A 72,089-nucleotide genomic window follows, 5' to 3' on the forward strand; every position below is an offset into this window, starting at 1 on the left:
AGGGTGAGAAAACTAATTTTCAAAGAGATTAAGGAATTCCCTGACAAGTTAAGAAACAAATTCTTCTTGCATTGAGTAGTTAAGCAGAATTTTAGCCAGGTAGAGTGGGCATCCGGTATAGAGGTGTGGTTTGAATGAGAAATGTCCTCAGTAGCTTCAGGCACTTGAATACTTGGTCCCTGACTGATATTTCTGTTTGGGATATACTGTGGCTTTGCTGGAGGAAGTACAAGACTGGAGGAGGGCAGAGAGAGTCCATAGCCCAGCCTCACTTGCAGCTCACTCTGATTTGTGACTGCAGTGGAAGGTACAGTCTCTCAGTTTCCTGCTTCCGTTGTCACACCTGCTTTGCTGCCATACCTCCTGAGGACTTGGGTCGTTGTTGTAGAGTGAGTTATGAAGTGTTTTGGGAGCTCAGGATGGAAAGCATTCTGCTCAGAATATTATGGATGAAGGCAAAATTGTAACACAACCTTGGACGTTATAGAAAGTGATGGGGTTCACAAATAATATCAGAAGAAGTTGGAATAGAATAAATTATAGTTCTAAATATTTAAAAATAATTTTTGATTTCCCCAGCTCTCTTCGAATGGGGTCTGGGTGAGTAGATGTCGCTTTTGAAGTAAAATTGGCTCATCTCTGAGAAACTCTCAGTTGCAAATCCAGCTGGTATTTACAAGGATTCAGTCATTGTATCCCAGGCACTGTTCCAGGCCCTGGGGATAGAGGCACTGTCCTGTTGTCCCAGAACATATACCTCAGTAGACAGAGCAGTGGCTAACCTAGAATATCAACAGAATGATCCATGAACAAGAAGAATAAATTTTTAAAAAAGCAAGAAAATGAAGGTTCAAGAATTCCAACTGAGTGATGTGATAAATAATGCTAGAAGAGTCAGTGTTGGGAACTTGGTGGGCAAGGCATTAGAGCAGTGGTCTGAATGAACCAAAAGCAAGCTCTCAGGCAGAACAACTCCCGAGGGTGAAAAGACTAGCAAAGACCTTGGGTTCATCAGTAGCAGGTTTCTAATGAATCCACACTCTTAAGATACTTCCTAGAGATTTTCCTCAATGTTCTCCCCCAAGAGACATTGTCCCAGGACAAAGGGATGGGAAGAGTTCAAGGGACAGACGAGAAGAGTAGGGGTAAAGTCAGTGTTATGTAGAACCTGATAGACTTGGTCCTCTCTGGGTCCTTCATGTATGGATGTAGGATGGGGAAGGTCAGGTGCAGCAGGTATCAGAGAGAAACTGCCCTGTGGGAATATTCGCGCATGATGATAAAGATAAAAGTTAGTAATAACAATGTATGTTTTTCCATGAAGGAGGCTTTCTAAACCCCGTGTTTTCTTTGATTTATCCTATGCATTCTCTCTCCCTGCCCTCTCTAGGAGTGTGTGTGTGTGTGTGTGTGTGTGTGCGCGCGCGCGTGTGCATGTGTGTGTGTGTGTTTGTGTATATGCACGTGAATGCAGTTGAATCTCACCTTATCTATGGGTCAGAGTCTCCAGGGTCTTATTCAGAATAATAACAAGCAATAATCTTTATATATGTATGAAAATATATCACAATAAAATCCATTTCCTTCTTTGTATGCCTTCCGGTGAGTATTGTTTTAATTAATAGAAAAAAAGAACTCAAGGTTTGTATAAATTGATTGTCCTGGTGGATGTGTGAGTGCCGCGGAGGAACCATTAACTTACAGCTGCTTACTCTCAGTGGCTCAGCTCTGAGGAAGAAGTCCACTTGCCACCCAAAGAAGAAAGAGAAAAAAGTGAGGAGGCCACATACCTTCCCCTAAAATCCTGTCAGGCCTAGAATTTCCCCGTGTGTGTTCTTGCTGAAAGGGTTTAACAGGGCTAGCTGGCAGTGGACAGTGAGATGCTCTGAGGGATAAAAGCAACACAGGAGTTTGGACAGAACTCAGCATGTCTCAACATTCTGGAAAAGACGAACCTATACACAGAACACATGAGTTTCAAATAGGCCCGAGTATGATGTACTTCCTAATTTTAACAATAGTGACTTCCTTATAAGAGTTAAACAATTCTTTTCCCTTTAACATTAGCAGAAATAACATACGTATAGACTTGTGTGACACATTAGTATAAGACTTGCCCAGAAAAGAAGATAATCTCCTCTCAATATTTCAGGTTCTTGATCAGACTCAGGAGTCAGAACTGAACTTACTCTGTTGGGCTCCTGGGGACTCTTCACACTGTGGCTAGCTGTGAACATCTTGAGCAAACTTCCAGCCCTCTCTGCTTTTAAGGCCATCCCAGGGCAGATGGGGACATGTGATTAGAAAGTTGTGGGCTTACAAAGTGACAAGGTAGAACATGTGGCAGAGAGGGGCATCTAATTTGTTTGTTAGGTGGTAAACATCTCTGAAATATTTTAAGACAAGGGTCCCTATTTAACATTAATATATTATTATACAAAGAGTGTTATGATGGTAATTCGTATAATGATAAAATACAAACACAAGAAATGAGGGAATGTATTTTTAATCATCTGATGCTAACATGTCAAACCATACAAAAGAAGTAAGAGATCTGTTACCTGCTCATTAGAAATGGCAGTTACTCCTGTATTTAATAGGCTTCAGCCATTGCAGGATGTTTAAACGCCTTCTTGTGAGATAAAGCATTCTTACAGATGCATAAAATTATGCTTCCCACATTCTTCTGGTGCATCGAATCTATGTTTAACTTGTACTAAAAGGAAATAGCGACTTGGCTGTGTACACTGTACTAAGTTTTATATTGTAAGCTTTCAAAAGAAAAAAAGTGTGTATTTCCTCTCTGCCAACCCAGTCTTCCTCATTGTATGAAGAAGCTGTATGGGGGATGGGTTTCATGACACAATGGTTGCAGCTATTCATCTTCCCTTGTAGGTGATGCACGTCCTGTCAGATGTGGGAGATACAGATTCTTGTTAGTGATAGACAGCTAGGGAAACGGTAAACAAAGCTGTTAAATCTGGAGGCATGTCTAGAAGGTATGGTACATACCTAGGTGTTTATATGCTCAGATAGAAACTGCCCCATGGGAATAGCCTCATATGATGGTAAAGATAAAAGCTAATAATAACTGCATAGTTTTCCATAAATTACGGAGTCTTTCCAAACCCTGTTTCCTTCCGCTGATGTGTGTCTGTGTGTGTTGTGTGTGTGTGTGTGTATTTCTGTCCTGCAGGCATCATCAACAGGAAGAACAAGATGTAAACTCTGGAGGTGGCAGTGTAGCATCAGACAGAGCATACCTTTGAGAAGCAGGAAGTTCTTCCAGGAAGAGGGTGGCCGTGGATAGCCCCACTTCTTTGCAATTGTTTATACAGAGTGATTGTAAAACATCTCGGGGAAAGGGATTCTGGTTTGGGAGGAAGAACGTGAGACAGATGAAAGCTTAATCAGCCTCCAAACGCTGACACCATTGCATACACCAGCAAGATTTTGCTGAAAGGACCCTGATATAGCTGCCTCTTGTGAGGCTATGCCAGTGCCTGGCAAACACAGAAGGGGATGCTCACAGTAATCTATAAGATGGAACACAGGGCCCCCAATGGAGGAGCTAGAGAAAGTACCCAAGGAGCTAAAGGGGTCTGCAACCCTATAGGTGGAACAACAATATGAACTAACCAGTACCCCAGAGCTCGTGTCTCTAGCTACATATGTATCAGAAGATGACCTAGTTGGCCATCACTGGAAAGAGAGGCCCATTGGCCATGCAAACTTTATATGCCCCAGTTCAAGGGAAACACCAGGGCCAAGAAGTGGGAGTGGGTGGGTAGGGGAGCAGGGCAGTGGGAGGGTATAGGGAACTTTCAGGATAGCATTTGAAATGTAAATGAAGAAAATACCTAATTAAAAAAAAAAGAAAAAAAGAAAGCTTAATTCAGAAAGAAATTAGCAACGTGCTCTTCCCAGAGATGAGTCATTTGGTTCACAGTTAAGTGCATGTTGGGGATGAGGTGATGAGGGTTTGTTTTTTGTTTTGTTTTGTTTTGTTTTGTTTTGTTTTCTGTTTTATTGTAGTGTAAAAATTACATCTTAATTAGATGAGGTTTTCATGTATTTTAGAGTATTGAAGGGAGTTGCGTATGAAGAACTAGAGATCAGCATATATGCTATGCTTATAAATTCACTTTTAAGTACCAATACATACATCATTATTGAACATTAAAATAGGTCTGTTACTTCAAAATTTTATATGGGGGTGAATAAGTCTATCTTTTCTCTATTTAAAACGTCCCATGGTTATGATATTACTAACTTGAAAATATGAATGAGGTAGGTTCTAGGATGAAAGTCATGATGTGTTGCTATCTTAGCGTGATTCATGTGTCATACTGTTATATCATACACCTTTATCAGAGAGTCTCATTCAATCCTCATCTTGCAATGGTTATTGTCATTGTTCTTACTTTAGAAATGAAGAAATATAGCTTGGAGACATGCATCATTTTACTGTAGTTCTGAAAAATTATCACAAACTGAGTGGCTGAAAAACACAGATTTAGGCGACCCAGAGGCTCAGCAAGTAAAATTGCTCATCTGCTTGAGTTCAATCCCCTCAGCTTTTATAAAGGTGGAAGGGGAAAACCAACTACCAACTCTTGAGAGCTGTCCTCTGACCTCCATCCATAGAAGCACCATGGTACATGCAAACACATGAGGCATATACTCAGACACAAACACACACACACGCACGCACATACACACACTTACACACACACAAATGAGGATTTGGTAGCTTATCTTCTGATAAAGTCTTCAACTTGCAGGTATCTTTGTCCTGTGTTTACACACATTTTTTTCTCTGTATGTTTCTGTGTTCATTTGATTTTTAAACACCCATATGATCTGAAATGCTCCTCCAAAGTCTGTGTCTTAAAGGCTTTGGTGTCCAGACCATTTTGTTACCAAAGGGGTTAGTTGGGATCTGGAGGCAGGGTCTAGGTCACCAGGGGTGTGCCTTGAAAAGGAATGATATAACCTGCTCTGTGTGCCCTCTTTAACAGCTTCTCTGTCTTATACACCATGACACAATGCTGTGCCATAGGTCCTAGATCACAAGGCCTCTTGACATTGGATTGTAACTTCTGAAACTCTAAACTGAAGTAAACCTTCTCTTCAAACTCATTGCCTCAGAAATTTTGTTGCAATACCAAAAATCTGAATAACTTAAGTTTGTTAGATTAAACTCCATTCTAATGATCTCATTTTAACTTAAACCTTTCACTAAATACACTGCCTTAAAATGCTGCCACATCCTGAAATACTGGGCATTAAAATTTTCACACATAATTTAGGAAATGAACAAGCAGATGTTAATACTTAAAAAAACACTATTTATTAATTTATAAGTGTGTGTGTGTGTGTGTGTGTGTGTGTGTGTGTGTATGTGTGTGTGTGTGTGTGTGCATGCACACATATATGTATGTATGAGGGAGTATGTGCTACAGTGGGTGTGTGGCGGCCAGGGGACAACTATGGGAGTCAATTATAGTCTTCCATAATGTAGGTTCTGGGGATCAAACTCATGATGTTAGTCTTGTTGGCAAACACCATTACCCACTGAATAGTCTCATTGACTTGGAGGTGAAACTTTCTTAAGGTTGTACACAGAGTATTACTAAGCCAGGTTGAAAATATCTTCCCTATAAATGTAGCAACTCCTACTGACTTCATTGCTGTATTACTGTACAGCTAGTACGTGACGGTGCTGTGGGTACTTATGAAAAACTCTTGACCATGGTTCCCAAGTTCTTCACTTTACTGAAGTCTTAGAACAGCAAAGTAAAAACATGGTAGAGAAATTATGTACATACAACAAGTGGTACATGGGACACAACAGGACAATGCAATGAAGCCATTGCAGGAAGGGCAGTGGGTAGGATGGAAGTTCACTTTAAAAACAATGATTCCAAAATTTTTCTCGTTAAAGATAATCATAGGCTGAGACTGAGAAATGGAGAAGGTGCCAGTTTCAAGACAAGGCTGGAGAAATATTCCTACTGAGGGGAGAAAAAGATGTAAGCAGGAAGGATCAGGCCTCATTGCTTGAAAAGAGTTGTGTCTACATGTGTCATGGCCTTGCTTCTCAGAATGGCCATAACTCATAGCGAGCTCCTCTTTGAATGGGTGTGTGTTGCATGTTAAGAACTATGTGTGGAAACTATGGAACCTGGGAAGACACTCTTTATCTGATCCTCAATTTGAACAAGATTTCACAGGTGTCACGGTGCTAGCATGTAATCTATCTATCTATCTATCTATCTATCTATCTATCTATCTATCTATCTATCATCTTTCTATGTATCTATCATATAGCTAGCTAATATCTATTTTATCTAGCATCATCTTGATAGCATCTATATCCCCACCTGTAGGTCATCACCTTTTCATGGGTCAAATGATCCTTTCACAGGGGTCACATATGACCATTGGAAAAACACAGATATTTACATGACAATTTATAACAGTAGGACAATTACAATTATGAAGTAACAACAAAATAATTTTATGGTTGTGTGTGTGGGGGGGTGTCACTACAAAATGAGGAGCTGTACTAAAGGGTCACAGTATTAGGGAGGTTGAGAACTGCTGCCCTGTATCTATCATCTTTTTAACCAACTCCAGGTTTTATTTAAGCGTAATCCTTATCCAAAGAGCCTCCTCCTTCACCAAGTGACTGAACACATCTGTATCTGTAAAACATGCCAGATGTTGAATAGGTCATCCCTTCATTCACTAAACACTTAAAGAGAACTTGGTTATATTTGTTTATAGAGGCTGTCAGACAATGTTCTATTCTGATAACTCAAGTAAGAGCAGGCAGGTCCTCACTGGCAGTCATGTGGCAAGTGTCCAGTCAGTATTTTATTTCCAGGAATATCTATAAACCCACAACAGGGAACTATGCAGCATCATTTGAGATGGGTAAGCACATCCCCATAGTTCATACCTAAGACCTCCTGTCACATTGTATAGTGATCTGGGCATTTTACCACAGTGGAGAGTAAACACACAGAAGGCAAAACAGTAGAGGAGCAACCAGCGTGTACATTCTAACCCCCATGCCTTTGCACATGCCATTCCCTTTCCTTCAGTGCCACTCCCTGAATCATCTCATTTACTCTCATCATTGTATTTTCATCTCTTACGGCTCAAATTAGTCACCCAATACTCAGCATGGCTTCTTTCCCCGCTTTGTCCTAAATCTCTTTGTGTCCTCCTGTGAAAACTAGATCTCACCCTACCTCTGTCTGATCACACACTTGTTCCGCAGAGGTCAGCTGCTGTTCTCCCTCTATTACTTTGTCCCTTTCATGTTTACCTCTGTGACTGTCTCATGTATTATCCACCTATGCTTCTGCTGTTTAACAGGAAACCCTGAGAGCAGGAGCAGAGCCTGGATCCCATTGCCTGGGTCAAGGCAGAGCATCATCACTCAGCCCATGTCTGTAAAGGGATGATTGAGTGGGGTGAACTCTTAGATTGATCCGAGGAAATGTGTGACTCTGTGAATGGTACAATGTGACTTATATTCTACTCAGTACTTGGCTACCAGAAATTTACTTTCTTGGAGACAAGATATGAAATTGATAGAGAAAATCCAATTCTAAAGGAAAATAAGCCAGGGAGATGTGAGCTCCCAACCTGGTTTTGGCGTTAATTGCGTTCACTGGCTTGAGGCCATCACTCAGTTTTTACTCTTCTCAGCATTAGCCCCCATGACTCAGAATTATAATACTGTCCTGCAGTATTATTGGAATATTTAATTAAATAATGTTTCCAAAGTAAAATGGCAAAAAGAAGTTCAATATATACAAATCAGTTATAATTTAAAAAGGCAGCTACTCATTTTTTAACCTAATTAAGGGAGTTTTTTGAAAGTAAGGAAAGCTAAGAGTCATGCCTCAACTTCATGCAAAGGTCTAGTGTGTCTAACCCCAATTGAAAACTGTAGATCAGGTTTGCAAAGCTCTGAACCTGAGAGTCCTTTATTTCCATTGGTGGCCATAGGAGACACTGAATCCTATACTAAGGGTCATAGTGACCCTTCTCTGAAAAAGCATATTTTATCCAATGAGATACGTTCAGTTTCTCAGAATGTTAATGAAAGGGTTTTATACTTAATCTTAAAGTATAAATTAATATTAATGCTTTAATATTAGTATTCTAGCTGGGAGTGTTACATTTCCATAAGCCTACTTCAGCAGATGGGCCAGATGTGGTGTGGCAACATGTCTCAGCTATAGCCTTAGGGAGGCTGAAGATTCACAGGGCATCCTGAGTTGATTTACGCTGATTTCAGGAGGCCAACCAAACCAAAACACATGGGAAGGATGTGAACCGGATATGCACAGGTGTACCTCATGCTGTACTCTCATGACATGTTTGCTGAGTGAGGACACATCATCATTTTCCCACCAGTGTCAGTCAAACCCTTCCCCAAACTTCTGAGTCATGAAAGGCTTGGGGCTATTTTCCAAGCTTGAGCAACAAGGATAGAGTTCCTCCTGTATCCTTTCCCCCACCTCCTATCTCCACTTCTTCCCCCAGAACAGGCCAAGAAAAATATCAAGGGTTAAGAATATATGTAGGAACACAGGAGAGAACAGGGGTGATCCTCGGAACCAGGCACAGGCTAGAAAGCTTGCTACATTTCCTGAGTTATCTTCCTGTGAACACCAGACCTCACCCTACCTTTGTCTGACCACATACTGTCTCCACAGAAGTCAGCTGCTGTTCTCCTTCTACGCAAACTTTCCAGTCCATTCATTGCTATCTACTTTGTTTTTTCAAGCAGAGGCTCTTTGGAGAATGATGAATGACACATTTCTTTACTATAGCCCACATGTGTGAGACAAGAGGTGAGATCTTTTCTCCCAACCTTCTCGAAGACATGTAAGCTGCAATTATTTGAGTTCCGTGGACCACACTAGGAAATTCTATCTTTCTGCTCCTGGGTTACTTCTACCCAAGTGTGCTTATCACCTTTCATTTTGTATTCTTTTGAAAGACAATTTATATTGTCAATGAGTTTCTGAAGTCCTTGCATCACTGTGTACCAAGTGAAAGACCCAACACCTTAATTTGGAGAACAAATTTGGCAAACAAATTCCTTCCTGATCTAAGCCTCCCTTTCTTTCGTAGAGCAATTTTTCCCCCTGCACAGAGAAGTAGCCGAATCTCCTATGCTTCTAGATCTTGTATGTACCATTGTGAACACCCAGACAACAATTTGCAATTTCAGAGTCACTTGGGGATATTACCACCCCAGACAAATCGGCTTGCAAATCTAAGAGGAGATTTTTGAAGGCTTTTGTGGGACTAAAACTTATTTAGTACCAAGAGCTCTCAGCCTTGACTCTTAGGGCCAAATATTGAAATCCCTAGAGGAACTTTTAAAACTCCAATGTGAAGCTCACACTCACATCCATTCCATCAGAATCTCTGAGCATGAGGCTCAGTCACAGGAGCATTTTATAGTTTCCTGCCTATTCCCAGTTTTATAAAGCAGTAGCCTCAAGGGCTCTTTCCTACAATCTGTGGATAACATGTTTCTAATTCTGCAACTCTTAACCTAAATGTAATGTTCTTAGCCATCTTCTTAGAGACAGGTGCTTCTGTTTCATGCTCATGTAACACCCTTGGGCCAGGATGACTCTCTGGCACAACTCTCTGTTTGCTCATCTGTATCCCAATCTTACACTGAGTTTTTGCAAGAGAGAATGCATAGTGCCCTCAGAGGCTAGGGCAGGACCTGTCCTACAGGAAATGTGTAGCCATGACTAATGTTACCTTGTGTCCAGGGCCGTGCTTAGAGTGCCAAAGGGTTTTGGATTCCATGTTCCTCCTCATGCTGTCCTAAAATTCCATCTCTACTCCTTTCTATAGATAAAATATAGTATCAGTCTTCAAACCTATTCTCCTGTCCTTGAAACAGTAATATGGGTATCTGGAAAAATAGGGGGAGGTTCTATTCCTCTTACTGTTTAATATAGGGGAATATTCAAAGTAAGACTATTTGCATCGTTTTGGGTCTCCAAACTAAAAAAAACCAAAAATACAAAAACAAACAAACAAACAAACAAAAACCAAAAAACCAGATTCATCCAGAAGTCTGTTGAATGAAGTCTTTGGAGAGTTTACTTAAAAGACCATAAAATTGTGGTACACACTGACACAGTATTGTATTTATTAGAATAAAATGCGTCTTTCTTATATTAGACATAAGAAGTATTTTATTACATTAGAATATATTTTATTTAATTATATAACTTTACTATATTAGAATATAATCATATGGCTAACTTAGATGCTTTGCCTAGGATTTCCAGTAGCTGTGTAAATTTGGGCAAATTATTTACCTTCTCCGAAGCTGAGTCTTTTTCTCATCCACTGAATGTAGACAGTAAGATTATATGCTTCAGAAAGGTGTGGAAATTTAGATGGTAAGTACCTGTCTGAGTTAGGGTTTCACTCTGTGAAGAGACACCAGGACCATAGCAGCTCCTATAAAGCACACCATTTGATGGGTGCTGGCTTACAGAAAAGCTTAGTCCATTCTCACCATGGCAGGAAGCATGACCGTGTGCAGGCAGACATGGTGCTGGAGAATGAACTGAGAGTTCTACATCTTGGTCAGAAGGAGACACTAGGTAGAGCATGAGCATAGACCTCCCTACAGTGACATATTTCCTGCAATAAGGCCTTACCTACTCAAACAAAGCCACACCTCCTAATAGTGCCACTCTCTATTAGCCAAGAATTTACACACGAGACTATGGCAAACATACCTATCAAACCACCACTGTCCTTGCATACTTAGTGTAGTGTAGTATATTAATGTGTACCTTCTATACTTAGATATAGTATTATATTGCTATGATGATTTAATAGCAAATATTTGTTGCTATTATATTTAGAAACAGAGAGTACGAACTCCAGGGAAGAATTGGTTCTGCTGGCAAATAGGCCAACATAAAAGAATTCATTAGAGAGGGCATCCTGCAGAGCAAGAATCCATTTCTTAGACATGGGTATTGAGATGATAAAGTCAACTGTAGTTTGCACAAGCTTCGTTTCTCTTAAAAACTAGCATTTGGCTTTGTGTGATAGTTGTCCCTATCCATGAATACATACAATGGCTTTTTGTTTCCTGTACACTTTCTTTTTTTTCTTCCTTCTCTCCTTACATATGAGCAGGTGGGGCATAAAATTCTGAAGCTGTCATACCCAAGTTAAATAATAGATAAGAGTTTCTGATATCTTCAACTTCTTATTAATAAATTGTTAACTTGCTCCAATCATCTTTGCTGGGTTTCTCATTGATTTATATTCATAAGATGCTTTTTTAAATCATTGGAAACAGATGTCTAATAGGGAGATTATTATTATGAGATGAACAAAGCTCTGGAGTGTAGTAGGGATATTAAAGTCTGTTTATGGTGGTTTTAAAAAGTTATTCAGTTCCATAGAAAATGATCTTTTATCACTGCAGATAGTGTGACTTCAGCTTTGAAATTTAAGGTATTTGCTGAGGTTATATGGAAAGGAACATCAGGTTGAGTATGTTTGGGGAATGGATGGATGATCAAGAGGAGTAGTGTTTGTATGTGTGTGCTGCATGCTTGTGTGTAGACAGTTGGTTAAGTTTACATACCAGAAGATACATATATATCACACCACACTTAGTAAAATTCTGTCATAAATTCCTAGGTGCACATGTGGGTTATGTCCATGTGTACACGTTTGTGTGTGTGTATGTATGTATATTTCTATGGATATGCATACATTTGTATATATGTGAGTGTCAGGGCTAGAGGTAAGTGCCCGGTGTCTTATGCTATACTTCTCCCTCTCAGTTTGTGAGACATGGTCTTTCAATTGAATCTTGAGCCCACTGATTTGGTGAAACTAGCTGAATGGCAAGATCCAGGAATCCTCTTTTACAAGCACTGGGGTTAAGGGGTGTACTCCCCCTACTTTTAACACGGGTCCCCATGCTTGTGTGTTGGACACTTTTGAACACCTCACCAACTGAACTATCTCCCCAGCTCCTAAAATATGTTACTTCCCCCATCTTCAAACTTTATTTTGGGTTCTTGAGATATATTCTGTTAAAATTTGTTCTCCTTTCTCTGATCAATATCTTTCCCTATATTAAAATTGTTGTGTACTCACACCAGCTATGATTGACAAACCAATCAGTGGACTCTGCTGTCAGAAATAACGATATCCAGCTTCATCTCAGGTCCCAGGTGCAAGTTCAGAGGAAGCAGGTCCAAATGCTCATTATCTGCTTGACCGAGATGGCCATTGGCTTCTGGATTCAGATCCCACTGCAAGGGGGTAACGTGTTCCACAGTGCCCACCAGCAGCCCTTTACTCTATACAGCTCATTCCCGACCTTGAGGATATTGTGGACCCTGTGACCATGATGCTCTATGGTGGAAATGGAAATGTTGGCATGACTCCAAGTCCTGCTCAAATGTTTACTGACCATTGGGTAGGAATTTAGGTGTCTCATCCTCTAGGAGCTTTGGGTTAGAGTCACGTTCTGATCGTCTATCTGTGTTTATGAATAAAGTCTGGCTAAAGCAAGAAGTCAATGTTGGTGTATTGAATTTACTCAGATCCTTGGGCTTCTATGGTCTAACCAATCAATATGAATACACTATCAATGCCACTATCTCCTTTTAATGTCTTCGTAGTAATCAGTGCGGCAATTTATAGCATATCACAGATCTCTCTCTCACTCTCCCCTTCTGAGCATCCCCTGCACTGATGCTAATTATACTGACCATGTTGCATTTAGTCTCTTTCTCTGTGTCTTTTAAACTATCACCTCAATAGCATGGGCTCAGCTCCAGTCGTTTAATCTGATGACTGATCGCTTTTGTCACATGGGCTCCTACAACCTCTACTGGAAGAGTCAATTATGGGAGGCTCCTTAGATAGAGCTCTTGAAAGGATGCAGTTCTCGTCACAGTCAATATTCAAACCAATACTCTGTCCTATACTTAAAACTTGAGCCAGTGCCTCTCTGTCTCTTTCCCACTGTTCAGCTTACAGACAACTAACTCCAGTTTGGAAACCCATACTGAATTCTCAAGTAGTACCTGGGTGGAAAATGAGCTACTTGTGTTTCTTTACTAATTCTGAGCTATACTGCATTTCAATTTTTGATTGCTAAATACCAAGAAGGATTTTGTTGACAATAGTTAAATGATGGGGTGAGAGGAAAGAACAGAGTGTGAGGGGAATGAAAACACATTTTGGGGGGGCATCACACAGCCTAGGTAGGCAGCTCAAGCTTGAGACCACCCACCCCACAAGTCCAGTGCCACAAGACAGGGGTAATCAATAGCGCTCCCGAGACAACCTCAGACACCCATAGACCCCTCGAGCTTCTGAGATGAGCAAGGAAGTGGTGAGGAGTTGGAAGAGAAAGAGAAGCAGAAAGGAAGTGTGCAGAGTGAAGAGAGGTGGAACTGGAGACTTGAGGGAAGTAAGGAACAGCCTGATGTGAATAGCCAGCAATGCCACCTGAGTCTACGCTGAGGTCCTGACCCTTGCTACTGCTGAAGGCCATGTGTGGGTCAGTGACCCTGCAGTAGGTGGGATCTGTTATCTGTTATTGTCTGTTATCACTAAAGACCAGACAGTCATCTCTGGTCTGGGCTTCTGCATAGGGCCATCTTGGTGTGTGAAGGCTGTCCCCTTATCTGGTCCTTAATATGATATGACTGGTGTTCTCCTAAGAAGAGAGTGGTACAAAGATTACATGTACACAAAGAATGGCCATACAAGGACACAGAGAAAAAAACAATACTCTTGAGTTAATTCATGAAGCTTTAGAAGAAAGCACACCTACTAACCCCCCAGACTATGAGAAAACAAATTTCTGTTACTTAAATGACCCAGACTCTGGTACTTTATAATGACAACCTTGATTCACCTAAAGAAAAACATTCATGATGAAGTTAAAGCAAATTTTTCTGAACGGGAAAGAGATGGCCACATTACTTGTATTTTTTTATTGCTTGGGTATATCGTACTCATGTTCTATGAAGTTGATGTGGTCCTTATGTATAAGATTACATTGTAGATGTCTCTAAATTTTACCTTTAAGGATGCTTCCACTTTTATCAGCTTTCTTTTTCGCAGGAACCCCTTCAGATGATACTTTCCTCTTTATACATCAAGACATAAGATTGAGCAGAGAATGGGCTCTACAGCAAACATCTCAGAATTTTCATATCCATACATGCCTGAGAAACTAACACATTTCTCTTCATAGCTCTGCATTCATGTAAAGGGAAACCCAGAATAAAAACAATGATATTATTGAATGCCCCTTTTAACTTCTCTATCCACAGAACTTGGTTAAGAATCTGTATCCACTTGAGGGGTGCAGTAAAACATGATTTATGACCATGAAAGATTCCATGTGAAAAACTATAAAATGTTGTATGCATCAAAGGCACGTGGTTCAACTGTATACCTTCAGTTCTGTGTGCTGTGGAAGATTATGGCTTGAAAAAAATGCTAAGTGTAAGTTAAGGCTTAAAATTCTGCTCAGAGAATAGCATCCTCCGTGAATCTCTGTTACAACCATCTGTCAAGGCCACCAAGCTTATGTATGAAGAAATAAGATCCTCAAATAAGCCTCAGCAAATGGGAACAGCCTCAGGGACTCTTCTACTTCAGGCTCCCATCTGCCACACTCTTCCTTGCAGCTCAGACAGCTTAAACTTTCTTGAAATTGTTCAGAACTGTCTATCATATCAACTCCCAGAGTCTCCTTCCAAAGACCCAAAGCATAGGTTCCATGCTTTCTTCAGTTATACTTCAGTTGTTTTTAGTTGTATTTACTGTACTAATGAGTAAAGCTGAGGGAAGACAATACACTCTTTAAAAAAATGGTTTCTCTTCCTTTCTACCCCCTTTTCCTTGGTCTATTTTTTCCACTTACCTAGGCATATGTCACCTGCAACTACAGTAGCAAAAAACCTTAATTTGTTTTGTTTTGTTTCTTTTCATTTTCACTCTGCAGATGTCTTGGCCTTTTTAGAACAGTTTTACACGGTGTCAAAGAGGGTTAACAACACTCTGAAATCCTGAGGATTGAATGGGACAGGGCAGACTCTGGCTCCTAGACAAGGACTTGGCATATGACCATAGTCACAGGTATTAGTTAAAGATGACCCCAGTTCCAGTCAGGCTCCAGTATGGCTTTCATAGACACGGTCACATGTTATTTGTGAGTTGTGGCCATAGGACTTGTTGTATCTTCAGACTTATGGGGTTTGCTGTCGATGTTTTCTATCTAATCACTAACTCAAAGATTTATCCACTGCATCTTAGACACTATGTAGGCTCACTAGTATTCTCTTTCTCTCTAGACTTTGATACATGCATTAGAACATGTCACCTTTGGCCCTGGTGTTCTTTTGATATGTAATGTTTCCTGAGTAACATGGAAGACTCATTTGTGAAAGTCTGATTGCCATTATTACATGTGCTTGGTCTTGTTTAGCTCTCAAGGTTACTTAAGTTCAACAGCTCACCATATGAGTCACCAACAGATTATGTTTTGTCACAGCAGACAAAAGTGTCATTTTTGTAAGACACACTTTTATGTGTGGCTAGGGTTCTTTCACCTTCAGGACTTGTAAATCACAATGCAAGGTTTCTCTGTTTTAATGAGCTAAAGTTCTGATCAATATTGATGCCATTCTAGGTGTTTCTAAAATGAGAGTAGAGCTTTGGCAAAAGTCTTACATTTCTTGCTACTTATCTCCCAATTCCTCTCCCTCCATAGAGTTTTGGGCTATGTCTTTGGTGTTATTGTCATGAATTTGATTTTCCATATGAGCGATTTGCCTGTATGTAATGTCTGTAGAGGCTACATCCTCTGAAACTGGAGTTACACATTGTTATCTGTCACATGGATGCCAGGAATGAAACCAAGGTCCTCTGGGAAGAGCACTTGTGAATCTTAACTGCTTAGACATCTCTCTGCAGCCCTAGGTTACATCTTTTTTTTTCTTACATACTCCACTGTAGTAAATTGTGAAAGGATAAAGAAGTCTCTGTGGCCATGGAAACACATATACATAGTCATAGGGACAGGAATATATTCATTATATTTACATATATGTATATCTATAACTGTATCCTGTCCTATATAGAATCCATTAATACACATTATTGGAAATGCAGTTAATGACACGAAATTTCCTCACTTGACTGATAGCTGGTGCATTGGACAAAGCAGCTGTAATACATCTGAGGTTCAGGAGACAAGTACATACCATTAAAGGGCCTTCCTGGGTATCATATGGATTCCTTGAGGTAGATCCTCCTACTTTATTCTTTGCAGATGACAGCTAGAGGTATAAACTGCCTGCTTTTTCTTTTTTAATTGCCTCCCTTTTTAGTTCCTCATTAGGCTAATCAATAGCCATGAGTGCATTTTGCTAGGGACCTAGATGCATGTATTCACTAAGATACCAAGAGCAGATCACAGAAAGAGTTGTAGACGAGGTTCAGAAAAAACGACCTTGCCGACACTAGAAGGCTCATTAGACCCTTACTTGAGATTTCAACACAGTGAGCCTTCATGGCCTCTACTCTCTACTCTCCAGGCACTGGAACACACCTGCCTTCTAAATCATTTGCCACTGCATCTCCAAATGGTTATTTGCTATTTAACATTTTCATTTCAAAGCCTTTTCCCTGCTCCCTACTGTTCTTCTCAGGACTTGTTCTCTTTCATATTTTTGCACTAAAAGGTCACCTTCTACTCCCTTCTCCTAGATTTCCTGCCTTCAATGTACCCAGGTGGCATTGTGTATGTGTTTAAATTATTCCCAGTCAGTGTGCATTTCCATACCATGCTTCCTATGTGATTAACTGAGGCAAAGCTGAGCTTTCAATGACACTATACAGGTCCTGTTCTTACTGTCCCAAGTGCATTGTTACACGTGAGCATGGAGAACTGTACCTCGACTTAGAGCACCTTTCCGAAACTCACTACTGCTTCCTTATGAAAGTCCCTTTAAGGCCCTTTATGAAAGTCAGTAGTACTTTTCAACGAGAAACTCATCACTCTTGCGGTCACTTTTGAGAAGTCTTGTAAAAATCCAATTGCTCTCCCTTCTTAGTTCATGCTCACAGCTCCTATCGGTGCATTCTTTGCCATTTTGGGCATGGAGAAACAGAAGCCCAGAATGGTTACTCAGTACTGAAGAAACAGGAAATCAGAAGGAGCTCCACAAATAGAAGCCATGTTGACGTCGTGCAGCTTGAGGGTAAAGCACGATTCCTGGGTATGAAAGAGTTTCACTCCGCCCCTTTTCTGCGAACACTGAAAGGTCTATATTTCAAGCAACTTTAGATGTGAAAATAGGCATAACTGTGGATTCTATTTCCAGCCACATATCCAGATGTTTCTTACATTAGCGTGGCACTGGACTTTTCTCCAGGCCAAAATAACAATAAAATAAAACAAAACACACACACACACAACAACAACAACAACTCCTCCAGTTCAGAATCCATCGATGAACTATGGGTAACTAGGCATGGTATTCTAGATTATTGCTAAAACACTTTGATAGCAGTATCGAACAGTATCTCAATGAACAGGTTAACCGAGGTCCTAATAACTTAACCAGTAAATAGAAGCTGGTCCTAGAAAATGGGATTGGAAAAATTAACAAAGCCAGTTCACTTATCCTAAGTAATTTCTGTGAGTCTGTGAGGCAGTTATTTTCAGAGATCGCTCCTCGGCACACCAAGCTATCTTCTTGAAGCACTTCAGGATATAGGAAGTCAACATCATTATCTTCAAGGTCTCTTCATTGTTTGAGTAAGCCAAACTTCTATTTTACTAGAAACTTTAAATGGAACTTCCTTTTTTAAGTTTTCATGGGGCTTTAAAATCTCTATCATGAAAGATCAATAGCAGCTACCCCAGCGTGGGAAACACATCCATTTGAGACATCATATGACCACTCAGAGGACTGAGAATTTTCCTCAACATAACTCGTCCTAACGCTTGAAGAAAATATGAGGAAAAGGAAGGGCACTGTGTGGCAGGATTTTCCCTGTCCAATTTATTTAAATATTAGTGCAGGAGAAGGACTGTGATTGGACAGGAAAAAGGAGGCGGAGCTAAGAGTCGGGGGTGGGGGGGAGAGAGAGAGAGAGAGAGAGAGAGAGAGAGAGAGAGAGAGAGAGAGAGAGAGAGAGAGAAGTCAAGATGGAGGTAGATGGACAGGGAAGAAGAGCCTGATTCCTTGTGGGTTTTTTTGTTTTGTTTTGTTTTGTTTTGTTTTGGGGGGGGGTGTTTTTTGTTTGTTTGTTTGTTTGTTTTGTTTTTTCGAGACAGGGTTTCTCTGTGTAACCCTGGCTGTCCTGGAACTCACTTTGTAGAACAGGCTGGCCTCGAACTCAGAAATCTGCCTGCCTCTGCCTCAAGTGCTGGGATTAAAGGCATGGGCCACCACGCCCGGCTCCCTGTGGTTTTAAATAGCTACAGGTAGTTATGAATATCATATAGGGATAGAATAATTGGGGTAACTTGTCTGATCTAGGTGGCCAGCTTGTATCGTTTATCAATTGGCTCTGAAATTATTATGAATTGAGAATTTATTGATATATAAATCTGACTTGTTAATTAAGCTCCTAGAGTTTTGTTTTAGTGGGTTACTGGAAGGTGGGACCACCGACCACAGGGCTGAGAGTATTTGGGCGGCTCTGAGGCAGTGACTCGGATCACGTGGAGAACACCATGGTCTGCCACTGATGGGGCTGGTCCAGAGGCAGAGGCCCAGGGACTGTGCCAGGACAGAGAGTTGCCAGTGGTAGCACGGGAACTTGCAGGTCGATTTTTAGTATTTCCTGAAACAGCACTGTCGTACCCAGCATCAGTTCATAGGTCAGTTAGTTTGAAAGTAAAATGGAAATGCATCAAGCAGATCAAGGATGGGATCAGGATTGAAACTCTTTAACAATAATGGTTGTAAAATATAAACAAATAGCAATAGACAATGCTGCTTATCTCTCCGGGCTTCAAAAGGACACTACTACTCAGCTAGGTTTCTTAGAGCAAAAGAATATCCCCTCAAGATGCTGCAGAAAGTCTGTAAGAGTCAGTGCTTTTGGAGATTCAAGAGTAATCCATGGAGCTAGAGAAAGCACCCAAGGAGCTAAAGGGAACTGCAACCCCATAGGTGGAACATTATTATGAACTAACCAGTACCCCAGAGCTCTTGACTCTAGCTGCATTTGTATCAAAAGATGGCCTAGTCGGCCATCACTGGAAAGAGAGGCCCATTGGACTTGCCAACTTTATATGCCCCAGTACAGGGGAATGCCAGGGCCAAGGGGTTGGGGTGGGGGGAGGACTGGGGGGGGGGGAGTGTATTGGGGACTTTTTAGATAGCATTGGAAATGTAATTGAGGAAAATACCTAATTAAAAAAATATGTTATCAAAAAAAAAAAAGAGTAATCCATGCTGTGCCTTTGTCCTTGATTCTGATATTTGCCATCAACCCACAACATTGCTTGTCTAGAGTAACTGTCACCCTGTTCTCTGATATTTCACTATAATCCTTGAATGTCATGGTCGTGACAGTGGCAGTCATCAATTGGCTTTTTCCCAGAACATGTATCTTCATCTCTACTTTCTTTAAAAATGTGAGTGTGTGTGTGTGTGTTTGTATGGTTATATGCATATGTGAAAATGTGAGACCATGTGACTATGGGTATGTAACAGAGCATCTATATAGAGAGAGGTCAGAGGAGGATAACCTCTGGCATAGACCATCACTGTTCACCTTGGTTGAGACAGGTCTTTTCTTGATTGATGTTGTACAGGGTTGTCTTGCAATTGAACCTTTAGACATTCTGATGTCTCTACCTCTCATCTTTCCATAGGAACAGTGAGATTATAGAGCTATGGTTTTATGTCCAACCTTCAGTGAGTTTTCAGAGCCAATCTTGGGTCTTCCCACTTGTGTAGGGGAGCTTTCCCCACTGTGACACCTGCCTACCTCCTCCACTTCTTCTTCTAAGGATATAGTCAGGTGAATTTAGGGGTTACCATAACACAGTATGACTTCATCCTCACCAATTACATCTGTGAAGGCTCCCTTTGAGGTTTCAAGTGTGACTTGGATGGATGCTGCCCCTGCTATTGGAGCAGTACAATCCTTTTAAGAATTGTCTATAGTTCTTTATCTCAGAGTTTTGCAGAGACTACAGCGCATAGTCAAAAAGGAGCTGGACTTGGAATATATAGGGCTGATTTATTACATGATTGCATTGATCTTAGAGTTCATCATTCATCACATGTAAGAGGCCTGGAGCAACTCAGGAATTCTCATCACACATCTTAAAAGGCTCTTAAGCCTATATTATTTTTCTGAAATTGTATGTTGATTGCAGTGTCAGGCATGCATATGCTTTCTCCAAAGGAGAATTTTCAGGTTTTTTTTCCCTAAATTCCTCCAAAAACATCAAATTCCCTGAGAGCTCCACCAATGTCCTCTGCTGTCTGAATATGTATTTGGCCTGCCATTGTGAACTGCTCGGGATATGATTCATCCACAGTTTCCCAGTAGCATGGTGAACATCTAGCTTCTGTGAGAGTTTGAGTTTAAAATGTTTCTGGCCCATTGATTTTCAAACTGTCTTGTTCCACGGGAGCCACAGGTGGATAAGCTCTCACTTAACTCCTGCTTTATGCGATAGAAAATGCAAACGAAACATTAGCTCGAAGAAAACAAGCTAATGTCAATATAAAGAGAAGAAGGAAGCACATTTGAGCAGATTTCCAGCTCGATACACAGAGTCTGGTATCCAAGCCTTTGGAAAAAAAAAGAGCTGGTACACCGAGTGTACATGGGGTGGGGGAGGGACAGAGGAGCTGAAGACATGTGGAGTCATACTGTGGGCTCTGCTGTTTTATGTAAGGATTCCTGTTGCCCTCTAGAATGGACTATCACTCACTTGATGCTACAGTGCCTCCCTAATACGTAAAAATACATCAGTTATTAAAAATGATTCCATCTGATGGTCAACACTGCCAGATTGGCCGGTCTCTGCTGTAGTTTTTTAAAAAGCACACATAGTCTCTATTGTTCCCGGTGGCTTCTTGGTTATTCACGTGTTAACAGCTGGCTCCACAGGAATCATGTGTGCTTAGTTGAAGCAATAGGCCATCTGGTCTCCTCTGATTTTTCTGACCTCTTTATTGAATTTGCCTAGTTTTTATTTATTCATCTGTTTAGAGCTTCTGCACTAAGGGAAAGCAGAGGGGGAGGAGACTATGCTCTGTTCAACCACATGTCTCTTCTCTGTCAGGTAAGAAAGATGTGGCCAGATGAGTAATCTTAGCCCTATACATCTCTTCTCCTCCTACAACCACACACACACACACACACACACACAATCAAAAGGTGATTTTAATTGGAAATACAGTTTTCTTCAGCAAAAGCTGAATTTAAATTTTTTTTTTAAAAAAAGGTAAAGAGGAAATGAAGAAAATTAATTTCTTCCTAATCATTTAGAATTACTCGTCCTAAATGCTCTAACCTAATTTCTGCCTGTATAAATAGAACATGGGAATATAACAACGGAAGCAGCCCTGTGTCTGATGTTCCTACTCTCGTCTATAGATGATCCAGAGACTCATTTATCCTCGATGAAGAATCAATCGTTTCTTTCATGCATTCTCGAACTGATAATACTGAGTGTGCTTTTCAGGACATTATAAAATGCTGGGGACAAAACAAACAAACAAAAACCAAAAAAAGACAAAAAAAAAAACCCAACTCTCACAAGTGAGTGCTGAGTCTTTCCCAAGAGCAGCCTTCCTGCCTAGCCTTGTTAAACAACAGAGTAAACAGTAATAAGGTAGAAACCCTACAGAGCAGGTGGAGTTCCTGGCTACTCCTTTATTTTTTAACAGTCAGGGCAGAGGATAAAAATCCTTGAGTAAAGTTGGAAATCCTGAATCTTGATTATACAGGCCAAGAAATCTCTTGAAAGCACACATGAGCACGCATACACATGCGTGCACATACACACACATGCACATACACACACTACAGAAATAAATAGTAAAATAATTTTAAAGTTATGAAGACAATTTAACGTTCACCCTCCAATGGAGTTTAACTGTCCTAATACTGCACGAGGCTAGATCTGTTTAGCTCACCCAGAATCAAGCCGTAGCATCTACTTTGGCTTTATTTTTTTGTCTTCATCTTTAAAAATAGTGTGAATGGGAGGTTATTACAGTGCATCGAATTAAGGGTAAGACTTGCATTTTACATAGCCAACTCTATTGATCTAAACTAACTCTGATGAAAGCAAGCTTTAAGTACCTTCCCAAGCCCTCCCTTTTCTAGCTCTAATGTCCTCAGTAAGAGATGGAGTCCACGCGAAAAGCACACAATAATAACATTAAAGACACAAAGATGTTCCTCTCAACTTGAATATGCAAGTGTTGGTGTCGTCTCCACACTAAAATGATGGATACAATACCACAAGGAAGAGGTGGCCTAGGTCAATTTATGACCAAGTTCATAAAAAAATGTTTCCTAAAGTAGGATGTTTTCTGAAAGGCTCTAGAAAAATCCACTGACAGATTGCTTTGAGGGAGAAGGATGGAAGTCTGTCTTACCTGCTCAGAGAATTGGCAGTTGCAGCTGTCCCTAGGAACTCCAGCTTATTTGTGTGATAAATAACACAGCAGAAGGTCATTAAACATTCATTTGAGTACTCTAAGGGGTTTTGCTTGGTGCTTAAAATAGAAAAAAAATTAAAGCAAAAGCCTGTGTGTGCTACAGAATTACCCCAAATATCTCCTCTACTCCTCCTGTGTACGCCCATGGTCTTATCCTTCTTGAGAGTAAAGAGTTTTAAACAGTGTAGATGTTTTGCAGTTAGTCATTGCAAGTGACATTTCCTTAGTTTGTTGTCCTTGAATTTTTACTGCCAGGAGAATAGACTTAGTCCTGAGTGATCAAGTGTTCCCAAGGGCAATGTGGCAATAGGTAAATAATGACTTAAGTCTCAACACCAGGTGGCACAAAGCTGTGCTAACTTCCCTTAGCACAGCCTATGGGTCATGACCCTTTGGGGGTCAAATGTCAGATATCCTGTGTCTTAGTTAGTGTTTTACTGCTGTGAACAGACACTGTGAGCACAACAACTCTTATAAAGACATTTAATTGGGGCAGGCTTACAGGTACAGATGTTCAATTCATTATCATCAAGGTGGGAACATGGTAGCTTCCAGGCAGGCATGGTACAGCTGGAACTGAAAGTTCTACATCTTCATCTGAAAGCTGCTAGCAGAATACTGACTTCCAGGCACCTAGGATGAGGGCTTATAGGCCACACCCACAGTGGCATACCTACTCCAACAAGGCCACACCCACTCCAACAGGGCCACACTATCTAATCCTATAATTCCCTGGGCAGAGCATATAAAAACAAACCATCATATTCTGCATATCAGATATTTACATTACAATTTATTTATTTATTACAATAGATATCTTCTTTATTTATATTTAAATGTTACCCCCTTTCCTGGTTTCCACTCTGAAAATCCTCTATCCCATCAACCCTCCATCTGCTCACCAACCCACCCACTCCTGCTTCCTTGTCCTGGCATTCCCCTACACTGGGGCATTGAGCCTTCTCAGGACCAAGGGCCTCTCTTCCCAATGATGTCCAAAATGGCTATTCTCTACTACATATGCTGGAGACATGGGTCACTCTTTGGTTGGTGGTTTGGTTGGTGGTTTAGTCCCTGGGAGCTCTAGAGATACTGGTTGGTTCATATTGTTGTTCCTCCTATGGAGCTGCAAGCTCCTTCAGTTCCTTCAGCTCCTTTGGTCCTTTCTCTAACTCCTCCATTGGGGATCTTGTGCTCAGTTCAAGGGTTGGCTGAGAGCCTCCACCTCTGTATCTGTCAGGCACTGTAAGAGCTCTCAGGAGACAGCTATATCAGGCTCCTGTCAGCAAGCACTTGTTGGAATCAACAATAGTGTCTGGGTTTGGTGACTGTGTGGGATGGATCGCGGGGAAGGGGGCAGTCTCTGGCTGGTCTTTCCTTCAGTCTCTGTACCACACTTTGTCTCTACATCTCCTCTCGTGGGTGTTTTGTTCCCCCTTCTAAGAAGGACCAAAGTATCCACACTTTGGCTTTCCTTCTTCTTGAGCTTGCTTCATTTGATCTGTGAATTGTATCTTGGGTATTCTGAGCATACCACATGTGTTCTTTTGTGATTGGGTTACTTCACTCAGGATGATATTTTCTAGTTCCATCCATTTGCCTAAGAATTTCATAAATTCATTCCTTGTAATAGCTGAGTAGTACTCCATTGTGTAAATGTACCACATTTTCTGTATCCATTCCTCTGTTGAGGGACATCTGGCTTCTTTCCAGCTTCTGGATATTATAAATAAGGCTGCTATGAACATAGTGGAGAGTGTGTCCTTATTACATGTTGGAATATCTTCTGGGTATATGCTCAGGAGTAGTATAGCTGGGTCTTCCATTAGAACTATGTTCAATTTTCTGAGGATCCACCAAACTGTTTTCCAGAGTAGTTGTACCAACTTGCAATCCCAGCATCAGTGGAGGTGTCTTTCTTTCTCCACATCCTTGCCAGCATCTGATGTCAACTGAGGTTTTGATCTTAGCCATTCTGACCGTTGTGAGGTGGAATCTCAGGGTTGTTGTGATTTTCATTTCCCTGATGACTAAGGATGTTGAATATTTCTTTATGTGCTTCTCAACCATTTGGTATTCCTCAGTTGAGAATTCTTTGTTTAGCTTTGTACCCCATTTTTAATAGGGTTATTTGGTTCTCTGGAGTCTAACTTCTTGAGTTCTTTGTATATATTGGATATTAGCCCTCTATCAGATGTAGGGTTGGTAAAGATCTTTCCCCAATCTGTTGGCTGCCATTTTGTCCTATTGACAGTGTCCTTTGCCTTATAGAAGTTTTGTAAGCATAAGCTATTTGTGTTCTGTTCTGGAAAATTTCCCCTGTGCCCATGTGCCCAAGGCTTTTCCCAACTTTCTTTTCAATTAGTTTCAGTGTATCTGGTTTTATGTGGAGGTCCTTGATCCACATGGAGTTGAGCTTTATACAAGGAGATAGGAATGGATTGACTTGCATTCTTCTATATGCTAACCACCAGTTGAACCAGCACCACTTGTTGAAGATGCTGCCTTTTATCCACTGGATGGTTTTAGCTCCTGGGTCAAAGATCAAGTGACCATAGGTGTGTGAGTTTATTCCTGGGTCTTCAATTTTATTCCATTGATCTCCCTGATTCCCCCAACAATTCTTTTGTTGTTGAGAATAGTTTTCCCTACCCTGGGTTTTCTGTTATTCCATATGAATTTGAGAATTGCTCTTTCTAACTCTATGAAGAATTGAGTTGGAATTTTGATGGTGATTGCATTAAATCTGTAGATTGCTTTCAGCAAGATGAGCATTTTTAATATATTAATCCTGCCAGTCCATGAGCATGGGAGAACTTTCCATCTTCTGAGGTCATCTTTAATTTCTTTCTTCAGAGACTTGGAGTTCTTGTCATATAGATCTTTCACTTCCTTGGTTAGAGTCACAGCAAGATACTTTATATTTTTTGTAACAGTTGTGAAGGGAGTCATTTCCTTAATTTCTTTCTCACTCTGTTTATCCTTTGAGTATAGGAAGGCTACTAATTTGTTTGAGTTAATTTTGTATCTGGCCAGTTTGCTGAAATTGTTTATCAGTTGTAGGGAATTCTCTGGTGGAGTTTTTTTGGGTCACTTAAATATTTTAGCATATCATCTGAAATTAGTGATATTTTCACTTCTTTCTTTCCAATTTGTGTCCCTATGATCTCCCTTTGTTGCCTAATTACTCTAGCTAGAATTTCAAGTACTATATTGAGTAGAAAGGGAGAGAGAGGGCATCCTTGTCTAGTCCCTGGTTTTAGTGGGGTTGCTTCAAGTTTCTATTCATTTAATTTAGTGTTGACTACTGGTTTGCTGTATGTTGTTTTTACTATGTTTAGGCATGGGCCTTGAATTCCTGATATTTCCAAGACTTTTAACATGAAGAGATGTTGAATTTTGTCAAATGATTTTCAGCATCTAATGAAATGATCCTGTGGGGTGTTTGTTTGTTTGTTTGTTTGTTTATGTAGTGGATGACATTGATGGATTTCCATATATTGAACCATCCTTGGACCACTGAGATGAAACCTGCTTGATCATGGTTAATGATCATTTTGATGTCATTTGGCATCATGGATTCATTTGGCAAGAGTTTTATTGAGTACTTTTGCATCAATATTCATGAAGGAAACTGGTCTGAAGTTCTTTTTCTTTGTTGGGTCTTTGTGTGGTTTCGGTATCAGTGTAATTGTGGCTTCATAGAATGAATTGGGTATTGTTCCTTCTGTTTCTATTTTGTGGAATAGTTTGAAGACTATTAATATTAGGCCTTCTTTAAAGGTCTGATAGAATTCTGCACTAAAACCATATGGTCCTGCATTTGTTTTGGTTGAGAGACTTTTTGTGGATGCTTCTGTTTCTTTAAGCTTATGGGACTGTTTAGATGGTTAATCTGATCCTGATTCAACTTTGGTACCTGGTATCTATTAGTCTATGTCCTCTTTTTTATTGGGGAATTGACTCCATTGATGTTAAGAGATATTAAAGAATAGTGATTGTTGGTCCCTGTTATTTTTTTATGTTATTTTTATGTTTGTGTGATAATCTTCTTTTCAGTTTGTTGAATGAAGATTACTTTCTTGCTTTTTTTAATGTGTAGTTTCCCTCCTTCTGTTGGAGTTTTCCATCTATTGACCTTTGTAGGGCTGGTTTTGTGGAAAGATATTGTATAAATTTGGTTTTGTCATGGAATATCTTAGTTTCTCCATCTATGGTAACTGAGAGTTTTGCTGGGTATGGTAGTCTAGGCTGGCATTTGTGTTCTCTTATGGTCTGTATGGGTTCTGCCCAGGATCTTCTTGCCTTTATAGTCTCTAGTGAGAAGTCTGGGGTAATTCTGATAAGTCTGTCTTTATATGTTATTTGACCTTTTTCTGTTACTGCTTTTAATATTCTTTCTTTGTTTAGTGGATTTGGTGTTTTGATTATTACATGACAGGAGGAATTTCTTTTCTGGTCCAATGTATTTGGAGTTCTATAGGCTTCTTATATGTTCATGGGCATCTCTTTCATTAGCTTAGGGAAGTTTTCTTCTATACTTTTGTTGAAGATATTTACTGGCCCTTTAAGTTGTGAGTCTTCTCTCTCTTCTATACCTATTATTCTTGGGTTGAGTCTTCTCATTGTGTCCTGGACTTCCTGGATGTTTTGGGTTAGGATTTTTTTCTTGTATTTTGCATTTTCTTTGACTGTTGTTTCAATGTTTTCTATGGTATCTTCTGCACCTAAGATTCTCTCTTCTATCTCTTGTATTCTGTTGGTGATGCTTACATCTATGACTCCTAGTCTCTTTCCTAGGTTTTCTATCTCCAGTGTGGTCTAATTTTGTGATTTTTTTAATTGTTTCTATTTCCATTTTTAGATCCTGGATGGTTTTGTTCGGTTTCTTCACCTGTTTGATTGTGTTTTCCTGTAATTCTTTAAGGGATTTTTGTGTGTCCTCTTTAAGGTCTTCTACCTGTTTACTTGTGTTCTCTTGTATTTCTTTAAGGGAGTTCTTTATGTCCTTCTTAAAGTCCTCTATCATCATCATTAGATGTGATTTTAAATTAGGGTCTTGCTTTTCTGGTGTGTTGGGGTAACCAGGGTTCACTATGGGAGAACTGGATTCTAATGATGCTAAGTAACCTTGATTTCTGTTTCTTATGTTCTTGTGCTTGCCATTTGCCATCTGGTTATATCTGGTGTTAGCTGGTCTTGCTGTCTCTGACTGTGGCTTGTCAGTCCTGCAATCCTGTGTGTCAATACTCCTGGAAGACCAGTTCTGTCCTGGAGACATTTAGTTATGGAGAGCTGTGGTACAGGGTCAGCTCTGGTGTGCAGAGGGAGACCAGAATGATCCTGTCCCCAGCTGATCCTTGTTTCCTGTGTTCTGATAGCTCTGAGTGGGTCTCTCTTGGGCCAGGCATTTGAAGAAAAGTGGTGGTCTTACCTGTGCTCACAGGTGTGTAGGCACTCCTGGGAGACCAGCTCTCTCCTGGCTGTATTTGTATATGTAGGTCACAGGATCCACTCTGGGTGCAGAAGGAAATGAAATCAGCAGACTCCTATCCCAGGATGTCCCTTGGCTCCTGTGTCCTGAGGTTTCTGGGCAGGTTTCTCTGAGCAGCAGTGCTGCTCCTACCTGTGGCCACAGGCCTGTCCACACTCCTGGGAGGCTCACTCCCTCCAGGAACTATTTGGTTGTGGAGCCCTGTGGCAGAGGATCAGCTCCAGGCACCTAGGGAAACTGGAAAGCTCCAGTTCTAGGCTACCCCTCAATTCCTGTCTACATTACAATTTATAACAGCAAAATTATAGTTATGAGATAGCAACAAAATATTTTTATTGGATATTTTCTTTATTTACATTTCAAGTGTTTTCTACTTTCCAGGTCTCCCCTTTGGAAACCTTCTATCCCATCTCCTAACACCTTGCCTCTATGAGGGTGCTCCCCCATCAACCCACCCACTCACATCTTCCTGCTCTGGCATTCCCCTACACTGGGGCATTGATCATCCTCAGGGCCAATGGCCTCCCTTCCACAGATGTCCAACAAGGCAGTCCTCTGCCACACATGAGGCCAGTGCCATGTGTATTCTTTGGTTGGTGGTCCAGTCCCCAGGAGCTCCGGGAGGGATTCTGGCTTATAAACACTCTTGTTCCTTCCATTGGGCTGCCAACCCCCTCACCTCCTTCAGTCCCTTCTCTAACTCCTCCATTGGGGCTCCCCTCACTCAGTCCAATGGTTAGCTACAATCACTCACCTCTGTATTTGTCAGGCTCTGGCAGAGTCTCTCAGGAAACAACCATATCAGGCTTCCATCAGCAAGCACTTCCCGGCATCCAAAATAGTGTTCTTTTCATACAGACCTTTCACTTGCTTGGTTAGAGTCACACTAAGATAAAACCATCCAGTGGAAAAAAGACAGTATTTTCAAAAAATGGTGCTGGTTCAACTGGTGGTCAGCATGTAGAAGAATGCAAATTGATCCATTCTTATCTCTTTGTACAAAGCTCAAGTCCAAGTGTATCAAGAACCTCCAAATAAAACCAGATACACTGAAACTTATACAGGAGAAAATGGAGAAGACCCTCAAATACATGGGAATAGAGGAAAAGTTCCTGAACAAAACACCAATGGTTTATGCTCTAAGATCAAGAATTTACAAATGGGACCTCATGAAAATACAAAGCTTCTGCAAGGCAAAAGACATTGTCAATGGGACAAAACTTCAACCAACAGATTGAGAAAAGATATTTATCCCAAACTCAAGAAATTAGACTTCAGAGAAACAATTAACCCTATTAAAAAATGGGGAACAGAACTAAACAGAGAATTCTCACCTGAGGAAACTCAAAGAACTGAGAAGCCCCTAAAGAAATGTTCAACAAAATAATTTTATAGTCGGGGTCAGAACAACATGAAGAACTATATTTAAGGGTCACACATTAGGAAGGGTAAAAGCCACTGCCTTAGTGCATTTGACTGTATTCATTCACATTTATTGAAAAATACAAATAAAGAAGAAATTCTGAAACTCTCTAAATTTGTACTAGCTTCTTGGAATCTTTAAGAATACTGTCAGTTAGTATTTTTCAGTTCTGAACCTATAGCATGTCCAATGTGGCTAATTCTTTGCTGTGGGAGGCTGGCCTATGTGCCTTCTGATGATTGAAGAATCCATGACCTCTGCTTTACTGAGAGCTGCCTAGTACCTCAGTGCTCTAAAGGCAGAGAGAACTAAAAAGAGCTTTAGATGTTACCAGTTGCCCCCTCAGGCACCAAATATCTCCTGTTAGGAATTGTTTCAAATCAGTCCAGAAGGACGCAATCATTCACCTTGAAATGTCATTTTTTCACTATGGTTTAAAATTACACTTGACATCTTTTGCTCTGGCTCCTAAGATGTGTCTCACTCTATTGCCAGGCTAGCCTCAGATATGTGGGCTGAAATGATACCTTTGTCTTAGTGTTCCAAGTAACTAAGACTATAGATGTGCGACAGTCACCATATCTGGCTCTTCGCCAGCTATTCTGAGCATTCCATTCATTTCCTATTATCTCTGAACATATGAACACTCTAAAAAGTCTGCTTCCTCCTGCCTGATGAGGGGTCAGAATGCACCAGGTCCTTAGCAGGACTGATTGTTCTCCGGGTTCCTGAAGGTCTGGATTGTGTTCTCTGAGTTCCATCCCAGTCCTTGCACCTCTTGCCTTACAAAGCTTTCAAAGTTATTGCACCTGTTCTGTACCTCTAGTGTCCCTATCTTACTTAAGGTAACTTGCCTTGCTCTGTAAGGGATGGTGTGAGTTTTCCAGACCCTCCCTGTACATTGCTTTCTACCCTTCTGTCACCACACTTTCCTTTCTGTCAATGTTGACTCTACTTGTCTGGACATCAGTCTTGTGTGCCTTAGTCTCTTCTTCCTCCTCCTCCCCCTCCTCCTGCTCCTGCTCCTCCTTCTCCATCCTTCCTCCTCCTCCTCCTCTTCTTCTTCTTTTCAGGGACATCAGTATTATTCCACAGTTACTATTGCATTTGCTCCCCATCCGTGTCTTCAGAAGGGGGCTTAAAATCTTATGTGAGCAGAGTATCTTAGGTTTAGAGCAACAGTTCTCAATGGTGGGTTGAGAACCACCCCTGGGACTTGCATATCAGATATCCTGTATATCAGGTATTTACATTATGATCAATAACAGTAGCAAAAGTACAGTTATGAAATGTCAATGACATAATTTTATAGTTGGGGGCCATCACAACGTAAGGAACTGAGGAACTATATTAAAGGGTTGAATATTTGGAAGGTTGAGAACCACTGTTTAGGGTGTGAACTAAGTCTTATGTGTAACTTAGGATCTTCCCAGAACACAGCAGACATGGAAATCATGCTCCCTTCAGCCTGTACACTAAGAATCATCCTTGCATGAATTTGCATGACAGAAAGAACAATTTTGTGTAAGATTACATTTTATTGAAAATTGTTATATCAACTTTTACATACATATTTTATATGAAAACAACCAAGTTTGAAAGTTAAAAAAAATATTCTCCAAATTTTTTTGACGATTTCAGAATAATTGTCTTTGAGATACAGCACATGAGTTTGGAGGAGGGAGGGAGATGGATGTTGCCTTCTTGATAGTCAGTTTTTTTATCGCTGTGATGGAATAACTGACAGAAACAACACCAGGGAAGAGTCATTTTGACTCATTGATCCAGGGTGTTCAGATCATGGCTGTTTAGCTTTCCTCTCTGAGTGCATCTTAACAGGGAGTACAGTGGAATTACAATTCTCATTTCATGGCTTCTAGTGAGAAAAAGGAACAGAAGAAAAATTGGGCTCTGGCAAGATGCAGCCTTCAAAAGTTCAGCTCCATGAACCATCTTCTTTCAACCAGGCCCTACTTTCCAATAACCATTCAGCTTGAGCTTATCAAATGAATAGCCCATTATAATAGCCAATTATCTTATGACCCAACCACCTATTAATGGTGTAACTAGCTTTGGGCCAAAGCTTTTAATATAAGTTCTGGGGAGCACTTCATAGTAAAATCATTGCATCTTAATTTTTCTTCATTTGGTCTAATGTGTTCCAAAATTCCATATGGAGGCATGATGATAGGTGCCAACCAAAATTTATTTATTTGAGCAAGGAAGACAGACAGAGAGAGAGAGAGAGAGAGAGAGAGAGAGAGAGAGAGAGAGAGAGAGAGAGAGAGAGAGAGAGAGAGAGAGAGAATGAGGAGAATGAGAGAGAGAAACAATATTGAAATATATTGGTAGTTTGCACCAAAATTCTGACAAACTTCTATAAATGTCACACATTGCTAGAAATCTTAATGGAGTTTAAGAAGTAAAAAAGAGGAACAAAAACCCATTAAAATGAAGTCACTGTGGGTATAGGAAGCCAGCTAGGACTTTATTGCTCTGACTGAACTCCAGTCAAACATCTGACATCTACACAGGCTCTGTATAGCTATGCAGATATAAAATTAGATGTCTATAAAATAAGTTTCACTTCATTTCTCTTGTGCCTTGTTGTGTTACACTGTGTTTAACACTTTTAGGGAGGCAGAGACCCTTTCATTAGCACACAAAGGCAAAGGAACATTATTGATATTATTTTGACTGCAGACCAAATCGTTCCTGGAAAAAAAAAATCCCTGCCAATTCCAAATTCTTAAATGATGTTTTATCTTAAATGAAAGACTATTATTGAGGCTACTAGATCTTTGAATATTTGAAGACAGCCTGTGTCACCTGTGCTTGCCTGTCCAGGTTACATGTGATACCATCTGAACAACTGGTACCCTTATAGCTTGAACAATGCATTCCAACAAAGCATGCTCCATGTTCTCCGCCCCACCTCCCCTGGCACCTGAGCTGGTTTGCCAGATTACAATGGGCCTTTTCCCTCTAGAAGCCCCAGTTCCCTATCTCAGAGGCAGCAACTTTCTCATACCATGTGGTTCTGCTTCCCTACTGTGGGTAAATGTTCCAATGGTACATGCTGGACCCAAACTGGGAGAAAGTGCTATTTAAAGTACTTTAGAATGCAGACAGAAAAGATTTATCATTCATTTCTGTAATATATCATCTTCATGATTTTATCAGCTACCTTGCTGTTGCTCTGTAAAACACCATGACCAAAGGCAATTTAAGAAAGAGTTTAGTTTTGACTTTGCGGCTCCAGGGAGCTTTACGTTCATCATGGCCGGGAAGGCAGGTGACAAGAGCAGAAATCTGTGAGATCCCATCCAAACAGCACACAGGAAGCAGAGAAAATATACTAGAAGTAGCTGTAGTTAAAAATCAAAGCCCAGTGGAGGGATAGGAACACCAACCCACCTTCAATCCAGACTTGTTCTTGTCTAAAAGAATTGCAGGGACAAAAATGTAGCAGATACTAGTGACCGATCAGTGACCAGCTCAACTTGAGATCCATTCCATGGCTTGGTACCAAACTCTTGATATTATTACTGATGCTATGCTGTGTGTGCAGACAGAAGCCTAGCATGGCTGTCCTCTGAGAAGCTATACCAGCAGCTGACTGAGACAGATGCAGATACTCACAGCCAAGCACTGGACTGAGGTTGGCAACCCTTATGGAAGAGTTAGTAGGATAAGGACTGAAGGAACTGAAGGGGATGGCAACCCCAGAGAAAGACCAACAGTGTCAACTAACCTGGACCCTAGGAGCTCTCAGAGACTAAGCCACCAACATAAGAGCATACACTGGCTGATCTGAGGCCTCAGGAACTATGTAGCAGAGGACTGACTGCCTTGTCTGGCCCCAGTGGAAGAGGATGCACGTAATCCTATAGAGACTTGATAGCCTAGAGAAAGGGGGTGTTGGGGGATGGAGAGGACTTTCTTAGAGGGAAAGGGGAGGGGGAGATGGGGTGAACAACTTTGGGAGGGAGAAACCAGGGTGTAACATTTGGGGTATAAATAAATAAAATAATTTTTTTTAAAAGGAAAAGAAAGATAAAACCCTGACCTATTATGCGGGAGAATGTCAAAGTAAAATGGTTGTTCATATTTTAATAAAATAACTTCCTAATTAAAAAAAAATCAAAGCCGCCCTTAGTTCTATATGCTCTCAAACAGCACTACCAACGGTAACCAAGTGTTCAATGCCTGAGCCTGTGAAAGACTTTTTTCACCTAAACTACTACAGCAATCATGCTTTTTGCTACCTATACTTGAGAATTATCAAAAACTTCTATAAGTATTTTCAATGTGATATTCCAGAGAACATGGCTATAATGTGGCCCACCAGGGAACTCCTGCAGACATGGAACCTTCTTATTAAAAAAAAATAGCATGCATACGTGAGATGAAAATCCAAATCCAAAATATTATTTATGCATTTTATGTTTCCATAATGTCTTCTCTTACCTTTAAAGACCATGTTCTACCCAACTTTTTCATGCCTTCACTACATCCTCTAAATTACACCTTTCTACATCTTGGTCATGGTGAACCTGTGAACCAAACTGTTTGGTCTCATGTATCCATCCATTCTTCCTTATGTATCCACTCTTAAAAAAGAATAGACTAGCAAATAAATTATGCTTTCCTATCCTTTCTTGAATCTCACCTCTTGCATTAACTTCATTCTATTTTCAGTTCCTAGCAGTGATTTGCCCCCTTTGGAGCTCCCCTGGTGACAATTCCCAGGTGAGAAGCTAATGGCGTTCTCTGTGTCCCTGCACTGTGCCTGTCCATCACAGCATCATTAGTCTCCTAATGTATCTTCTAAGGCATGCCTGTCTTCCCCTGAGACTGAGTTCTGGGAAGACAATGGTTTTATTCAAAACCTGAGTAGAAGCCAGTGCGGATCTTGCTACTTCCAGCAATGTAAGCCTACAGATATTAGAATGCTCATTCCCCTTCATAATCTACTGCTTAATTCTGCTAACAGGCTTATAGCAAGAAGAATTAATAAGAATAATAAGAATTAAGAAAATTATTGTCATCAAGCAGTTTGTCACCAGGCATTAATAAAATAGATGCTTTAATTGAAACGGAGTTCTTGTTGCTATGAGTGTAGGAGAATAGCTGGTCCTTAGGCAATGCTTTTTTAAAAATTAATTAGCTTCAAAGCACAAACTATGGGGAGGAGAGACAAACATTAAATATAGGTAATCATCTAGCCAGATCATCCTCTTCTTTGGCTACAAAGCAAACAAAAACCACAACTTCTTCCTAGCAAAATGGGAATTGAAGAAAGTGAAGAACATTAATGAGAGCTAGAAATAGTTCAGCCTGTTAATAAAATTTTAGTATTGATTCATCTGGACTCCTGTTTTCATCTTCTATAGAACAAAGCTGCGCAGCATCTTTGACCTAGATACATGGGACGGACATGAGCCCATGTCTCTCTCCTCCTTACTCTTCTTACTCTAGCAAAGCTCTGTGTATTCCCTACTTGTGCTTCCTGGGTGATTTGCACTTTTAATGTAATTTCACTTAGTATTTGACTTAGCTAATCAAGGCTTATTTTAGTTATTTTTTTTTCCTCCCAAGTACCATTCTTTTGCATTATTAATGACCACCACTGTGCTGCTTAGTGTTATCAAGTTAAAATTATGGCTCTTTAAGAGATATTATTTCCACTCAGAAGCATGTGAGAACTTGCCATATTTCTGGTTCTGTTAAGCCAAATAATCTGTAGTTTAAAGTATGAAATTCAAGGCAGCATTCTTCAGTGTTTAAATAATTTATCTACTTCTTTGTAGGTCACCCCTATGAACAGGAAAGACTCATTTAAAGCTTTAAGTTTAAAAGAATGCATATCAATGACATTTCTGTTTTTAAAACTTATTAAAAAATCATAAGAGGATTTACTGCCTTTAAGAAAATATATATCATCTCTCGTTTGCATCAGTGACCACCATAAAGCCAAAGAACTGGCTCTTGACTTTAGTAGCTGAGATTCCAGAGATTCAGACAGACTTGACACTGTTAATTAACCTTACACAGTGCCAGGAATCTAATTAAGCCACTCTTTGGGTTATATATAATCCCATCTTCCCACAGATGTCACAGATCTCTGCTGATCAAGTGGCTCATTAACAGAAATGGCTTTAGATACCTATACATTACAGAAAGTCCTTGACAGTGATAAGCCATTAATACCCAGTAAATATGTCATTAATGGCAAATTCAAATGGCAGCTTCCTCTTGAAAGCATTATAAACTCTCTGTCGATGCTTTAGAATATTAATGTTTTCTCCTTCATGCTTGCTACTTTCCATAATTAAACCCAAATGCTAATGAACCCCTTATGTTTTTAGACTAATATGGAATATGCTCCATTATTTGTTGCTGTATGACAAATCACTTCAGAATTTAGTGGATTGAAAGATTAAGCATTAATCATATCCCACTATCCATAGGCTAAGTGTTGGTAGCAGCTTAGCTGGTGCTTTGGAATAAGAGCAATTAGTTGAAATTATAGTCAGTATGGCAACTATAACACCATACAGCAGAAGACATGCGGCATGTCTTGTGTCACAATTAGTTCCAAGATGGCTCACCAACATGACTGCTGGCCAGAGACCTCAGTTCTGGGCCACATAGGCCTTTCCATGGAAGCTGCCAAATGTACTGATAGCTTTTTTCCAAAGTCCAATTTCTGAAAGAAAGAGCAAGGACAAAATAAAAATACTTTTAAACGATACAGTTTTAGAATTGGTCTACAGACATTTCTACCATATGCCATCCACAGAAACACATTGTTAGGTACAATTCACTGGCAAAAGAAAATGAAATGGAATCCACAAAAATGAAAGGAGGAGTATCCAAGAATTGTGGGTACATTTTGATACCACCTCATATGCAAATATATGTAAATAGTTAAACTTAACTATAAGATATGGTGTTCAACATGAGTTGCATTAAAAACAGAAAAGAAAAATGTATGCATGTCATACTATATGAGCTATATCTCTTTTAAAAATACTACCTCTTTAAATAACAGAAATGATAAAGTCATTTGAGAAGACAAAAAGCTGAATCTTTGAGGCTGGCATTTCATCTTGGAAAGCTTATCAAAACTTCACAATAAATGGTTGAAACAAGTGGTAGTATTTTCAAGCTGGTTTGTGAGAGATGGACATTAATGTCTTGGCAGAGTTCCATAAACCAAGTGTGAAATGAGCCACTGTAAGAACATGGTGAAACAGGTGACATCACTGACCTCCCATGCACTCTATTAGCCATAATGATTTTGGCCATAATTTTGATCATACTGGTTTTTTGTTTTTGTTTTTAATTTGTGTTTTAAATTTTGCTAGTACTTTTCTTCCCCTAGTGGTCTAAAAAGTGGTTTATGGAAAGGCAGACTTAAACCTCATGTTGAAAGATAATGCTGATCTATTTTAGTATGGATGTTGGTCTTAAAAGGTGATTAACCGTTACAGTGTCCAAATCATTTCACATATCTCTAGCATAATTTTCCAGATTGACCAACTGCCTACCTAGTCATTGATGGTTAGTAAATAACTGTATTACATCCAAGGATTTAGAAAAGATGAGTGAAATTTTAAAAGAGTAAAATCAAAGTACAGTTTAATAAGTAGAAAAACTGAAGAAAGATAATTTAAAATAGTGGGGGTTTGCATTTTGATAAAAAAAAAATTGCTATACATTAAATTCATGAGGTATCTCTACATTATCCAAACACAATGTGAGAATACTCTTTCAAAACACTAAATGTCTCATTTCTTTAACTTGGCATTTATTCCTCAAATGTAATATTATCTCTACTCTCAGATAAACAGCCTTGAGCAACCATTCCTAATTTATACATCATTACTCTATTTTTATATTTAAACACTCAGCTCTCTCTCTCTGTCTCTCTGTCTCTGTCTCTGTCTCTCTCTCTCTCACACACATACATACACACACACACACACACAGAGTGTAGACAACCAACAACCACAAATAAATGCATCCATCTTCCAAAACGGATGCTATGGATTCTTGCACCATGTGGAGATCAGAAGAGCTGATGAAATAAAATTTCCCAGAGCAACCACTTTTCAACAACAACCCTAACATCTTCCAAATGATCACTATCACAGATAAGAAGAGGACACTGTGCCAGACTACAGACATGTGCATTAAGACTCATGCATCTGAAATCTTACCACAATGTTAGGGGTGAAAACGTGACAGCTAGGTTGCCGTGGAGACAGAAGCAAAGACACCAGCTACTAACTCTGAATACCAATTAACAGCTAGCGCTTCTTTATGTTACCAAAATTGGTTTCCAGGGCAACCCAAAGGATGGCTTATGTTGTCACATTAATTACACACCAAATCCAAAAATGTCAGAGTCAGTCCTCAGAATGTTATGGGACTTAAAGAAATGATTTATGAAATTCATGCACCCTTCACGGTGATATTTATACTTTGTGATTTCTCCTTATTTCCTCTACCCCCTTTTCTTTCTCTTAAAATTTACCTTAGGCAGAGAAAAAAATATGGTTCTTAATATTTTCATTTGCTATTCTAAAAAGGAGAAACAAACCATAATTCAAGTTCTTCACTCAGGTAATAGAAAAACATAATAGTTTCTTTGTAAATCCTTATCTATCATGTTATCTTAACATATTAGAGATATAGATATCTATCTGAAATACACACACACACACACACACAGAGTGAGTAGTTGGCCCCTGGGTAATTATAAATATATCAAAAAACTATTAGTGATGTGTCACGTGCTTCAGGATATTTGATTAAGTTCTCAGGTTCTGATTATCCAGGTATAAAGCATGCCTTTCTAAGTGTCAGGTATTAAACTGACAGGTTGCTTTTTGCAAGAGTCACTCTGAAGCCACCCTGGCTGTTTTAGTATCTGCAATCGAGGTACAATAAAGTCTAGCCCTTAAGAATGAACCTATATCATCTAAAGGCAGTGACCGCTACTCAACAGCTTATTACTAAGCTTGCTCAGTCTCTTGTTCTCTGTTCTGATTTTGTTGAGGGGTTTTGCTAAACATTTGACGACTCTTTGCCACCTCTCTACAGTTACTCTGCTCTACTATGCCAACTTGTTTGCCAACAGCTTATCAGTACCAGTCAGAACCATCCTGATAAAATACAAGCCAGTTTTGAGAATTGTAGTCAAATCAAGTAAGATATTCCATCAATGAGGCTCAGCACACCTGCAGGCATGTAATCTGCATTCATCCATGAAACAGATTCCTTGAGTTCCTACTACATGCCTGGTAGTAGGGATTTAGCAATGAATAGACAGAGAAACACCCTTCACCTTTGTGGAGGTCCCCTAAAAGTATTGGTTATGGTAAATGCTAAGAGACCTGAGTCGGCAGAAAGCTGAAAAGAGGGAAGTGACTGGGATGATTAGACATTTACAGGATGGAAAGACCTCATTGCAACAGTTACTTTGGACTAGAGATACAACAAGAAAGAGTGAATTATGGGAGCATAGGAGAAAGATCACCCAGCTAGAGATTCCTCAAAGACAAAAGCCATTCTCAAGAGCAGAGACCAGACTCTGTGAGAAGGAAGAGCCCATTGAGTTAGTAGTAGATAATCCTGAGACTCAAATCACCTGTGGCTTTGTGGATCAGAGCAAAATCTCCAACTCTCAAGAATAGAGTAAGGAGCTAATAAACAAATCAGACACCATTTTTATGTTTCATTAGAATGTTATGTTTCCTTCTGACTGCTGATAAAAAGTTAAGAGGCTGTTGCCATTGCCCATGGCAGACAGGCTGCCTGTGTGTAGCAAGGGAGCAAGGTGGTGGTGGACGTGACCAGAGGCATGTGATCAGAAGAACTTCTGAGAACTATCTGCTTTACAGTGTTCTCACTTGAAGCTGGACTAATCCTGGGTTTTAATAAACTTGTGGCCGTTTGTGATTATCCAGTTCATAAAATCAAGCCATGTTTTCTTTTTGTTAGTGATTTACAACATTCTGATTTGTAATAAATCATTCCCTGCTCTTATGCCATTTCACCCACAATGCTATAAAAACTAAATGGATAACATGAAAGCTATATAAATATTTGATTGACAGTTATAAATCAAAATCACCTTCTAATGGAGCCTTGTCTTGACTATATTTATTGCTTGAAAATTACAAAATGGCAATTAATATTTAAATTAAGAGTGAAGAAAGTCAATGAGCGCAATGTGTTGCTTTTGACTAATCCTTTAATAAAACACAATGTGTTTAGGCCATTGTCCCTTCAAATAAATTTCTGAATATGCATAAAAATGTAAAAGTACTATGGGGGATTTTCTTAGTTTTCAAAGAATTGCTTTCATTTTACTGCCTCTCCCCATGAGAAATAACAAGAATGTTCTCTGCTCTTTTTGCGAAGAGAAAATTAAGGCATTTTCTAATGCAGTAGCCATGGGCTTTCAACTGAGAGCCCTTGGCCAGTTCCGGAAGCTTAAATAAATCCTTCTTGAGTCTGAGAACCCATCATATTTCGCTTATACACTGATTTATAAATTGTAGAAAGAAATAAGACAAATCTGGCTCATGATTAAAGCTAAGTTGAGGTTTTCCTTATTAAGAACAAATGAACAACATGACTTTTGATCATAGAAATACTAGTTGCAATTAATTGAGGCATTGAATTTACTTGTGCTAGATAGTGTGTTTTAAGTCTAAAAACAATATATGATAGATAGAAGCATCTCATGATACTATTAACATCATCCACATTATACAGATAGAGAATTGGACACAGACTCGAAAATATACTGGAGGTGACTCTGTTTGTAGGCTAAGTCAGTTGCTATGGCCTGGATTCAGAGTCTATCCTCTCGAAATCATGTTCCACTGCCTGTCAGCATACAAACCAGAGAATTTTATTGACCACACTTTTTTTCTCAGACTTCTCCCTTCCACTCCTTGATGGTCCCTCCCTTTTACAGCTAAAGGTAGAAATGACTTGTCATTCCAAATGTTCAACCTTTACCTAGACTTACCATGGATTGCTAAGAAGTTACAATGAATAGAAAATGGGAAATGGGTTGTAATGGGTAAGAACACTCCAAAGAGATCAGAACAATACTCATCTCTGCAGGTCAAAGGATGTGTCTTCCTGTTAATACTTTAGGAAATTTGAAAGGGCTACCCCCTGCACCAAAGCTGATTAGAAGACAAGGAATGAAAAATGAGAAAATTTGTAAAGAGAGTGTGGTCTAAAAGTCCTGCTTGTCTGGTAGGTTTGTGGCTCAACAAACAAACAAACAAACAAAACAAACAGCACAAAACAAAACAAAGTAAAACAAAAGGATGACAATTCAAGTTCTCAAAGTGAAAGAATTCACACTTCTTACAAATCTGAGTTGAGGCCTCAGACCCATGAAGTAGACACTGAAGACAAATGTCTATTAATATTAAAAGGACAATCACCATTCCAACTACCTATGATTAAGAGTCCTGATGGTCTTGTCTGATATCAGTGGGAGGGGATGGCCTTGGTCCTATGGAGGGGGATGCTGGAGCAGTTCGGTAGGAGTGGGTGGATAGGTGGGGGAGCACCTTCATAGAGGCAAAGGGGAGGGGGGAGAGGATGGATGGGATGGGACGGCTGTGGAGGGGTAACCAGAAAGGAGGGTATCATTTAAGAAATAAGTGAATGGAATGATTAATGAAAATAATAATGATTAATAAAATAAATAATATATAGTGAATATTAATAACTTGAATAGCTATATTACATATACATGAATATATATATTCAAATATATATTTCACACATAAGAAAAAAGAATTCTGAAATTATTCTCTCCCAGACTGCAGATAGAATGTCACTATTCTTTTAGGAATATTTGAATTCATCACTATCATAATTGGAATTTAGAATAGGCACATGATACAGATATTTCTATTGTCGTTAAAAAAAAAGGATTGTATTTCCATAGAAAAGCTGGGTAGATGGATATAGTTTTAGGCCCGTGCTCTGTTGAGCAAATAAAATGCAGTGTGATAGACAAAGTCTCTAAAGTACTTCATGACCACAAATGAGCAGGTTAGAGAGCTCTGTCACCAGAGCACTGGAAGTCAAAAATAAAACACTGAGTGAAAAAGTATTCTTTCTACTGTTCCTATACACACTCCTCCCCTCTCCTAACTCTTTCCTTACTCCCACCTCCTACCATTCAAGCTGGAAAGGACTTTCATGGGAAGGCTCAAGAGACACAGCAATGCTTGTGTACATTGTTTTAAAAATAAACTGGTAGTTACTACCCAAACCAGTAAGAAAGATTCCCTATCAAAAGAATAAAATCATTGATAAATTCTTCTTTTAGTCTCTGTCTCTATCTCTCTGTCTCTGTCTGTGTGTATGTGTGCATATGTGGAGAGAGAAAGAGAGAGGCAGAGGCAGAGGCAGAGGCAGAGGCAGAGGCAGAGGCAGAGGCAGAGGCAGAGGCAGAGGCAGAGGCAGAGGCAGAGGCAGAGGCAGAGGCAGAGGCAGAGGCAGAGGCAGAGGCAGAGGCAGAGGCAGAGGCAAAGACTGGACAAGAGAGAGCATCAAATTCCCTAGAATTGGAGTTACAGGTGCGTATGAGCTGCCATGTGGTTGCTGGCAGCTGAACTTGGGTCCTTTCTAAATACAGCAAATGCTCTGAACCACCTTAGCCAGCTCTCCAGTTCCCAGGCATTCTTACTGTGTTAAAAGTAATCAGCTGACAGCAAGCTTTCTAAGTACTCCATATTTCTTTGATGTGGCATGTTGGAGCAGAGAGTTCAAGTTCACAGCATATTTTATTAGGTTAATTCTATTATATTCACTGTTAACCTCTCAACTATGAAGATCTTATTAAGTGCTATCCAGTCATTAATGGTTCAAATAGAACTTAGCATCTTCCTGTGAATTTTCCATAGTGAACATTAGTTGTAATTGTGTGGCAGTACCAATAAACAGGAAGCCTGCTTAACAGAGTGGTAATGGAGAAACTTGGAAGGATATGGCTTCACTCTAATGCAGGGGCATACATCACCTCTTGACTTGCCGGTTGGTAACGTAGCCCAGTGCAAAGATTTCCTAGGAAGACATTCTAATTGCTAATGTCCATATTGCTGCTTGGTAGAATGTGAGATCTTGCAGATTACTAAATACTCTGAGCTTTGGTGACTCCATCAAGTAAAGTAGGTATAAAAATCACATGTATCTTTTAGGTTTGCCTAAGAATTAAATAAGTCAATATGTGCTGTGTACTTAGAACAGAAACTAGTGCATAACAAATGTCACTGTAGGAATTGTTCATGGAAAAAGGAGTCAACGTGGTCTAGACTCTCCATTTAAAACCTGTGTTAAAAATAATCACCCTCGTACATACTTGACTATCTGTGTGCATGATATATATACATACATATGCCAGTCATTACTATTTTTCTGGACTGTTATAAACAGTTAAAGTATTTTAAGTCATCTAATAGGGAAACAACATACCTAATAAAAATAGCTCCTTCTTAAAACTTAGGAAAGAAAAGAAAATCCTCCATTCAATTATTTTATTTTAAATAGTATACCTGCTTTAGTACTTACAACTGCTCCTATGTATCACGGCCTCAAATATTAACATAGACTATAAAGTAATTTTAATGCAGTCCAGGGGTTATATTGAATTAGTTTCACAGTAATTAATTTGATATTCTTGGTATTCAAGACTAAATCTAACAGTGTGATTAACTGGTAGGAAGCTATTTTAAACACAGATCCACTAAAGACCAGACTGAATTAAAGCTAATGTAGGGTCTGGTCAAGCTAATTTAAACAATCACATGTATCTATCCCACACCCAAAAGTTATATCTCTTACCCTTTCCTCCCCTAATACAGGAACTCCCCAATCTTTTCTTATATTGGTGTAACTAGCGAGTTATGTCACCCTGGCTTTGAAATAAACATTAATTGTAGAATATTTTGTGTCAGCTAAGGCTCTCCTTTCAAAGCAGCGCTTGGGAATGTGTTAATCTGTGTTTCTGTGAAGAAGAAGCTGGAGCTTCTAAGACCTGCTGGGGTAAATATTCGCCTCTCCCCTCCTGGATGCTTTGCTTGCACACAAACCACTTTGCAAACATAGCTCACAATTGTCAATATGCAGCAGAGGGAAATGAGTTTCTGTGGAGAAAGCAGGACTGTTTGCTTATTCCCACAGATCCGCCAATTCTGTGCCTTCCACTTGCTGGCATGCAGTGACAGCTGGTCATTCTAGCACGGACAAAAACATTTCCCCCTGGCATGTTCTCTTCGCTGGCCTACGTTGGATAGCAGCCAAGTTCATTTATAGCCATTTCAAGGGCAGAATTTAAGATGATTCAAGGGCTCTCGAGCATTTGCTTTTCTAAGGTGGCACGGCATGCTACCGGATCTCAGATTGAAACCTATGACACCTCTACAAGCTGAGCAAACTTTCATAATTATAAAACACACGCCCTTGCCATCCAGGAGTCTTAACAAAACAACTCAGAAACAATGTGCACTTTCTCCATTTCCTTCGGTATAAACTTCCCGAGAGTACTTGTAGGTTTCTTGATAGCAGAAGGTGGTTAAATAAAGGCTGAAAACAAACCACTAGACTTGCCAGGCTGGATTTCTGACTGCCTTCCAAGTTCCAGCCCAGCCTCTTCTTTCAGATCCACCCTTTTAAACCCTAAGTTATTAAAGCAGTTGGTAGACACTAGTAACAGAGCCTCTTAAGGATCTTCCTGGGTGGTGGACGAGTGCAGAAGTGGGAAAGTGTGTCTCTAGATCTTCCCTTTGTAGATCTTGGAGGAACCAGCCATGTTCTGTTCTGTAAACCTTTTCACCAACTGGGAACACAGCTCAACCAGGGCTTCATTGTCAGCTTCAGAATCTATTTAAAATAATTCCTCTGGACATGACCTTCTCTTGGCCATGGAATAATGGTGACTCTATTTCTTTAAAGCCAAGTGGGGAAGGTCTTACCCGTGTCTGCTCCATTCCCTGAATGCTTCCTTTCTGTGGCTTTCCTTCCAGGTTCTTTTGGTCATGTCTGCTTTGGCTGGACATCTGGTACATGCGACCACCAGCCATCAGCTTTGTACACCACCTGCTGCAGTTGCTTCTGACACTGTGAAGCCCATCCCAATGATAAATGAGGCAGAGCAAGCTGAAGATCTCAGTGGGCAAAATCCAATCTGTGTTGAAACACAGAGACTTGTTCTTCTATATCCCCTGTTAAATGTCAGCACGGGGTACCCGTGGCTTTTTAAAATATCTTTTATTTATTTTCAAAAAATTGGACTCTATGAGACGGAAAAGAGGAAGGGGATTTTGGAAGCACTAAGTAGGACAGCCAACAAGAAGTCTCATTTTTATTTTCTTTGTAAAGAATGACCAGTGACACATCTTCCCACACAGGACTGTCCTCTTTGCCTGGCTCCTTCCTCCTGCTTTTCCTGCAGGGGCACACACCCAGGCAGCCTCACTTCAAGCCAACCACCGCCTGCAGCCAGTGGCCAGAAATCCATCAACTGTCCTCTTATCTCCACAGATAGATCATCCCCCTGAATAACCAGTCCTAGAAAAGTAAAGAACAGAATTTATGAAGTAGGAAATTAAAAATAGACTTTCCTTCCCTTGTTAGGAGAGCTCAGAGGAAGCAAAGTATGTCAGGCATAGTGGACTTATGTTCAAAACAGCCCCGATCTGCTCTCAGAAATGTAGGTACATCCAAGTTCAAACCATGTCTCACTTAGCACTTCACATACCATTCCAAATGTATTTTCAGTCACTCACCAAATTTCAAAAAATAATTACTTTTTTTGGTATCAAGTAAAAAGATCCTGCACCTCTCTGTCTCTGTCTCTGTCTCTGTCTCTGTCTCTGTCTCTGTCTCTCTCTCTCTCTCTCTCTCTCTCTCTGTTTGCATTGTGCCCTTATATTTTGTGAGGTTTTATTTTTTTTTTATTTATTTATTTTGGAAGGTCATGCAAAGGCTTGTTCCAAGGGGTAAAACAAAATCTTAGATGTTGTTGTTGCTGAACCTTTAAACATGGCACTTAATATCAGAGATACGTAAAAAATTCTGTGGCTCTTCTTAATAAGGAGAAATTCTTAAAATTGCATTATTAAAAAACATTTTGTAAGAATTGTAACAAAAGAGACTATAAATAGTGGATCACCATTGATTCAATAATTGCTATTTTTGAAGATGTCAAAGGAAGTTTAATTTACATGAACTTGAGTTAGGCAATTTTCCTTACTTCCCAGTGGTATATGTTCTGCACCCATGAATAATACATACAAACTCAGAGAGATAATCCAAAATTACATTTGCAATTGATACCATTTAAACAATTTCTATGAAGATTTTTGTGACAATAATGTCAAGATCATCTTTAAGCTCTGTATTTCTGTCTAATTTTAGGTTTCTGGTTTAATGATTATAATGACTCCAATTTATATTACACATATACATTATTTTGCATTTCAGGGAAATCACCCTTAAAATTATTTTTGTCATTTGTCTTTTGAGACAGCATCTTGATATATAGCCAAGGCTAGTTCAAATTTGTTCTGGAGTTCAGGTGACCCTTTGACTTCCTATCCCCTGTCTTTTTGTAGATATCTGGAGTGCAGTGGTCATACAAGATACAGATAATGTGTGTGTGTGTGTGTGTGTGTGTGTGTGTGTATGATATATTCTGTAGATATATACTTATGTATATATAGAATATATACAGAATACACATTACACACACACATATATTATATATATATATACATAATATATATATTATATATATGTACATATATATATATATATATATGTGTGTGTGTGTGTGTGTGTGTGTGTGTGTATGCATATTCTAGCCAACTGATGAGCTCCAAACTCAGGAAAGTTTGTCTGTTTAAAGCAAGGTGGACAATGATTGAGGAAGATGCCTTACTTCAATGTCTGGCTTCTACATGCATGCATACATATACACATATTCACCCACACTCTCAAGCAAGCATATACATGTACCATACATATATACATGTACATGCTATAAAATGTTTCATTCTGCAGTTGCGCTTAAACCAAAATTGTTTAGTCAGATCAAAATCCCATACAGCATATGACGTAATTCTCATTCATATTCTGAAAATAGTAAGAATAATGATAAAAATGTTTGGGCATTTCAGTTTTTAGCCTGTTCTAGTAGAAAAATGGGTGCTTGGGATCCTGGTCCAAAGAGCAAGAAAATATTTGAATATTTGTATTTCAATGATTGTGTTAATTATATGTTGCTAACAATATTATATTTATAGATATATATAAAAATACAATTAGCTTCTACTTATAGGAAAGAGTATAGATGGTTAATTTCATTTATAACCTATCATTTGATTCATGTAAAAATATATGATTTAAATTTCTGCAGAAACTAAAAAACTTACTCCGTGCCGCTGTAAGTCAACATTACCCGGGTCAGGGAATGGACAAGAACCACACAGCTGTTTTTAGAAGAGTCCCTCCTATCTGTTTTCTTCCCCAAAGTCATACAAACACTGAACATTTGGATGAAATTTTGTTTCATATCATTTTATCATATTTATTTGTATATCATATTATGCATATCAACCTACTATATAAAAATGGATGTGAAGTCACAAATATAAACACCTTATATTAAGTGGGCCCTTTTAAAGTAAACGTTTTCTTGATTCTTTGTGAGTTTCACATCATGCACCTCATTCCCCCCCCCCAGCCTCCACCCCCTCTTCTCCTTGCAACTCCCTCCCTCACAAAAATAAAAAGCACACAAAACAAAGCACAGAAAAAACATCTCATCACGAAAGCTGTACTATGTCACAGTGTGTGCTCTAGCATAGCCCTCTGTCTACACATCTTCGCTTGCAAATGTTCATTGGTCTGCTTCATGGTCTCTGGTTTTTGTGACATCAATATTGGATCCTCACTGAGACTTCTAGTTATCCTGTTGTTGTCCTGTATCATGGAGATCCTGAGGTTTGGATCTTCATGACTGGCCCTTTCATAGATGATGTAGATTTGGGGGTGGGCCAACTCAGAGCCCTGGATCTGGGCCTGTGTGATAGCTGAGCTGATCAGCATGTTAGCTTTCCTTTGTCCACACCTCCAGACTTAGTCCTCCAGCACTACTCTGGCTAGGATATCCAATGCCACCATTGCCATCAGGAGGATGCAGAGTCAGCTCTTTTGCTCTCATGCCCTTGGGCCTGTCACCTGCACCACACCCATGCTTTCAGGCCCAGATCCACTGTGCTGCCCAGGCAAAGCTCAGAGCCCACTCTCCCCCAAGTGCTACAGCCAGCCGTGACACAAGGCTAGCTCTCCTGCTCTCCCACAGGAGACCAACTCTACAGACTGCTGCATGTGAAGATGGAGAAAGGATGAGGGCACCAACCTCCCCATACCCCCCACCTCATGGCAGACTAGAAGAGTGGTAGGACCAGCTCTCCCATGCTCTTTCCTTTGGGGTTGGCTCACCTATGCCACCACCACCAGGGCCTGCTCTGTTGGGCTGCCCCAGTGAGGCTCAGGGACTGAGTACTCATCTCCTAAGTACTGTCAAATATAACAAATATAAGAGTTGAGGCCAACTTTCCAGAGAGTTGCAGCCAGTGAGGGTCAGGGACAGCTTCTGCATAGCCCCTGGGCATCCATCTGGTCTCCAGAGGGTACCTCCACCAGAGACATCTCCATGTTCTCTAGTAGCAATATGAGACAGAGAGATTGCCACCCAGCCCTGTTGCTGTGTTGCCACAGACCCAGACATGGCCTTCAGTGGGAACTCAGGCTAGAATCTCACCATAGCCCAAGTGGTGGGGCTGGCCACTCACAACAGGCTACTTTCTCTCTACCTTTGAGTCTCCAGTTCCATCTTCCTTCCTAAGGCTTCTTACGATGCATGCAGCATTTCCATTTTCACTCACCTGTCTGCCACATGCTTACACATTCTGGAACTTTCGGCTGCAGACTGGTCACACAACTGGCAGGACCCTGAGTGACATCCTCTGTCTTGGCTGTGTGACTTGGCAGCAAGCAGGTGTCTAAGGCTTACTGTGCTGTGTCTCATGGAGGGTCCTCATGTCTCTGTCTGTTCTAGGCCAGTCTGTGGGTGATATAATGACATCCTAGCTCAGAACAAAAAAGAGGAGGAGGAGAGGAGAAGGCTTGTTAAATGAAGAGTTACACAGACATTTGATCTTCTCTTTTCATCTAAGAAAAAGCTTACACTTAAAGTGGGTAGTCAGTGCAGGTGACTGAAGTCATGGTGAACAATGCATATTGACTCTTTTTGGTAAAGAGATAAACTATATAAATGTTATTGATTTTATCAACACAACTTAAAGTACTAAAATGGAAGACGAGGCAGGTTTATGGAGACCACAAACACATGAGATCCTGCTTCCCTCTGTGATTCTGTGTATGGATGGCTGTGAACGGGAGCGAAGAGAACAGCAGGAAAGGAAGGAAAGGGGATGGACTCGAAGAAAATCCTAAGAAAGACAAAAATGTCCGGCATGAGCACTGAAGTGACATCCGAGCCTGTCCTTACCTAGGTTTGAAGTTTGGGGGTTATCACCTGAGTCTAGACCCAGGAGACTGAGTGCTCAGAGATCATTTCCAAGTGTTTTCAGATCTGAATCAAGTAGAAAGGAGCTCTAATCTTAAGCACCAAAGAGTGGGATGCAGATAAAGAACTTAACATGACCCTTTCAGCTCCTTGGGTACTTTCTCTAGCTCCTCCATTGGGGCCCCGTGTTCCATCCTATAGATGACTGTGAGCATCCACTTATGTATTTGCCAGGCACTGGCATAGCCTCACTCCAGACAGCGGTATCAGGGTCCTTTCATCCAAATCTTGCTGGCATATGCAATAGTGTCTGCGTTTGGTGGCTGATTATGGGATGGATTCCCAGCCAAGAAGTGGGAGTGGGTGGGTAGGGGAGCAGGGTGGGGGGAGGGTCTCCTCATTCGGGTGCTGGGTGGCTGTCTGAGAGCCATGATCAGCAGCTCCCTCTCGCGTGTCAAGATAAGGCCATGGTGATATAAGACGGGCAGTGCTTCAGGTTACATGCATTTGAAGCACCTATAAATTGTTCAGAGAGCGAGAAAACGCTGGAGAAGCAAGACAGCGATCATGTAACATCCCATGGTGATTACAGTGATACTACAGTGAGTTGTTTTCTCCTGTGACTACAAATACTGGATAATATTTTATCTAGAGTGTATAGAATGCACCAGATGTGAGTAGAAAAGCCTAAGCAAGATGCAGATAAAACACTGCATGTGTTAAGGTGCAGTATCTGTTCTCTGGCATTTATTTACTGGATCTAAGACATTCAAACAAAATAGACCTTGAAGTATCTATTAACCCTTTACTCTTGTCCTAACCATTGCTCTCCTGGAAATAAATCCACAGCCTCTTTCGGTGATCTGTGCATTTACTGTGGCGGCTGTTTACGGTTTTCTTTTAGAATGCCAGACCCTGATTCAGACTTAAATTCTTGAACTCGTAAACTCTGCATTTCTCTTCTGCCATCTCAACCTATGGAGGATCTGAAACCAGTGTGTCCTGTTACAGAGGCTTCACCACAAAATGACAAAGGATAAAGAGATGTTAACTAGTACAGTGTCTTATGGTCCTGAACAAAATGAAAAAGAACGTAGGGAACCGTGTAAGATAGAAGAAATACCCAGGTTTTTTTTTCTTTCATGATTGATAAATAAATTCTGTCCTTTTTATACTTGGTATAGCTATAATTATTTTATTTCCCCAACATTGAGGTTGCTGAGGTTTGACAGACAATGCTGTTTCTATTAGACAGAGGGGAAATGTCCACTTATAAATGCCTCTGTAGATCAGTCTTCAGTGCCTGTTTCATAAATGGCATATTTGAAGGGTGCCCCTTTCGAGTAGACCCTCAAGTTTTATGCCTTACTCAGTTGGGTGTATTGTCCCTGGTGGTGCATGAGGAGTTAACTACTCAGCAGTTGAGACAGTCCGAGTTTCCTTATCAGTGCAGGAGAAGACTGGCCTCAAAGCTGTCTAAATCTATAAAATCAATAAAGGATCAAGCCAGAGACATGAATTCCTCCGAACTTGGACTGAAAATGAGTGTTCCCCATATCTATTAATCTGCCTCCCACCAAGTAAATCACAAGAAGCTTTTGGCATTCCATCAAACTGACAGGGATGGAAAGGCAGCAAAGCAAGAAACACACTTACACCTTACAGCTCCTGCCCAGATAAATAACCTTCATCACTCAAAGCAGCGACCCCAGCTAGAAATAGAAGGAAAATGTTCCTAGATCCACGCATTAGCAGTGCTCAAAAAGCCACAGGAGGAACAAAACAAATGAAAATGGGAAGACAGCATTGGGTATTATGTGGCCATTACTTTTTCCAGTGGTGGGTCACTACTCCTAGGTACACTGAATTAATTTTTTACATGTCTATTTAATGTGTGAATAAACATTGCAAGAAGACACTAAATAGTTACCCCATCTATAGGCCACATCGTGTCATGGATATTTACATGTAATAATCTCCTTCAATTTTCCCAGTGATAGAATAATACAGCTTTTGTTGTAACTCTTGTAAGATTTGACCAGCAATGCAGTAAAATTATTGTGGAAAGTATGAACAAATAAGTAGAAGTCAGAAATAAAAAAAACTCAGTGAAACTGGGAGAGAAGTATTGCATTGAATTCTAGTTAAGAACACAAAGAGAAAGGCACGATAACAACCAGCAGTCATTGATGGAATCAAGAGTCAAGAGCAGATGCGTGGTAACCAGAATCTTGACGGCATGGAACAAAATCATAGCCCTAATGAGTACTCACTAAAAGAGTGAAAACAGGCTGTCCAAGACTATGTGACAAGACGCTGCCTCAAACTTCTCTCCTGAGACAAGAATAACACTGGTGACTTGTTTAAATGGTTGGAAAGCTTACAGAAAGCTACATTAGTGACATGGCCAACCATGGAGCAAGTGCAAAACTCACACCTCGTGATGTGCTGCCATTGGGAGCAGATTTGTTTACATGGTATGAAATAAAACACAAATAAGCATAAAACAGGAAAGATAGAATCCAACCATGATAAGAGGCCAGCAAAAGCCAGACTAAGAGGCATTTACACAAAGCATTGTGTCTATCTCCCACTTCTTTCCTTCTCTTCCCTGCCTTTCATCTTCATGGCTAAAATACCCAAACCTATGTAGAATTCCAGGATGAGAGTAATTTTCTTTGTAGTGAGTTAAAGATCCCACTGTCAATCTGACTCTCATTGTACAACTTATAGAACAAACCAAATGCCTCACTGTGTAAGAAAGTTCTTGAAGTTTAAGTAGGAGAGCAACAGTTTAAATGTAGAATACAAGTGTGGGCTGTCTGCGTCAATGAAAGGCTTTTGTATTTGTGTCTACTGCTGCTATGTCCAATACAGCAAATATGGACAGATTAAAGCAACTCAAATGCATTATTTTATAATTCTACCATGAATTATTTGTTCAGTACACTCTCATTGAATAGAAACCAAATTATGCTAGTTTCATCATGAATTGAAGCAATTTCTTTTTCTTTTTAGTTCTACAGGCTGCTTGCATTCATTGACTCCAGAACCTTTCCTTCTTCAAAGTCAACCATCTTAATTTGCCATCTGGCTGGTTCTCCCTGCCTGCATTCTTCTTTGACACTCCAGGACCCCGTGACTCTGTGGAGTCTCACCAGATAGTCTAGTACAGACTCCTTAATTTAGGTCAATGAATTGACAAAGTTAATTTCATCTCTAACCTTCAAGTTTAAATTGTATCACTTGTAATATCCAAGGGTGTTACCTCTGGAAGTTCAAGAGAACCAAAGATTTAGAGGAGGTTGCTGAGAAACTAAACCTGAATACCTATCCATGGAGTCTCTACAAAGGAGCTTTTGGATGTCCTTACCCACTTGGTGAAGAAATTTATTTAAATGAGATTCCTTTAGTGGAATTCTAAACAGGTCACATCACAGACTGAATGCTTCTACTAGACATAGCTACTATGTCCACTTGGAATGTCTACATTTTAACCTCCCCTAGCGGAATTCTACATTTAATTTTAAAATTAGCTTAAATTCTTCTTGGCCCAGGGAGTAGCACTTTTAGGAGATGTGGCCTTGTTAGAATAGATGTGGCCTTTTAGGAAGAAGTGTGTCACTTTGGACATGGGCTTTGAGACCCTTCTCCTAACACCCTGAAAGCCAGTCTTCTGGAGGCCTTCTAATCCAGATACAGAAGTCACAGCTCCTTGTGTACCATGTCTGCCTGGATGATGCCATGTTTCATGCTTTGATGATAATGGACTGAACCTCTGAACCTGTAACCAGACACAATTAAATGCTGTCCTTGTACGACTGGCCTTCCTTGTTCATGGTGTTTGTTCACAACAGTAAAAATTCAAACTAAGACAACTCAAAAACATTTATTTTTGTTTGTTTGTTTAGCTCCAAAGGGTTCTCTCTTTTTCAAATGAGTATCAGATATACCCGCCATCTTCATCTTCATCATCATCATTACTGATTTCACTTATAGCTACTCTATCCCATCCCTTCACACCCTTTAATCATAATTACCATGGTCTTCAGTAATACTTTTCCTTCTCAGTGAGTGTCATTTTCCTTCCCACTCATTTTCCTTCCCACTATGTCTCAGAGGAGTTATCAGCATTCCCAGTTTTCAGATGATGAAATTTGAAATCAAAAGATGAAATTTGGGATTCTGACTCAATCAGCCTGAAAGTGGGAGAGTAAAGTTGAATTCCAAATCTGTCTGACATAAGGCTGATGTTTGTGGACTATTTTTTATATCTCTCCAGAGGACAGCTCATCGTTGAATTATAAGCCCCTCTAAAAAGAAGACTGTCTCATCATTTTCCTGAAATCCCCAGAGCAACCCCCACAGAGTTAACCATATGGCAGGGTCCCTGTACACTCATGGGAGGGTCACAAATGTGGGCTGCAAGCAGAAGGGTGCCATTAACAATGTCGATTGCTTCAGCTCTGATTTCTTTTGCTAATGAAGAGATAATGCATCAAGTTAAAGAGGTTCAACCCTTCAAAGGGTTTTTATTGTGTGCCTGTAAAGGATGCTTGGTAGCGTAGGAGAAATGTGGGAATCCCCTTTGCAGCTTTTGGAAAGATGACAATATGGCCTCAGCTGGGAAGTCAGCTAGCAAAAACAGTGTAGCCAGGAGACTATCAGTTCTTCTAGCCACAGAATTTACATAGTTTTGTCATCCAAACAGTTGTCACTAAAACAATCCCAAATAACACCACTCAAAGGAGTGGTGGTGGTGATGTGTTACTCTCCATGGGCAGGCTGCCTGCTCCCAGAGAGCCCTTTAGGGAAGTTAAGAGCCGTTCACAGAGCCCCACCCCAAGACGAAATTCCAGAGCACTTACACTTGTGCCTAATGATAATAATTACAGACCGAAAGGGCTCTTCAATGCTGACAGATGATGCATTTTATTAGCTATGCAGCAAGGTACCATTTCTTTTACCAGAAAGAACATCTCCTAGCTTAAATTACCCAGAGTCTGTTTCTGACCCAGCGGAATATAGATGAAGCTTATCACTTAGATAGTCATGGGCTTATGTGTTTTCTAAGCCCTCCTTGCGTCTGTGCAGACTGTGGAAGAGGAGCACGTCCATGGGGTTTTTGAATAGCTACTACTACATAAGGTGAGCCATCCGTGCTTGGGCTTGAAGCAGATGAAATGGCAGGGAGGGAAAGGGCTGTTACTCTCAAGCAGGCCTCCAGCCAAGATAAGGCTATGGAAACTGGCACAATGAGCAGAGGCACCTGGGGAGGTTTACTGCTTCTGCTTATACATCTTGCTTTGTTTCTGTCCACAGTTCCCAGCCCAGAGCAGGTGTTTGTGGGTTGGATAACGAAGTCTTTCAGCTCACTGGCCCTGGGTTCTCGTTCAGAGCAGACACACTGCTCATGGCAGAATGAAACAGAGCTTTAAAGTTGACAAAGCCTTTAGAGTAGCTATCAGTAAACTCCAGTCTTTACCCAGATCCCTGTATTCATGTGCTCCCTTGAGTTCAGCACTCTGGGTCTGGTCTCTAGGTCGCAACCTTGGGTATCCTCCCAAGGTGAAGAATTGAAATGATCATGCGCCATGCCCTCAGTACTCTGCTCTAGCTAGATTGCCAGTTAGGACCGCAAGCTTTCCAACCCACATAGCTTCACACATTGTGACAGACAAGGAAAGGGTGACTAAAATGGTCATCACTCATCACTGAGACAGGCAGGGCCTGGGAGCCATCTCTCTCATTGCTCCATTTCCATACATGTTCTATGCAAAAGCAGTGCCTTCTGTTGGCTCCCTTAAGTCACATGACAAATATTTTCCGAGGAAACCATCAGTGAAAAGACCTAGAAACACTGGAATTCTGATTCAAGTCCCTCCACAGTGGGATCAATTGCTAATGTTCAATGTACATCTGGTTCTCCATAGTGGCTCCATACTGGCTGAACCATTGATAAATATGACACCCCAAATTCTGATTCTGTCAGCACAAGATCTCAGAAATCGATTTGAACAAACTATAGAATTTTTATGTTAAGTGGGCAATGGTAGCAAATAATCCCCTCACTGGGATGGTTTGTTTCTTGTTTGTGGTACATGTGCTTTGAAACAGACCAGTGTTATGTACTGGGGAGGAGGAATCACCCAAGCTATGCGGATAGACAGGGGCTCTATTATCTGAAGACACTCCTCTCTCTCTCTCTCTCTCTCTCTCTCTCTCTCTCTCTCTCTCTCTGCTAATTTTTTAGACTTGAAAGAACAGGGAGAAAAACAAACACTGGAAATTTGATTATGAATTTCTTATTACTAGAACTCCTCCCATGGTGGCAGCTGAGCTGTGGGGTACCGGCTCAGCTAGGAGCAGAGCAGAGATACTTCTGCAAAGACACCTTCTCCAGCAAGACTCTTTCTCATGAGGCACTTGGAGACATCTTCATCATCTGAAACGCTTGATGTGTTATATGGGGAGTTTTCTTCAGAAAGGAAGGTCTTTAGAACAGGCTAACAGGGAGGAATGAGGGAGCCAAGAGAGTATGTACGCCTTGCCTTTGGAAGCCACTTAGATTATATCTGGGGGCATCCTTTCCTGCCCAGGGTTTGGTGTGTGCATCTGAACAATGAGACGAATGTGAAATAGTAGTGGTGTGGGGTGTCCTAGTAAGCACTTATTTACAGCACTGGTTTCCTGCTTCTATAAAGGGGTTTTACAAGTAAGCTTTTACTTCCTTTATTTGTAGTTATTTTCTGTGCATCGAATATCTTATCTGCATGTGCATATGTACACCCGATGTGTGCAGTACCTATTGAGGCCAAAAGAAAGACTTGCATCCTGTGGCGCTGGAGTTACAGATAGTTGTGAAATGCCATGCTGCTACTGGGAGTGGGAACCTGTGTCCATTCAAAACCAAAGCGACTGAGCCATCTCCCTCCGCTAAAGGATGGCTCTGTATAATTATTCCTAATAAAGTCCACGAAATTTATAAATAAATCTGCTTATCAAGTGCATGCAGATTAATTGAAGTCGATACGAGAAATAGTATTTAACGAGGTTGATATTTACCCTGACGTAGGACTCAGTACAGACCGCAGGGGAACATGATGTCGTCGTGCCACAAACCTGTAAAACACGTAGGGTTTTATTTCAAAAGGTAAAAAATAAACTAAAAACAAAATTAAAACCTTATTCAAATTATAGGGACTTAATATTCAATGGCTAACTGGGTCATTTAGTCAAAGAGTTGACACGTTTTCTATAAAAAGGCCTTAGAGCATGGATTTCAAACATCACCTCAAAAAGTCTTCTCATATTACACACTCCTAATTATGTGTGCATGTTTACAGGAAGTTTAGTCAACAGACAGCAAAAATGTGATTAGATAACTTTGACGTGTCATAAAGTATTCACCTTTTAAACTTTTCAGCAGTTTAGGAATATGGAAATCTTATTTGCCACACAATTAGCATAATAGGCAGTTGGGTGGGACTTACTTTTGAGCCTTGTTGAGTCCACATCACATCAAGTAAGCTTACGCAGATGAGGGCTCTGAAGCTCCTTGAACTACACTGCTCTAAAACCACAACAAAGTCAGAGAGGAGCTTGGGACTTGGCTCAGCAGTTAAGAGCACTTTCTACCCTCACCGAGAATGCATTCAGTTCCTAGCTCGAAACCATCTGAAATTTCAGGTCCACGGGCCCTGATGACGTTTCCTGGACTCCTTAGCAACAAGATACACATGTGGTACAACGGCATACACATAGCCAACAACAAAAATGGAAAAACTTACACTACACATACAATTAATATAAATGTCTTCTTTAAAAAGTTCTCCAAATCTGATATACTTTATAAAATATGAATCTGCTTTTAAGAAGAATCAAGTCATGACACTTTTCAAAGACATTGGAATGAATTGTATTAAGCAAAATAAACTAGACTTAGAGAGACAAAAAGGACATTTTCTCACACAGCCTTTCATAGCTTAAAAGAAAGTGTAAAGAAGGAGCCAGCTGTGGAGGAGGAAGGGGAGGAGGGGGATGGGGAGGACAGGGATAGGGGAAGAGGGTGTGGTAGAGAGAGAAGGATTGGCTGTGTCTTGTACATTTGTGCATCTTATTCATGCTTGGAAGCCTAGCAAAACCACTGTTCTCTACAATAACAGAGGATAATGGCAGTGCTGATAAGGAACCTCCCTTCTTTGCCTTCCTACTCCTCCACATGGTCTTTATTATATAAGAGGGGTGAAGAGATAGATGCTCCTTCTACTGACCCAGGGCGATTGATATATATAGAGAGAAGGCGATCAGGACCAAGGGGAGGCTGGCGGCAGAAACAGCCGGTAAAGCTCTGAAGTGTCATATTACCCATTTACTAAAGTTTTAAAGTTATTATTATTAACTTTAGAATTAATCTTCCACCTACCTTTTAGCAAGCAAGTCTTATTAAAGTCAGTGGACTACACACAAAATGAGACATGAAGGTAAGAGATTGGCTAAAGAAGAAGGGTTGTAGGCAGAGTGTGAGGGCCATGAAGCTGGGGAATAAGACCAAAATGTATTTTATAAATGTCTGAAGTAGTTTTATATTTTATTTTATATTTTATTATATGTATAAATATAAATTTAATTTAATTATATTGAATTATATATTTATAATATAATATATCTAAATATATACTTAATTATATATTGAAATAGCATATTTTATCTTATATTTGATTATAAAATAAAATCTATATTTAATAAAAGAACCTTCACAAATAAAACTATAACTTTTGAATTTGGAAGAGACTTTAGAGGTTATCAAATCTAGTCTATTCTCCGATGAGGATCTTTGGTTTCCTGAATGGATCCTGATCATGAGGGAGACACCACTAAAATGCCACTTGTTGGAGGCCATTCTGTTACATTGCCTTTCATTACATAGGCCTGATGGACAGAAGCTCAGTGAGGGATACCCAGCAGTCATCCCCTTGGAGAAACAACACTCTCCATCATCTACATAGGCCACATTTCTCCCAGACCCTCCTAGCAATCTAGTAGTCAAAGAGATAAGAACTATTAGCATTTATATACAGCAATATCTAGCACCCTGGCATCAGTAGGTTCTCAAATGGCTGATAATAGGTAGGAATGATAGAAAGATAATTTGCATTTGTTTTTGGATCCATGCATATGTTCATGCATATTCACTAACCGGGGTGAGTTAGTCTTATATAACACAGAACCCTAAAGTTTCCATGGTAATATTCCATTTACTGGCAGCAATGTATTGAATCCTCAACCCCCCAAATCCTTTTAACAATTCTGTAAAGTACAGTCTGCTGCAATCTCTTTCAGGCCCCAGACTGTATTATTTCTCTTCTGATCTAGAACCAGGGGCTTAGTTTATCTGTCCAAACAGAATGGACAGAGGCTGTCTTCCCCTTTCCATCTTACCTACAGTCTTTCATTTGTTTCCCATAAGTCACTGGCACCTGTTAGTAATACTGCAGGTGTCCTGGTTCTGAAGACACAGCAGCATTTGGACATGCGTACAAGGAATATAATCAGGGCCACCACTCTATATGACAGTTCAGACAAAGGACATGGACATGTGTCAGAGCAGCCATCTCTACCAATGCAGTCCATACGAGCCTTTGCAATTGTGTCTTTGCAAAGAAATAGTTTGGCTGGCATCGAGCTTGCTATAATTCTCTGATCCTGTGTCAACCCCCACTTCTGCTCTCCCTCCTCCTCAGCAGCCTCCTCCTCCATACCACTGCTGGTGCATTCATGCGTCATTTGCAACCTCTCACCGTGGCTGGAACATCTCCGCATCTATGAATAGATTTAACAGCCTCCTTCACACGCTTCCTCCTAGGGCTGGACTGACTCAGCTTCACTAAGAACAGAGAGCACTTTGATTGACAGCTGACTTTGCCATCCTATGTTTCCACAATGTGATGCAGGGAAGAGAATAAGGCTTATAAGAAACCCTCCCGAAAAAATAAATCCAGCCCAGCAAATGAACAGAGAAACGAAAAGAAATACTGTTCTGGCTAGAACACCGAAGTAGGTGTTTGTAGATAAAATGATAATTTAGAATATAAAATTCATGATTTGGAAAAAAGAGATAAGCTATCTTTCACACTTGGCTTTGATCTAAAGATTAGAAATTGCTTCCCCTGAGAAAAGATACTTACAGATGCAATTTGCAAAGTAGCCAGGCAGAAGGAAACAGGATTCACAGCAGGCAGATCCAGGTCACCCAGGTTTACATGATGAATACTTATTGTGTATCACACTGAATTCACAGCCACTACCTTTAATTAGTAACAAGAACATAGTCAGGGCAGCAGGCAGCTGCAGAACCTGCCTCTGGACCTCAGAGGAACGGGGACCATGTCTGGCTCAGGAGGACACAGCTGCTTTACAAACTCTGAATGTGTGGGAACAAACCCTGCTTGAGATTTCTGTAGTAGGGAACCAGCCAGGGAGGTTTTTCCAGAAAGAGATAAGTTCATGACTGTTTATTAATAGGACACTAGATTCACTCAATAGAAATGTTTGGTAGTGACTGCTTAATTGTTCTCAGGCAGTAATTACTACAATTAAGAACCTGCAACATTGCAAAACCTCGTCTAGACTAGTATTAAAAAGAACCTGTTGGTGATTGCTTTTTGCTGGAGAGAACAGATAAACAGTGGACCTGTGAGTGGTGCTCAAGTGTTTACTAGGAACCCATCTTCCCTGTCTTCTCCCCGACTGATACAACAGCCTTGAACTTGAGGTATTCTGGGTAGCACAAACACCATGCAAGTGCATACAGCGATCCCTTCATTCACCCATATCTCTAACATGGGCTACTTATCCTATTAAAAACATGAGGTTGATATTCCGACAGCAATGACTGTTAACATTTTAGGGGCAAGTTGTTTCCTTCATCTGAAGATTTCCTACTTGGAAACAAACTGAAACCAGAAAAGAGCCCCGGAAAGAGACAGTCAGGCTCAGAATGATAGCAGGAAAGACCCTCACTTCAAAAGAAACTGCAAAGTCCAGGATGCTCCCGAGGAAATGTCACCTCTTACGAAATCTCATCTGCTTCTGCTTCTGTGACTCTCCCCACTGCAGTCCTTCTTCTTGGAACTTCCCACAGCCAGGCAAGTCCTTAACCCCTTCCTTCCAAAGCAGTGCAAGTGAACAGTTAAATTCACACCCTCAACGCCACACTCTTCTTTTCTCAGAGACACAGCATCTCATACCCGTTCCAGTTCAGTGTGCTGGACAACGTGAGCACTCACTTTCAGGCTCTTGCTTAGCCTGATGATGGCCGTGCTAAATTATGTGCTAAAGCCTCCGGGACAATGACATAATCAGGTGTCTCTGGCACCAACAATGCAATTCTGACAAAGAAGGCTTGAGGTATGAAGATGCTTGTTTTTAAAAACAAACATTTGAAAGCTTTTGCTTCACACGGTTTCTTTTATTGTGGTGATCTTGCATCAGTGAGAAGCATTTGGTCTAAGTAATAAATTAACCTTGCTACCAGTTATTATTAGCTTAAGTAAGACATTTCCATTGGGGTTCGTTCCACAGGATTTTGTTCACATACGTCGTCAGGAACACACTGTTGTGATAACATACAGAATACCTTTCATGGCACCGACTCCCCAGTACTCCACCTGCTAATGTGCACCCTCTAACTTCTGTGCTATGGTTAATCTTCAAGGTCAACTTGTTTGGATTAAGTAATATTTAGGGTGTGGCTCAGGAATGTCTTTGGGTGTGTCTCTAAGGGCGTTTCCAGAGAGGATTAGCTTTGGGGATAGGATCCACACTAAACATGGGTGGACCCATTCCACAGGCTGTGGTTCTGGACTACGCAGAGAGGGGAAAGGAGAAAGTCAGCTAGTGCAGAGTTCCTTCCCAGTCTTCTTAGATTCCAGCAAGCAACCTCACATTCCTGCTGGCACGGATGCTTCCGCCCCGAGCTTCCATGAATACAGTCCACTCTCTCCTGGAAATCAAATGTAGCTTTGCTCTCTAAGTTGCTCCTTGTCTGATATTGATTATAAGGGCAAAGAGGAATCCATACAATGCGGTCTTGGTATCTCTATACTGTGTTTTTCTATAATCCTGGAACCTAGAATCATGGTGTGCAGCCTTTGTAGGCTGACATCTTTTGCTTTGCAATATTATCATCCATGCTGTGGTAGAATTACCCTTTGTTATGAGCAATGCTCTACTGTTAGGTTAATATACATTTATCTATTCACCTATTGCAGGATATTCTAATTGTGTCCATATATTGTTAACTATGACTAAAACTGTTACAAGCACCCATGGGAAGGCTTTTGGTGGCTACCCATTTTAAAATCATTTGGATAAATACAAAAATGAGCAACTGCATCTCTGGCATGGGTACAGTCCATTTTGTAGGAAACTGGCCAATTGTATCTGAAGTTGCTGTCGCCAATTTTCAGCCTCGACAACAGCAAACAGGATTTTCAGTGAGTTCGATTATTTTTTGAGAATGGTATTTGGTAAATTAAAAAAACACAAAAGAGATAAGCTGTGGTGTGGAATTAACTCAGAGCCTTCTAGCTGTTGTTTTGGGCTGTCTTTGCTGTACACAATGGGGGTAGTGGGGGTGAGCTGAACTAGGTAGTGTCTCCACTTGGTACTTAAGAGCATATAAGAAAAGCAAATGTACTTAGGGAGGCTGAGATTCATCTTGTCTAATTAAAGAATAGGGTGGTGGTGCCAATTCCTCAAAATCAAGCAAATATGAAAGGTAAAACACATCTAGAAAGACTAGCTAGCATCTTCATGAACTTACGGTGAGTACCCCATATGAACTTCTAACTCCAATGATATTGACAATGATAATTTTCACCAGTAACTGTTTGTAATTGTAAGTGGATTCTTTATTATAATGGCAAAATTTTGTTTCTAAAACAAGAAAACGACTCCAGTCTTTTCAAAGTGAGTGGAATTTCCCAGTCATTTCTACCTAGTAGAACTCGGAGAGGATAGAAATACCATGGGCTCACAGATCACAGATTCTAGCATCCCTGAGGATGCAGCTTCTGTATCGACGTCTCACTGGCAGTGTCTCTGCGTGGGTCATTGCAGGTCATGCCCCTGGATTTCCCACAATAACCTCACTTACCATAGACCCATCTTCTGAGAAAAAAGGCCAGTAGCATCATCTAAGTAAAGGGTAACCCCAGCCTTGGGAGATGCAATAGTCACAAAGATTTTACAAAATTTTCCCTTATCTTCTGATATAAAATTAGCATCAGTATCCCACTTACCGTGAGATTCTGTGTGGTGCTCAACCAGGGGACTGCATTTTCACGTTTTTTATTGCCTTCACTGTGTGTGTGTGTGTGTGTGTGTGTGTGTATGTGTGTGTTTGTGTCCTGAAACATCACTTCTTTGGGTTATTTTAATGCAGTTTGTCACCCTCTGAGCCAGAAGCTAGCTCTGGTTTATCAGCTGATTCCTGAAATGTGAAAATGCTCATCTCCAGTACCTTATTCCTTAGAGCACCTGCTTTCCTCCACCACCACCCATAAAACTTATTTTTCTTTATTAATTGTTAATGCCATGATTGCATAAAATGTATCTTGATCATATCTACCCCTTATATCTCTTCCAATTCCCCAACCCCAGACACCACTTCAGATTTCCTTCCAAACTACATGCCTCCCTTTTGTAATTTTTGACTAACTTACTTTTGAACCTATGGAATCCAGTTAGTGTCATGTGCTGTGTATGGGGTCATCTACTGGGGCATGGGGACACTGTCAGTGGGCACACTTCTAAGGAAAATGGAATCCCCTTCTTCTAGCAGTCACCCACTGCCAACAGCTCCTTGGTAGGGGGAGGGACTCAAAACTCCCACATTTTCCATGGCAGAATTTTTAAATAGCTTGCTCTTGGGCTGATCTTATGAGACTAGCACTAGCTGCCATGATTCTATACGGTCAAGAGCAATATAATATCCACAGGAGAGCACATTATAGAATTACTTCCCACCCAACATGCTTACTATTCCTTCTTTGCTATTGTTCCATGACCCTTGCAGAGAAAGGGTTGATATAGGTGTGCCATTTGTAGGTGAAAACTCACGGATCACCTTCTCAGCACTTAGATCAGCAATGCATTGCTTTCTGCAAGAAGAAGTTCTCTGATCAAGGTTGGGCTCAGCATCGATTTGCAGATATAGACAAAACATACAGACAGCTGTTGGACAGCATAGGAAGTTAGAATAATAGCATCAAAGGTCTTCCCCTAGCCATGGGATTGACCATATTTATATACCAAGCCTACTCCCTCCTCTGGAGAAAGTGTCAGATACAACCGAGAAAACAGCTCCTCGAACCTCTGATGTGTACTTATAAGGAATTACATTTGCCTGGTATTAAGATTTCCATGTAATAGCCCGTGGTTTCTGGGAGCACTATCATTCACTCATGTTCAGAGTCATGTTTCTGAATTAACTGACAAATTAGTGAGTCTCATAAAGCATCTCTCTTCAGTGAACCCCTCTCCCTGTACCTCAACCCCTTACCCCCATTTTCATCCCTATTTAAGTCACTAGTTCCCCATACATTCTTCCTATTCTCTCACATTATATGATGTTTTCATTAGGGTTCCTAGTGCTGTGATAAAACCACCATGATCAAAATAACTTGGGGGTGGGAGGGTTTATTTCTCCTATACTTTCATATAACAGTCATCAAAGGAGTTTCTTATCGGAAACTCATAGCTGGAACCTGGAGGCAGGGACTGAAGCCAAGGTCATAGAGGAATGCTGCTTTGTGGGTGGCTTTCTTCTCATGACCTGTTCAGCTTGCTTTCTCGTACAACTCAGGGCCACCTACCCAGGGTTGGCATCATCATTGTGCTGGCTAGATGTATGTCAACTTGACAGAAAACACAGTCGTTTGAGAGGAGGGTAACTTAGTTAAGAAAAATTCCTCTCTAAGAGAGGGCTGTGGGCCAGGCTATAGAGCATTTTCTTAATTAGTGATTAAAGGGCGAGCTCAGCCCATTGTGGGCAAGGTCATCTCTGCGCTGGTGGTCCTAAGTTCTATAATAAAGCAGGCTGAGCAAGCCATGGGGAACAAGGCAGTTAACAGCACCCATTCATGGCCTCTGCATCAGCTTCTGCTTCCAGTTCCCTGCTTAAGTTTCTGCCATTGCTTCTTCACTTATAGACTATACTATGGTACTGTAGGCCCAATAAACCCTTTCTCCACAACTTGCTTTGTGGTCAGGGTGTTTCACAGAAGCAATAGAAACTGAGACAATCACTTCTGGGATGAACCTTCTAATAGAAAATCATTAATCAAAACAATGCCTGACAGATTTGCCCATAGGTCCATTTGGTATTTCTTTAGTTGAAGTTTTCTCTTTCTAAACGGTTCTACCTTGTCAGGTTGATATCAAACTAACCATCATACATATGTTCTGCTATTATGTCTTTTTCACTTGCATTGCAAGGTCAAATGCCTTCCTAAGGCACTTGTTCCTGCACACGTTTTGGTAAAAGCTTCTCATCATTCTTCCTCCTGCTTGAACCCTTCTGCCCCTAGGTATTAACCCCTCTGCTTTCATTTCACCTCCATTGTATCTCTCCTCCTTACGTGCACCTCCATCAGTGGACCATTTCCAGTCTCTCTGTTTGTATATGTACTCCATGTTAAACATACAAAACAAAACAACTGAATTGAGCGCCCTCAAGAGAGAGAAGCTGTAGCATTTGTCTTTCTGGATTTGCATGACCTCATTCAGATTTTTTTTTCAGTTCCATTCATTTTCCTTGTAAATTTCACTTTTCTTGCAGCTGAGTAATACTCCATTGTGTATATGTACTGTATTATAATTATCCATTCACCAGATGTTGGGCATCTAGGCTGATTCCATCCCCTAGCTATTGTAAAGAGAGCAGCAGTGAATATGGATGTTCAAGTATCTGTATTAAAACAAAGGTCGTTGGGTACATGCCCAGGAGCTGGGTCATATGGTAGATTTAGCGCGCTAGCTTGTTGTTTTAGAAACATCCAGAGTGGTTTCTAGACTGGCTGCACTAGTTCCTACTCCCACAAGGGCTCTCCTTTCCTCTCATGTATGCCAGCGTTTGTATTCCTAATGACAGCCATTCTGAGTGGGGTAAATGGAATCACAAAGTGGTCTTAATCTGCCTTTCTCTAATGGGTTAGGATCTTAAATATTCCTTATGTGTTTGTTAACTCTTTGTATTTCTTCTTATGAGGACATTATGGTCAATTTCAAAGCCCATTTTTTTCAATTGGCTCCTTTCTTGGTGATTTGTTTGTTTGTTTGGGTTTTTATTGTTGTTTTTTGTTCTTTATATATTTTAGACAACATCATCAGGTAGATAGTCAACAAGCATTTTCTATGGGTACCTCTTCACATGACTGACTGCTTCCTTTGATGTACAGCTGCCCTTCGGCTTCATGAGGTCCCATTTTACACGTCCAAGTCTTACTTCCTGAGCAATGTGAGTATGTTTGACGGTCCTTACCTGCACCTTTAAGTTGAAGTGAAATCCCAATATTTTCCTCTAACAGTGTCAGAGGATGGAGTCTTCTGCTGAGTCTTTGATCCATTTGGAGTTGAGTTTTGTGCAAGGTGAAAGGTACAGATCTAGTTTAATTTTGCCACATGAACACAATTTTCCCATCACCGTGTACTAAAGATGTTGTTCTTTCTTCTTTGATGGCTATTTTTGGCATCTTTGTTAAAGATAAGTTAGTCCTCATTTCATGGCATTATATTCTTTTCTATTCAGTTCCACTGATTGATGTGCAAGTGTTAGCACCATGTTGTTTTTCTCACTAAGGCTCACTAAGTATAACTTGAGATCAGATACAGGGATAACTCCTGCAGTCTTTTCTTCATCTGCTGGTTTTCAATTAGAGCCTAGCTAAGAAAAAAGTGGATCTAGTAACACTGTTCTGTTGGGAAAGTGAGCCTGGTGAATTTACACTGGTCAGTTATTACTAAACTATTTTCCATAGGCATATGCATAGAAGTATGCTGAGAGAGGGGTTTATGAATAACAACCAGGACCTAACGCTTAAAGTTTAGAACCTCATAGTTTTCCACTCTGATGGATTCATTTATGCAAAGAAATTACAGCTCAGTGACTGCTAGCTATATCCAGAGATATCTGGCAAATGTCTTGAACTTCATTTGCCATTCTTGATCTCAACACTCCACTCCATCCTCTCTTATCTGACTACCATTCTGCACTCTGATCCCATGAGGCCAATATATTTCTATTCCAAATATAAGGGAAACTACATGCTATGTCTCTCTCTGTGCTATGACTTATTTATATTTCATCTATTTGCTTTTTGAGATAGGCTTTCATTATTTAGCCCAGGCTGACCTCAAACTTTCCGTCTGCCTACCTCAGCCTCGAGAGTGCTAAGGTTTCAGGCATCCGCTATCTGCCCAGCTGCTTTCCTGTCTTTTAAAAGTTAAAATTATACTATTTTCAGAATGCTTTGAGTATACCTACTCATATAGATGCCCTTTTTGAAATACCAAAATTCCTTCATACATAGCGATAAAAAGCTGCCTCTTGCTTTCATACTTCAGTGTCAGAGCCTTGGCTAACCAGGAGCCTTTCTAAGTCTCTCCTCTTACTAAATTCCCACATTTTATATAAACTGTCATGCTTATGTCCTCTTAATGTATAGCCTTTGGAGTATGGTAAGAGGAAAAGATTCCCTTCTTCTCATGAAGTCCGAACTGCTCTTGGGGTCTGACTTCATGGACTGCAGCATGAATTATGATAAGTAAATGATAAGGCTAGGCTTTTTGTGCGCGGCTGCCTTCTCTTCCTTGGGAACATGGAGTCCAATAGAAGACGCTTATGAACTCCAATGGAGCAGGAGACCCAGAAGAAGTGAGGTGACCCGTTCTAACTGAAACCAGCACTTTTATAAATTTTAAATTATTCACTCTGGCTTATTTTCAGGAATCATCTCTCCTTATCAATATTAAACAGAGTAAGAAGGTTTATACTGAAATTAAATTTCTCTCCAGGCAAAAACTGAACAAAAAGGACTTAAATACTTTATTTTTTTAAGTAAATAAAAAGCAAACTAACCAAAGATTATATTGACATTAAAAATTTGCCTGTGGGCATTTACAGCAGCTGTGTCCATAATCACCAAATCACAGAAGCAACCATGATGTTTTCCAACAGATAAAGCGATAAGGGTCCAGACAATGAACTACTATACATTCACTTAAAGGACAAGCTACTGGTCCACAGAAGCCAAGATGGAAATGTAAAGGTAGGTACTCTCAAGTGAGAGAAATCACTCTGAAATGCCTACACTGTATCATCAGAGTTACTTGGCATTCTAAAACAAGGCGAAAGAGTGGAGACAGGAAAAGAACAATGGTCCCCCAGGAGTTTTAGAGGAACAGAAGGCAAGTGGGCGAGGCACCTGGCATTCTTATGGCAGAGGAACAGTTCCTTCTTGTGCTAGAATGGTGGATTCGGGTTGTGCATTTAGAAACACTCACGGAAGAAAGGATGTCCTAATGTGAACCATGCATGTGTTCAGTGGTCAAGTGAAAAAGATGATTCACGAGTTGCTACAAGGATGCCAGAACGATCTTGTCCATAGTGGGGAGGCCACGGAAAGTTGGCACAGACACATAGGGTTTCTGGCTATCCTGCTGTGACCCCCAGAGCCTCTAGATTATCTGACGCTTATTTATTTTTATTCTATGTGTAGGCATGTTTTACTGTATGTGTGTATGTGCACCATACTACCTATGTGTACGTAGTACCTGTGGCAGCAGGAAAACGGCATAAGATCTCCTGGCACTGGAGTTATAAGTAGTTGTGTGCTGTCATAAAGGTAAGAAATCCTCAGACTTCTGCGAGAGCAGCAAGTGCTCTCAAGTGCTGGAGTGATTGTTAGAGCTCCTGGAGTACATATTTAAAACTTGGAGAAAAACAACTTTAGAATGATAGATCATTCATTACAGTGAGTGAAATGAGAAAAAAAAACCAAAACCAAAAAGCTCAACAAGTTAGCCCTTAGAGATTGCAATTCAGACCTATAATGAGATAGCATGTATCCATCCAACTAAAGGCTATCATTGAAAAGACCGCATTGTCAGACACGTGGACACCATATCTTTTCTAGATCACCTCACAGCATGAAAAATACGCAGCCATTCTTTCTTAGACAATTAAAGCATACTTCCTTGAGTAATTCCACTTTTCAATATGTCCCCATGGAAACTGTAAACATAGGTAAATAGAAGGGTTTGTGAACCAATATTGATAGCAACTTTTCCTGTAATTTCTCCAAACTAGAAACAAAACCACCTGCATTCAACCAGGGAGTGTGTAAGTATTACACACTGCTATATTATTACAGCAAATTCTACTCAGCAATAGAGCCAAGCAAAGGACTGTCTCAGGCCACAGTAGAGATGAATCTTCCAGGCCCTGGGCTTGGAAGCAGGATTGGCTTCATAGGCCGGAGGCATAGGGACCATCACAGAACCTCCTGGGTTTGCAAAGGCTTTAGAGGAGATTGAGTGTTCTACTGTCACCACCTTGAAACTTTCAATGTATTTCTAATATGGTCCTGTATCTTCAGGCTTCACCCTGAGCCTTTTCTAAGTACATTGCCGGTTAGATCACTACCTCTTTGTGTTATAAAGTTCCATAAATCCATTCAACTTTAGATTTTTAATCTCCATGCAAAGTCTCTCTCCCTCTCCCTCTCCATACACACACACACACACACACACACACACACACACACACACAATGCATTAATTTGATCCATATCACTTTTTGTTTTCTCAATACCTGGCTCCCTTCTTCAGATCAAAGAAGAGCAAATCTAAGGTTCTTTAGTGACTACAATAGACATGTTCTCCAGTGAACTTAAAGTTTTGAGAGAGTCTGTTTTGCCACAGGACTTCTTGTAAATATACCAGCTGATTTAATGAGTAGGAGTTTAAAGACAGGATGAGGCACATCAACGGAGAACTCAGTTTACATGTTTTCTGCTTAAATACTCTTCCTTCCATGGCTTTAGCACTTTTTACAGTGTAAAAGGAAACGAAAGTCTTATACTACGGGTGTTATCGAAGTTGTCTATTCCAAAATGATATTGAATTCTAACTCCCTGTGTGAACGGGATCCAATGTAGAAATGGAAGCTTTTAAATTGATCGTGTTAAGATGAGATCATTGAATACCCCTAATCCTATGTAATTGGTAGCACTTTCTTACAAAGAAAATTTGGGACAGACAGACATCCAGGTGCAGGAAGATGTAAAGACACTGAGAGAATTCTAGGGACGCCTGAGGCTGCCACAAAGTAGGAGAAAGGCCAGGAATCAATTTCCTTCATGGCCATAGAAGGAGACAGCCATACCTAAGCCTGACTCAGCAGAAATGGGCAGAAATCGGCTTCTGCTCTTTAACCCACTGACATGACAAACAGACATGAGCTATCATTCAGCTGTAAGAGAAATCCAAAGTCTTTGCTTCACTCTCCACCTTTTCCTTCTTATAGATGACTCTGCTCCCCATCACGCTTGTAGGTGGGCTGTGCTTGGCTCTCCATCACAGGGATGCCTTTTGTTTAATGATCATATGCATTCTCCCTCAGAGTGACACCATAGACCATCTAAGTGTTTAGACATGTGTGCTTGAAGTACAGGTTTCTGAATCATAGAACAGTAGGTAGAATTAGATTATAATTGCAGATGAATGAATATGGAATTAGTATTTTTTAAATGATCTCCTCCAATATCCCATACCTCTGTGAGTAAATGAATTTAAAGCTTAATTCCCTGAAAGAATCTTTTGCTGGGTAACCAGTGTCACCCAAAGAGAGAATTCACAGGCTGAGAAAACTCAATTCTTTACTTGGGTACATCTCATTTCTGGAATTACTAACTGTCCCCCTCGACCTTAGGAAGGGCTTCTTGAGACAAGGTCATCCCAGATTAGAAACCTCATCAAAAGCAGCAGAGAGATTCCTGGAAGCAGAATATTGCTCCAAGCTACTGGTCACCCCTGTGTTTCGCAAAGGGAAGGGAAACGCTTAAGAAGGAACTGGCGTGTTCTCCACAATGACTTAGTCTCACTCCTAGCACAGAATCCAGATCACATAGGTCAAGTTTATTAAGAGACTTGATTCCTTCAAGCTACTGAAGGTAGAAAATGATTACCCCATTGGGTCAAAAGCTGACTTCTTGAAACTCTCAGGCTTTGCACCTAGCAGAACCTGCTCCTGATAAGGTCAAAAAAAGAAAGGGAAGAGAAGAGAAGAGGAGGGGAGGGGAGGGGAGGGGAGGGGAGGGGAGGGGAGGGGAGGGGAGGGGAGGGGAGGGGAGGGGAGGGGAGGGGAGGGGAGGGGAGGGGAGGGAAGGGAAGGGAAGGGAAGGGAAGGGAAGGGAAGGGAAGGGAAGGGAAGGGAAGAGAAGAGAAGAGAAGAGAAGAGAAGAGAAGAGAAGAGAAGAGAAGAGAAGAGAAGAGAAGAGAAGAGAAGAGAAGAGAAGAGAAGAGAAGGAGAAATCCAAGGTTGAGAAGCATTTTTTCTCTTCTTCACTTTTTGTGGGAATTTTGTGCTTTGATGTACTCTGTTCGCAAGATGTAAGACAACTCTACCTGAGGAGGACAGGATGTGGCATATATAGGAAAGGAGAGACTACAGAATTACAATTCTTTGGCAGAATTTTGAAATTCTCAGACAAGCCTGCACCCCTTGAAGGTGTCTGCAGAAAAGTAACCCAAACACCTTCATGCTCAGGCTCAGTATAAAGTGTGACTCTGGAGCAACACACACACACACACATACACACACACACACACTCCGGTCCAGATATCCGTTCTCAGATTTTAGAGCAGGGCATTTCTTTCTTTCTCATTTTGTTATCATTTAACCATCATTTCCCATTTTTGGAAATTAGTACATTGGTTTATTTCTTGGGAAGCTAAAACTCTCAGGCTTTGCACCTGAACGAGACATGTTGAGGTTTCTGCATGTATAAGGTTGGTGTATTAACTTACACCACCGGGTTTCACCTGTGGGAAAAGGTAAAAGGATTTTGTTAGAAACATGGCCTCTTTCAAAGTGATAGCTTCCTTTCTGTTCCTTTCCTTCCTTCTACATCATAGCAAGTCAAGCATAAGATACAAACGAATCTACACTGAATGAAGTTTGTTTTTAAGATTTATTGTATGTATATGAGTATACTGTTGCTGTCTTCAGATACACCAGAAGAGAGCATCAGGTCGCATTATAGATGGTTGTGAGCCACCATGTGGTTGCTGGGAATTGAACCTTAGGACCTCTGGAAGAGCAGCCAGTGCTATTAACTGCTGAGCCATCTCTCCAGAACTTGAATGAAGCTTTTACATTATAACAACACTGGAGGAAAATGAGCCATGGGGAACTCTTGACCATAATCTTATCCTGCAATGCTGCTTGGATTCTGAGCCTTTCTTCTACTGACGATCTCCTGCATCCTTCACTTGCATAGTGAATTTCTTACCATCCTTCTGATGTTCAGGTTCCCAAGGTAAAACGATTCCAGAAGGTATCGTTGTCTTCTGTGAGCTTCCAGACACTCAATTTCTATATAGTTATGCTGAAATGATGTGTACAAGTGTGTGCATGCATGTATGTGGAGTGTGAGTGTGTTTTCCTGTGTGTGTGTGTGT

At 40.4% G+C, this 72,089-nt stretch overlaps 1 long non-coding RNA gene across 1 annotated transcript; it reads right to left on the reverse strand.

Moving 5' to 3' along the window:
* Window positions 1–45,109: 45,109 nt before the first annotated feature.
* On the reverse strand, window positions 45,110–59,645 carry LOC110307613 (uncharacterized). The gene is made up of 4 exons (XR_003838585.1): window positions 59,531–59,645; window positions 56,409–56,465; window positions 48,700–48,878; window positions 45,110–45,316 (listed from the first exon to the last, which is right to left on the reverse strand). It is a non-coding gene; the product is annotated as an uncharacterized LOC110307613 (long non-coding RNA).
* Window positions 59,646–72,089: the final 12,444 nt, after the last annotated feature.

This window comes from Mus caroli, unplaced genomic scaffold (assembly GCF_978045245.1).
Source record: "Mus caroli unplaced genomic scaffold, Mus_caroli_1 scaffold_15, whole genome shotgun sequence".
Lineage (NCBI taxonomy): Eukaryota > Metazoa > Chordata > Mammalia > Rodentia > Muridae > Mus > Mus caroli.